Raw genomic sequence first — 72,089 nt, forward strand, 5'->3', positions numbered from 1 at the left:
TTTGCAAAACACTTCAGTAAAGGCTGTTAGAAATATTATTCTCTGTAAAATTTGGGTTAAAATTTTTGCCCAGTGAAATCAATGGCAGCAACCTACTTAAAAAAAGTATGTCTAGGTGTGGGAATGCTTTGAAGTCCCACAGCTAGCAGATAACCACCAGAAGCATTTCAGAAATAGTTTTCTTTAATAAGTATTTATGAATTCAGCCTTTTTTTCCATTTAGAAATATTTCTGTAGCTAGAGTAAAACTGGAACTTTGTAACTTTCCCAGTTTTTCTCAATTTGAAACTGTTTCTGTGATTCCTCAGTGCCAGTGCAGGAAGAAAGTACCAAACTTTAGCATCTATATTTTAGTATCAATGCATTGATAAATTTAGCCTGCTGTGGTAGTACTGGCTGAATATTTGTTTGACCTGATAACCTTCCAGAGCTGCTTTCAACTTCAACTAGGAGGTTTCCAGAGCTGGAGAAACCATTACTCCTTGTAGGAGTTTGATTCATTATCCTCACTGTTAAAAATTAGCACCATTTGTCTGCTTCAAAATTGTTTGCCTTTAAGTTTAGAACTCTTGCCTAGTTCTTACTAACACAAACACAATAGATTCTATATAGTAACAAGAATATTAATTTTCAACGTGTTTGGAAGTGATGGATGCTCTTAAGAATAGAGTCACGCAGAAATGAACAGTTCTTGAGGCAAACTGATGCAGCGGAGTTTTTGCACTCAGCTTCAGTGGGTCCAGGGTTATACTCTTCTGCTCACAGGCATTAGGAGATTAAACCTTTGCTGGATGTTATGATCCCTTCTCTGATAAATATATTGGTCGATCAACTCACTTTTTATGAGTTTGGTCATTTTATATTTTGCCTTGTATAGAATAAAGATTTAAACCCAGGCTCTGGACCTGAAATCTAAACAGAATCAAAGTGACAGAGTCAGGCAGCACCAAGCCTGGGAGTCTGACTTTGGGGAAAAAATATTGAAAGGAAAAAGAGAGACTGGTGACCAAACCCTGAATCCAGCTGTAGGATAAGTGACTAGAAGGCTCAAATGCCTTCTTTTTCTCTTTCTATGGACTTTTTGCCTTCAGCTCTCTTTAAAACAACTTGCATCAACAACTGGGCAATGTTTACTAAGTGAAGCTTTCTCCCAGTTCTTTGATTTCAAAGTTTAAAGCACATAATATTTCTATTCTCCATTCTTAGTGCACTCTTGTGTACACGAACAGCTTTTGCTTTTTTATGTGTGTGTGTGTCTGTATTGACAGGCATTATCTCTTGTGTGTGTGTTTTAGCTGGGAAAACCCAAATGGACAAGTACAGCAAAATCAGAGAAGCAACACTGCTTTTGGAAGAAAGAAATCTTAATTTTGGCCTTGCCACACACATCCAAAGGGATAATTCTAACTCAAGAAATTACACCTGAGGTACTTAGCTAAGGCAGCAACATTTACCCAAGGTCCTGGATGGAATTTGCAGCTTCTGTGGCACAGTGCCCTGTTGGTGGGAGCAGCCCTTGCTGGTGCAAGCAGCAGTCACATGTTTAATTGCATTACAGCTATAGTGATTCTGGGTAACCAAATTTGCTGCTCTATTTCAATATCTCAATTTACCAAATGAGAATATTGACACTTCCATTATAGAAGGAGAATGCAGTTAAAGATTCAAGTGATACAGTGCTCTGAATTTATAAAGTGCCAAACCATGCCAAATATTGTTATTAGCAGAAGCCTGTATTTATAAGATAAAATTTATCTACTGGAAATTACGCATTTTTTATAAGGCCACAGAAAGTCTCCTGTGAAACCATGGATAGTGTTAAAATCCCTCTACTGGGTCAGTATGGATTATTCGCAAAAAGAGAAATTGATATGAGCCATATCATACCTCTATATATCCAGCTATCTGAATGTAATTTTGTGTCTACGATTCCTGTTTTATTTTACTTTTGCCTTTCGGTAAAGATCAGAAGCTCTCACAATTTCTCCTATCAACAGTATTGATGTTATATCTTCTATAGAGTACATGTCAGATTTAAAGAAGTTCCTCTGCGTCCAGACATGATGTCCCTGACTGAACATGCAGGTCACATGCAGGACAGTGAACGGTCCTGAACAGGGGACAGAAGCTGAGTTTTAGCGGAAAGAGTGATGTACCCACAGGACATAGCAGCCAGGGTTAATTATTTTGCCCTGAGCTCCTGGCAACCCAATTTAGCAGGCAACAGGTAGTTCAAAGCCAGCCTAATAGTAATAGAGTAAATATGCCACCCATTACTGATCCTATGTTGAAAAAATATCTCCAGATGTGCTTCATATGTCCTGACATCTTTTGCGCAAAAGTCTACTGACTTGGGCTGTGTGTAAGAAAATACAATTTGTAACATACTCGTATTAAAACAGAAGAAAGTGAACAAACACAATTATGTACACAAATAAGTCTGTTATTGCCTACCTCAAATACCTAATGAAAAGGTGTAGTTTGAAAGTAGCAGCTTTGAAAAGACAGCTGCTCCTGTGCACCTTTAAAGTTATTTAGCTTTTCCTTCGCTGTGTGTTATAATGATTTGCTCTCTTTGAAAAACATGCATCAAGGGAGTCTATTTTCAGTTCTATGATAAGCGGCGTGTGCTTACCCGCAGGAATACGGGCAAATCCTTGTATTGGTGTGGGAGGAGGTTTGCACTCAAAAGACCAGTGAAAATTCTTGGTTTAAAAAATGTTAACACTGCTTCTAACGGCAACAAAAATCAGCTCTTGCTCTTAACTTGGAGCAAGGGAAAAAATACTGAAGGTGAGAAAGACTCAAAGATATTGAATAATTGGTAAAGTCAAATTACATTTTAAATGTATTGGGTCTTCTGCCTATAAATGCAATGGACCGTTTTTTCCTCTCATTTGCATCATTACCATGCCAGCTGAAATAAATGATATTCCCCTTTTTTAGTCCATGACATTGTAGTGATGCCATTTCACACATCTAAGTGGGAGCACATTTTGCTTGAGTAAGCCTATTAAAGAAAATCCTTGTTTTTGTTGTACCAATGTATGCTGAGTGTGACAGCACAGCAGGTGGCTGTATTGAGGTGAACTCTAATTAATTCAAATCAAAAAGTGAGAGAACCAGATAACAGGCTCTACAATTAGCAAATTACATCAAGTGTGTGCAAGTATCTATCAGCAAGTAGCTGCCTGGCCATTGTGTCTTAGTGGTAAATCCAGCCAATTCAAGACCACAGCGAGTGCTTCTCCAAGTCATAAACCAAGGAGAGCTGATTTCCCAATGCTACCACCACCTTCCAGCCGGACCCTTAGAGCCTTTCTGTCACACCGGGGCTAGGTGCCAAGTGGAGCAAAAAACCTGGGCTTTGACCTGGGCTGCTCTGAGTGGTGGTCTGTGGAGTCGTTGTGACCACCTATTTTATTAGGAAATAAAGTAGCGAATAATAATACGAAATAAAATGGGTGGTCTTCTTACCTCCTTGTTATTAGAGTGTCCTGAGCTGTACAATGTATTTATGAATAGTGCAGCCTTACAGCTACTTTTAAAAGCTGTGCTGTGAGTATTTCACTGTGCTTTTCAAAGCAGCTATAAAACATAGGAAGGGCTTAGGGGAAAAAGATTCTGCTCCCACCATAAATCAAAAGTGAGCAGACAAAGGTCAAAATACCAAAAGCCACAAGAACATTAACACTTAGGATATAAAGATTTCCGAAGAAACTAATGCCTGCTCTTTCCTCAGATAAAGCAGACACCTTATCTTTGGGAGTTTACAAAATGGAGCCAAGCTATACAACTAACCACTTAACTAAACCAAGGCCTGGATCTTTTAGCAGTCTGCAGTCATTAAAGCTCTCAGAAAGTCTCCCAGGAGCCAATATGCTTGCTTAAGTATATGCTGTAAAAGGTCCCTGAGATTTACAAGGAACCGCTCCATGCTAAGCTAGGCACCATCTGATAAACAAGCAATTTTAGCTTCAGGCTAAACGATGCTCTTTGAGGCTTTGATTTACAATGCTGCAGATGATATATTTGTAGTTCTAGGATAGGTTCTGCTGTGAACCTGCTGTGATTACTCATCCATGAACTAAGTTAGGGCTCAGATCTTCAACTAGGAGGTCAGACAATTGTGAGCAGAGCAAGAAATGTTTGATAAGGTTTATTTAGATGCTAACCACATTAAAAAAAATGAAATTAAGCAAACGGGTGAACAATTCTTAAGCCTTCTAGGGACCAAGCCTGGTTTTATTTTATTTTTTTCATAGCTTGATCTTACATGTATTTTGAGTGAAAAAGATAGGAATGTAAGTCCCAAATTGACTTTCTGGACTAATTTTACTTTCATTAGACTATCTTTTGAAAAGAGGAATGCACTTAGCTTGACACCTTAAAGTAGAAAATGCTAACATGGATCTTATGAAATTTCTCAATCTTGTTATACTTTCCCCCAACATCTAAAAAATATCTTGGAAAAAAACCCAGCACAGGAGAAATCATAAACTTCAGAAATTTAGATTAAAACCCCAGACAGCCTTAGGGGAAAGCAAGCAAGCAAGCGAGCAGAACTTAGCATCTCACGAACTTGTTGCTTTTAGTTTTTTCACTGATCCAAGACCTATGGGCCCAATCCTGAACACTGCTGAGAACCTCCTGCAAAGTGGCAAGTAGTCTCGAATGCTATTAAAAGCAGGGATTTTTTTGTAGATGTTTCTCTAACTTTGCTGTCAGGAATACATAATTCATGGATTAAAAAAAGGTGTGATTTTAACCTTGCCAAGACAAATATTCGGATACTTTTTTTCCTCCAGAAAACAGCACAGATCAAATGTTGTTAAAAGCAGATTAAACACAAAAGTTTTAGTTCAGGAAAAAGCCCTGCATTAATTTATTGATTTTATATAGGATTTACATGTTTTGAAGTTTTGAAATTGTTTTCTGTAACACTCATTGTTGATCTTGCCTATTTAACAAGTCACTGGAAAAGCCTGGAAAAGGCTTTCTTGTTATCATAAAATAAATAGTCAAATTTTAAATGTGCACCTAGGTTTTTGCTCATTTCTCTAGGTGGTTTTCAAATGTAAAGTTCAGACTTAGGAAAACTGTGAATCGGAAAATTTTCGAAAATGCTTTGGGGATCTTGCCAGCTGTACTGGTGCTTTCCTATTGGGGGGGAAATACATAAAAAGATGTTTTCATTTTTGGCAAATACAGTGCAAGGTGTGCATGTGGCAGTCGAGATACTCAGGTATTATATGTGTTATATTATATGACATCAATTAAATTCAGCTTGTTTAAATATCAGTGAAGGATTATATGCAGTGCCTGGAAATTGTTAAGAATTGCAATTGCAGTCACATTAGCAGCAATAGCTGGAGTTAAGGCTCCAAACTGTGTTATAAAGCACTATCTTTAATCATTTTCTGCAACTCTGTTCAGATTTAAATTTAGAGTACAATGTTTGTGTTGGAATCTCCTTAGTACAGTTAAATCTGGCCAGTGAACTGAAGAACCAATGTGGTTTTGTTGAATGCCAGCTGGTGGGTGCCACCCCTTAGGTAAGAAGGTAATACCTATTCACAATCTAGATACAAGTAATTAAGTCCTGCATTTTCTGCAGATACTGCTTGTGATATAAACCAAATTCTGTCGGGAGCCCAATAATGCAGGTATCTCATGGGAGGATGCTACTTCAAAAAGCTCCCTACTAAAATTTTAACAATTTCAAGAAAATTACTTTTAATTGAAAGAACTCAGATACTGTGCATTGGCCACCTTCCAGAGGGTGCGCTTGTGTCATTCCTAGTGACCTGAATGCGACTTGCAGAATGGCAATGAATGGTCGAGAGAGAGAGAGAGAGAGATGTTAGATATTTAATGTATGTGAAATACAATATCAAGGTTCAATTAGCAATGTAAAAGGACACTTAAAAGGACACAACAAGGAGCTTAACTTTTAAAGTAGTACGTAGCATCACTACTGGTGTTCTTTTGGTTTCAAGGCTTTACATAAAGTTAAATCCAATTTCTTTAATGACAGAAATGCTAGTAGAAAAATAAACAACTTATGAACCACAGCTTTTATTATCATAATTTTTTTATCTGTTCCTTTATATAGAGGGACTCCATGGGAAGAGGTTTTCTAAGAGTACAGTAAATTAGACATGAATTTCTGTGTTAAGAAGGTAAAACCAATAAAGGCTTGCAGATGTGCAGGACAGGTACAAGCAATTTAACAGAGGTGGACGTATGTTTTTTAGCAGCCTTGCTGCTCAGCTGGGATTTTCAGCTGCTTTAAAGCCAGGTGTGTAGTCTCTCAGGTCAGGGGACCAGTGATGCCAGCATGGAGGACTTGAACCAGGCTGATAGCTGGGGTGATTGCAGAAATGGTGAGATGCAGCTATCAGCATCACAGCTATGATCATCCTCTATCTCAGCAGCTAAGTGCAGGTGAGAGCAGGTCTCACAGGTAAAGACCCAAATTATCCTCTGCTGATCCGAGGAGCTCATAATAGCTAGTCGAAGCAGTGAAGAGAGGCAGAAGTCCTCTGCTCCTTGCCTGTTCCTCCTACAATGAACGCACTGCCCTGTGGATGAGTGGGTGTGTGGACAGCAGCTTGGGCTCTGTTGCCTTTTCTTCAGATGCCTGCTCTTGCTGCTGGCTGCATGGACAGGGGACCAGCAGAAATATTTTGCTGCCCCTTTTATTCTGGACCCATTAATGTCTTTATTGCTGCTCCCAGGCTGTGTATATTGTTTTTTCATCACCAGGAGCCTCTCCATCCAGTGTCAGGGTATTGGACTGTCAAACCAAGAGTGTGTGGTTTTCCCCTGCTCCATTTTTGGGGTTTTCTGACCAGTGGAGCTTGGTGTTTGAGATCTTCTGGCCTTGTTTTAGCTATCAAGGTCAGATGAATGTGGAATCTGAATCTTCATGAATATCATTATGCCCCAGAATTTTCCCAAATTCTGCATGCTGGGACCTTTTCAGATCCTTTGCAAGGCTACTCATCTTGAAAAATAAAATAAATTGGTAAATCTCCATTCCAATTGCAGAAGATAGAATCTAGGCAGCTCACAAAAAAGTGAAAATATGCAAAGTAAACAGATTGTTTCTGACAGTAACAACCCTGCGATTGCATAAAGCATCATCAAATTGCAACATGCACATATTAAGCTTTGAGAACAACTGAATTCACAGTGACACATTCTCAGCTCTTGAATTCATTATCACACCTGCTCAGCTTGGAGATTTGCAGTATTGTACCTTGTTCTCAAAGGTGGCCTCCAAAGGAGTGCTATATTATCAAGGTAATCTCATTTGGGTTCAATTTTCTGAATTTCTTTCTGAATTTTTTTCTTTCTGTATGGAGAATTGTAGCAAGGGCAGGGCAAAAGGGTGCCAAATAGAGGTAAATATATGCAAACTCTTCTTTGGGTGCTGCCATCTGGAAAGATGCCTACAGCAGGTCCATAAGTGCTGCTGAAAGGAGACTGGAAAATGGGAACGTGCTGCAGTGCCATCAAATCGTGCTGTAACTCTGGCTGTAGAGAGCCCAGCTGAGCAAGTGCAACATTTCCCTCTGTAATTTAGAACAGTTAGCTTTATTAAATAGAAGTTCCTAGGGAAAAACAAAACGAAACCAAAAAATCTGATTTTTTTGGCAAATAGCAAGAACTAATCACCAGAGAAGAAGCTTTTTAAAACAAAACAGAGAAATTCTGGGCATAGCAGTTGAGCTGCCAGCCCCCTAATAAACACAGTCATCCAAGTACAAAGAAATCCATATTTCATGACAGTGCTACAGTTTTGATCCTGGACTTTTTGCTAGGGATCCTTTAAGTCAACATGTTAATGGATACTCTTACAGGCTATTATTTTTAATAGTCTAATATATTAATGTGCTGTAGAATTTAAAGTACGTTTAATTGCTGTGACTTTTGTAGTTCTACCAGATAGTCTGTTGAAGTACTATCCCACTTATTTTAACAAAACATATATGCACAGACTTACACTTTACACTTGTCAGCAGATGTCATTAATGTGTATATAAATAATTTTATATGGTTGTCTTTTCCAGAAGTAGTTATTGTTGTTATGGTTAGAATGTGAGTTCCCTTGTAATAGTATTTATTTAAGGCCAGAATTAAGGTTATGCTGCAATGCAATATGTTGTTTATAAAGCAGATGTGTATAGAACCAGCACACAATTTACTGTGTATTTATATCAATTTCCTTGATTTTATGTAATTGTTACTTGAAGATGAGACAGCTGACATATTTATGAAAAATACTTGAAGCTGTTAAAGGGTTTTCATTTTTGTTTGTTTTGGTTCACTCTAATGCATTTTTTTACCCATTTCATTTTCTTATTTCTCACATAGGTACTAAAGTACATTTTTCCAATAAGAAAACTATTTCGTTTCATGAAAGGTTCTGTGTCATTATAGTAAACGGCTGCAGCATAGTCAATGCCAAAAATGGCTGGGAACTGACAGACATATATCTGCAGTGCAAGATCTTTCAAGGTCTTGCAGAAGCAGCTGGACAGAGAGGAGTCGCTCAAGCCACCTCTCGGAGGGGGCATTGGAGTGCAGCACTCTCTTGCACTGCAGGAATGTGTGTGAGCAGTGCAGCATCTGAAAGCAGTCATCTTCTGTCGTTAAAACAAACCCCTCCCTGCTGCTTCCACTCTTTCACACACTTATATACATGGGAGGGAGCATACAAATTAAAAACCACAATGAATTAAAAAAAGAAAAATGATATGAAGACTTCTCATCTCTATTGCAGAGAAGAATGTTGCAGTCCTATTGAATTTCACATTTTCAGTGCAACTGTCTTGATCAAAAATGCAGATTAAACCATTATCAGTTTGTGACACTGTTTCATACCTGATTTCTGTTCAAACTGCTAGTCCTGTTTGTTTTTTCTTTCTATAAACAAGGTATCTCCATTTTCAGACATAAAAGGAGAGAAACAATAGAGAGACATACAGAAAATTTTCCTTTAATTCCATGCTATAAGAAAATATGCCTGCCTATATACCAGTCCATGCCAGTTTCAAGATGTAAGTACATTTGGATCATGTTGTTAAGTAGGTCTGTATTTTGTATTTCATAGGGGGAGTAGTACTATGTCAGTCACTTTAGCCAGCTTTTTAACAAGACTGGTCTTTATGCCGTAGGATTGTAGGCAAGGCTAGGAGCGTTATACTACTGCAAGATGTCCGCATGAAACTTCCGCCTGCAGTCAGCTTTAGAGTTAGAAGTGTTCGTCTGCTCCTGTGGTCTTCACTGTAACCAAAGACTCTCAACAGCTCCTGGGAGTAAGATCTTCTTGCGCACAGGTCCTGCCTAGCTGCAGCTCATTATCACACAGTAATGTTGATCACATCTTTTACCCTTAATGATAAGCAAATACAAAGATCCAGACATACACTGCTCTGCTTTGCCACTACTTTTACATTATATATAGGATCATAGAATGGTTTGGGTTGGAAAGGACCTTAAGGTCATCCAGTTCCAACCCCTCTGCCATGGGCAGGAATGCCTCACGTGAGACCATGTCTCCCAAGGCTCTGTCCAACCTGGCCTTGAACACTGATAGGGATGGAGCATATGGAGATATATTTTCATATAAATGTGTAAGAAGGCCATTTGTATACTTACAGGCAAAGGGGGTTTGCATTTATTACAGCATTTCTATTCCTATTAGCATTCAGGAGGTTTTTTTTTAAATTGTATTCACAAGGTCTGTGGTGAACTGTTTTAGTCCTTGATTCAAATGATTATCAGCAATAATTGCGTTTCTAAAGCAGTAATACTTGAGTAAAAAGACTTAGAAAGAATGCAACAATACGGACTATATTTTGGGACTATTTCTTACAGAAATGCTCCTTTAAGCTTTGGGCCAACGCTGATCTCACATTACTGTAAGTATGCTATAGTGTAATAAGATTAAATCTGTGATTTAGCCCCCCTTACCATTCCTTTAGAAACAAACATGCACCTATATACCTTCATGCAAGCTTTGTTATACTAAGCTGCTCGTCTCCACCAAACAGTGGTATGCTAGAACAGAGGGTGGCTGACACAGCTCCTGATGTGCTTGGTACTAACCAAAGCCCCCAGCAGCTTGAGAAAAGCTCCAATGGTCCCAGCTGCAGACAGGGATGCTCAACAACCCTAAGGGGAGGCAGGAGAGCAGCTGGGTGTGTGGCATGGCACTTGGAGCAGGTGCATCACATTACCATCATCACGAGCCATATAATGGCTTCGGAAGGGGCAGGAGGGTTGGTTTCTTTAGGTTTGGTGCTGCTGTGTTGGTGTCCAGGTATTTGTTTATTTAAAGTCTTCTGATCTGATCCTTTGTTCACAGGTTTGTTATGGTGGTGGCCATGAAGGGTTCTTTGCCAATGACTTTCTTTTCGGTTAGTGTGGGGCCTGTTCTTTAATCCCTGTAGGGCTTGAGAGGCTATGTCTTTTCTGGATCTGCTGGAAGAAGAGTGGGAATCTGTGCTTTTTTCCCTCAGGAGATGTTTCACTTGCTTTCTTCTCTTGGGCACCTTGTAGTTGTGACTTTGTAGTGTGGTTTTTAACACCGGTTGGGAAGGTACCAAGTACAGCATTGCTGGCGGATGAGCATACTCCAAATATTCTCTGCCCAGGGAGTAAAAAAGTTGAAGGATACAATGAGTGTTGCTGTATTGCTCTGTGTAACCCTATTGTGACTGCATTACTCTCACTGTAAGGATGAGACCAGCTCTCAAAGAAACTGCTTGTATGCCAAAGAAATTAGGGTAAAATTTAACTGACAAAGCTCAATTAAGAAATCTCAATGCAATGGTGTGAAATAAGACTATAGCTGAGGAAACAAATACAGCTGCTCTAAATGACTAGTTGTGAAATAACTAATAACTAATGTTATTAGTTCTTATGAAAGAAGTCCCACCTGTTTTCTTGCTGCTTTAAGTTCATTGGCTTCTTTAGATCCCATTCTAATTTACCCAAGACTGAAACTCTCCCTTTGTAGCTATGTCTGCGTTGAGTTTTCTGCCACCTCAGTGGCTGCATGCTGATGCAGCTGTACCATACACTGCAGGCAAGGAAAGCTGCAGTTTGTGTTGATGAAGCTCAATGTGGTTTTGAGCAGGAGGTGAAATCTGATGATAGTTGTGGCTGCTTCCTCTGTCTTTGCTTCAAGTTTACACTGAGTTATCTATGTCAATGACTGGATGCCAGCTACTACAATGGAGAGAATTCCTAGAGTATATTAGGTTTAATTCTTGTCTTTGATTTCAAAGAAGGCAGTTCCTTTTAATCGGAGATTGAAAGGCCTCTGTGTCCTTTTTTCCTGCTATTGCATGCTGCTATTACTTTGAATATTTAATTATATATATATTTTTTTAATGTGCAGTAGACAGAGTTATGAAGAAGGGAAATGAGAAGTGCCTCTGTGGGGTGACATAAAACTCATGTCTGGTACCAGGATAAATGAATGTGGTGAGTAACATAGCCTGAATTCTTCTACCTTGTATTTGTTTAGATTTCCTGTAGTAACTCATACAATGATAAGTAAAATGTATCTGCCAGTCATGAATGCACAATTAAAACATATACTGTCTCAAGGAAACTCTTCTGACATTTGTTATTCAGTGACTATAAATGCTGGTTCAGATTCTCTTCAAAAAACAAAAGTGAAGTTAAAACTGTAGTCCTGCAAAGCTGGAAAAGTGGGGCTTTCCTCTTTTTTCCTTTCATAAATGTGATCATAAACCAAGTAAGTACATGGTTGCTCATCTGAAATGAGAACGTATTTAGTACTGCTTTGGAATACCTTTTTTTTTTGTGGGAGAGCACGCAGAGAGGATTTAATTGTTGCTTTTAGAAAACTTAATGTTAGGTTTTTGAAAGGGTTTGACTAACCTGGCAGTACTTGGTTACTTAACAGCAGGAAAGTGCATTGTGGTCTTTGAAAAAGTGACAAAACTACGTGCCTTTTATGACTTTTATTAATAACTAGCTTATATTTATTGTCCAATATGAATTTAGTATAGGATGTCATGTTACTTTAATTCTGGCTCTGCTATGGTTACTGTTTAATTTTCATATATTTGCTCTCCTGAATATTCTTAAGAGGCTTATTATGAAGAAATGGTTTTGACTCTTATACTCTGTATTGGTGAGTGGAGGGAGTGGGAAGAAACAGGATCAGGCCCTCGGTGTGAACCTGAATAATGCACAGATTTTAAACAGAAGGGGTCTCGGTTTACCATCCTTGTGGTCCTTTCCCATTGATTCTACCACTGGCAAAGTCAGGGGAAGTTTTGATATCAGTTGCAAAAACTCAAAATTGATCTGCAAGTCCTCATTTCCAGTAGATTATCTACTACCTTCTGGTGCTTTTATGAGATGTTGCTTGAAGGCCCTTAGATGTTTATGCATGCACAGTTTTTGCATCCAAAGTGTTTTGCTGCCTGAAAGAAAGAGGTAGGGAAGCCATAGAAGAAATTTAGGGAATCACATGCATCTTTCATAAGTCAAGTGGAGGTGTTGAGGGGTAGCTGAGGCTTCGAAGAGAAGGGGCTTGAGCTGGACACCTGGGTCCCTTGAGTATTATAGCTGGATATCAGATTGTACAGTCAGGATGCAACAGAGGTAGCTATGCCCTCAGCTTGGGTCCTGCTGGAAATTGAGAATCAGTCCTGAAACTAATTTTCATGTGATTGATGGTAATGATAGTAATTGCTAATACTGAGCTGAGGTTAATGCTCCCAAACACTTGTGATTTCAAGTGTCTGGGACTGATGCTATCCCCTTGAGGGTATTGATAAAGAAGGGGTTCCTTTCAGTTTCAGGTATGTGATGTGGAACTATATAAATTTAAAGAAGCCAGTAGAGTTTTAGGTTTTGTCAAGTGCTGTATGCTGCAAGGTGTTAGTTTCTACTTTGTAGTTGAACATCAATGAAATATTGACAATGTGTAGTAGAAATTTGTGGTCAGGTTTTAGGTGATGGCTGAAACTTTTTTGTCACAGAGCAGAAGAGTCTTGGAGATTGCACGATTTGGGTAAAGACTTCAACAGAGTTTTCCTTGAGGTGTTGTGTAAAATCATTTTTCAGTTTTAGGTGTGTTTTAAGCAGTCATGCTATGATTCATCATAGCTTAGTGAGTTGTAATATAACATACAATCAGCCATATTCAGATTAATGGCTTGATTAAATTAGGAAAAGTATGTATACACTGAATTTTAAACTGTTTTAAAATAGTAGTGTATAGCAATGAACTAAGCTATTCTCTTGTATTACCTGCCTTATTAGAGTAATAATGTGCGTTATCTTGTTTTGCAATATGGTTACAAACACTTTTTGACATGTAAATTCACTCATATTATGCATGTTCCTACTGACTTTTACGAAAAAGAATTGGTTCATTTGACCGACCTAACTTTTTTTTCTTGTTTTGTTTTCAAGAAAATCAATATAATAAAGTAATTCTTTCCTGCTCTCTTCTTCTTCACTAAGCTCTTTCACAAGCAGTCAGAAAATGTCTTCCCTTCAATTATTTCAGACTTGTTTGCATTAAATCCTTTCAAAGGGGCCCATGTAAATGTGCTTCTTTAATCGGGATGTCTCCCTGTGATATAAGCTAAATAAAATTTTGCATTTAAGGTGAGTAAGAACCAGTTATGGAGAAAATTGTTCAATATATGTTTCATTCTAATTTCTTTTCATTCAAAACCTGCTCCAGCTCCAAAGTAGGATAGGAGTTTGATACAATATGCATAATTCATGTTTTCGGCCTTCTGTCTGCCCTTGTTTTTGTGGAATCCTACATATTTAGATTAAGTAAAATTATTCTTGCCTCCTATGAAAACAGTTTGTTGTCAAGCAATACAGTACAACATATAACATAGACTACTTAGGGCAAAGTGCTATTCTTGGATCTGCCTGACAAATGCTGACTTCAGCATTATTTTAGAGTTCCATACATTTAGGAAGATTACAATAACAACGTTGTGAACAGATTTTCTCTGTAGTAATTAATCTCACTTTTAATAGAGGCTTAGGTGACTTAATATAGCTACTCTAGAAGTTTTGCCAACTAACAGTTTTGATTACAGTTGAATTTAGCTGTTGCTCTCTATTGTTTAAAAATCATCTGCTGGCTCTATGGCTCAGATATCATTTATGCAGCCAAAAGCCATTTTCTGCTGCTGAGCAGGAGCCTTGCTTGTGTTGACACATGTGCTTCATATGGAGGATCAGACTGAGGTTACTGTGCTGTAGTGTGGCTAAAGGAATGAGGCAGTTCCCTAACTCTGACAGCCATTTGGTTGGCCTTAAGGGTCCTTTAACAGGGACCCTTGGGGAGAGTGAGACAACTGGGACTTCTCTTTGCAGAACAAGATGTTTTCTCCCACAAAATATAGAGGTCTCATTTAGGAAGTTCACCTCTGTATCAATCCAGGTAGAGGTCTAATGATGACTTCTTAGAAAGAATGGGATGCTTTGAACCACCTTGACAATGCTTAGCAGTATTTGTGTTGTAATTCAGTCGCAGGAGAAAAAGTACCAGAAATGAGACTGTGCAGTGTATCAGACAGCTTTGATACTCACTGCATGAGCTCTGATACAGAGTCTGTTGCACGTGGTTTAAATCCAGTTCTCTGTTATGTATTTCCATTATTGTAAAATCCTTATAATTGTATTTTTGAGATTTCCCAACAAAGTATGTTTAATCTCAATCCTTCAAGGCTGTAGTTTATACCAACGTGCATCTGAGCTACTGAAATTTGAGCAAGTCAAATAGGATTTACCAAATGAAAAATTGTAAAATTTGGCAAAAAAATTTGAAAAAAGTTTGCTTGTTTTTCATACTTTTTCAGTGATCTGGAGGTGCAGAGAGCAAAACTCTTTACGAGAAATATTGTATCGGATATTGTCCAATTCAGATGTGATCATGTGAGATTCTACTGTACTAAAGAAAAGTAGTTAAATTTGATTGAAAATAAATGTTTACTATTAAAACACTTTATGGCTCTGACATCAAAAGGGTATTATTACTTCAATAATAAAAGATCGTAAAAAGACCAAGGCAAGAAATGGACTCTTGGTTTTGGGAATTTAAATGCTCACCTTCATTTGCAATTCAACTGGTGATAATGTTGTTCAAACTTACCAACAAATCTAGATGTTGAGCTTTTTTTTTTTATATGTTACTATTATAATTTCCATTTTAATCAGGGTTTTGAACTAAACTATTCCAAATTAGTCACAAAGGGAAGTAGTTATTAAATATTAATGAATACCCTTATTTCACTTAACAGTCTTTTCCTGGTGTAATTTTGTGAAATCACAATTAATATACTGAATGCTTTGATTAGTGTAGTTGTCTTTTTCTAATTGGAAAGAACTTTGTGGTGCCCTCAAGCTTGTCCCATTGTAGCTTTGAAATGGCAGAATTGACTAGAGTTCTTATGTAATATTGTCAGTCTGGTATTTAAATATAAAAATAAATCCCTTCCAGTCAAGAAATTATAAATTACTTTATTTCAGTTTTTTTAAGTCTTTTGTGTCTTTCAGGTGCTTTTTGGGTCATTATTATCATCCTTCATAACTATAAAGTTCTGAGTTAGAACAGCCACAACAAAGATAAATTTATCATGAAATATCTCCATACTGAAGCTTTATGTAAAACATTGGACTGCTCGTGCAGCTGAATGTTTGAAGCCCTGTTTTAGAGGGAATAATTCAGATTCTTCCAGTTGTTTACAGTGAAATGGAGAGCTGCTGGCTGCGCTGCCTGGCTGCGCAGACTGCAGTGTGAGCTGAGCTTTAAGGCTGGAAATGAGTTTTTGTGGAGATGCACCTGCAAGGTAATGATAACTTGCCTAAATTAATTCAAATTTCTGCTTGTAGAAAGAAATTTTAAATGGAGGAGAATTCCTGCACTTGCAAATGAAAATAAAACTTTCCTCCCATGCCCAGATACTGTAGCTGCTATGAGTTTCACGTGCTGCAGCCTGGGGCTTGAAAATGGCTCTGGAGAGACTTTCCACTCTTAAATGTGGAATTTCCCTCCATCCCTCTGAAAATACTTACTGAAAGACAGGAATTGGTCCCTGATGGTTAATTCACTGTCAAAGACAATGCAAGCCCATCTTTCCCAAACAGTTGTTATTTACCCATACTATCACTTGGAAAGAATAATACTGTGAATGCCACTTCCCCCAAAGGTCCACTGCTTCAGTATAGATCCAAAGCCTATAAATTTGTTTTAGAAATTCCTATGCATGAACAGTGTTTGGCTTTTGCCTGCAGTTACTTAACTGTCCCAGAAAGTGCAGTAATTGTTTAGCACTGGGACTGTACCTACTGTATTGATGTGTTGTGCTATTTATTTTGATTGCAAGGTCCAAATTCCTTATGTTAGTCTCTGCTATGTAACCCTTCCCAGCTGAGGTCAAGATTGCTGTTCTTTTTCTGCCTTGAACCTATACTTGCCTTTGACCACACTTGACTATCATCTTGCAACTGTCTTACAGTAATAATGACCTCTATGCAGGTCTTTGAGGTGCTGTGCCTAGTGTCTGTGTCTAAGGCTTGGTTCCTGGCTCTTTCACTGCTTCCAGGGGATGGTTTGTGACTGTGGACTTGTCATGGACTCTGAATTCCATGAACTGCATGGTGGGTTTCCCACCTATGTGCCTGATAACTCATGCCCTATTTCCTTGCACTTAGTGTGTTTTCCTAATCAACACTTTTTCTCTCTGTGGTAGAAACCAGAGAGATAGAGAGAAATGTCATATATTAACTTATGCACTTTATACAGATTTCCTAAGAGATACTGCCTTCGTCATGGGTATCTGTAAATACAGCCAGAGTAGGCACAAAATGTGACAGGTGATTAAATCATGGCACGTACACACTGAAAAGCTGCTAATAATTCCAGGCTTTCATCACAGTGTCAATATTAAAATCTAGATTTTTTTTTTACATAAATTTGTGTTTTCAGAAGTATTTTCATGATTATTTCAGTCTTCCACCTCCAGCATTACACATCTAATCAGAAAGCAAAGTAGGCATATGAGGTGAGGTTTAAATAGGGGAAGATACATGTTTGGGTTTGCATGGGAGTGGTTAGAAGCTGGGTAAATGGAGTAAGACTTTGTCAAACAAGATGAATGTATGGGAGAAGCTTGTTCTCTGCAGCAGGAAGAGAACGGGGGAGAGAGCTGGGGCCGTATATATGTGTGCAGGTGTGACTCTGCAATGCAAGTTAACATTTACATTTATGGTTGCCACTACTGTGGAAAATCCTTTTGTTTAATGATCTCAACCTGCACATCTGAATGCCACAGCAATGCAAGAAGAACCATCAACAGTATTCTGATAAAACCAAATACATTTTAATTTAACAAGTAAAAATGCTAGGAGGGTCAATTCCTTGCTCTATAGCAGCTTTAGCTTTTAGTGTGCTGCTTACCAGTGGTGCTGGGGTTTGCCTTTTAGTGGCTGGTAAGTGTCTGATGTGGCAGACTTTAGCGGTTTACCAGACTGTGAAAGAATTGTGTGAATAGCGCTGAGGTGCGTTGTACAAACTCTTGCATGTGAAACAGCTCGTGCAATTTTAAAGCCATTTTGTACTTCATTTGAAAATCCACTTGTAACTTTCATCTCTTGTTTTTGTTGTAACTGTGCCATAAGATACTCTTGTTCATATCCATAGAATTTCCATTTAAACCTATTTTGTAAATGATTGTTAGTTGATAATAGCTCTGTGTTCACTCTGACTTTGGACTTTGCCTCATACTGCTGTTATGTGGCTGTTTTCATTAAAAATTTAGTAGAACCCATTCGTAACATTTGAGAATAACTTTTGCTAGAGATGCTAAGCCTGTTGTGGGCTTCAGTTTTCTCATGACTAGTACTGTTCCTACAGCCGTAGAACTGAGATGAAATGCACAAGTACTTTTTATAAATGTGTCCAAACAGTTTGGTCAGAATTGGGTAGGTGGTTGAAGAAGATTAATGTTGAAACGCTTTCTGAATCTTTTGCAATGTCCTTCATCTTCATTTTCCTTTGTCTTTCTGCTCGTGTAAAGGTTACCTGCAGCCCAGGTAGCCTGCCACTCCTTGCAGTTCTGTCAGGCTCTGCACCTTGGTCTGGTACCTTCTGTCAGTTTCTCCCAGCTTGCAGAACCATGACTTGTCCCCCAGCAAGCTTCGATATCATTACTTTCTGCAATACATTTGTATCTTCTCAGTCTTAAGGCTGTGACTGAAACTGGGTTATGTGTATTGCTGCTTTAATGATTAAAAAGAGCTTCAAATAAATTATGTGAGGCCCATGAAGTGTGTCTGTGAGGCTTACTGGGAATTTTATATGCAGGATGCACAGCATCTACAAGTGATTACTATGAATCAAATACAATTTTAAGTTGGGTTTAAGAATCAGAAATGGGTGTATCTCTTCACTTAAGATCTGAGTATATACCTTTGCCTGGATCTCACTACATTGGCTGCTTATGGAGGTTTTCAAAAGCCTTTTTCCTTGCCTCCCCTGCATATGTTCCTGGGTCACCTCTATCTTTCCATGCCTTTTGTGTGGGACTGTTTTCGTTCTGGTTACCTGCCTTGGACTGTGTGTAAGGCAACAGGAGGACACTCTCAAAGCATGCGTCTTACATTGATGTGGGTTGTCCATCAGAGAGCAGTTTTCCGGGTCACAGTTACAAATTCTTGTACTGGGTTCTCTATGTTCTCATCATGATGTGGGACTAAGGTTGGTGTCATACGCTGGGTGGAGGGAGAAGCATTGCATCCAGCTGCTGGAGTTACCATACATGCAGTAAGCAGAAACCTGGCCACTTCTGAAGTTAGTCTGGCATATAAACTATGCTTGACTGGTGGACTTTGACTCTGTATTGACTTAGTTGTGCAGCTTGCGAGGACTTTTATTTCCCTTCAAGCATTTTATTCTGCACTTCTTGAGTTCAGCAGTGTATCTTTTTACATAGAAATCACTGTTGTAATTTATGACATGCTTGCTGAATTTAGTACTTTGCAAAGGCAATAATCCTAAGTATGAATAAAAATTCAGCACTCCAGGCAGTAATAGAATCAATTCTTATATTCTTAATATACTGTAGCATTCTTAAAAGTTAAAAAAATTTGTTTCTGTTTGCCTCTCTATGGCTTCTGAATGATAGTAGTCTTCAGCTGATTGCGTCTTTGACATCCAAACAACATCCTGTGTTGTACATTCATAATTTAAAATATGAAATGTGTTGCAAAGAAAAGAATGGAAATTGGGTTTGAAGTTAAATATATATACCTCAAGACAAAATTAGCAAGGAATAATGCATACATTCGTAGTCTTTATATTTACTTAGTATATACACAGGGTAGGAATGAATATATTTTATCATGATGTATATGCTCTCATACATAAAGTGGAAACCATAAATATTTTAGTCATTTTGTATGTAGAGTGCCTATTCAAAGTCAGGGGGAATTTTGTATGGAAAGAAGTATTCAATTTAACCTCAAAGACCGAGACCATCTTTGATTTAACTGAAAGTGGTGGAGATGGCCCTTGAAGAATTTGAAGAACAGGTTCCTCCCAGTTATGCCTGTCATGTTTACAGATGTAAAATTCCATCTGTGAAATCTGTATTGCAGGTTTTTGCTGGCTTTGCTGTATTGGCTAGTGGTATGTTTTAAATAAGATTTACACTAAACTTTTGTTGGAAAATTTTGTTTGTGGAATTAAAGGAGTACATACCTTTTTGTTTATCGTCTTGTTTGTAGAACAAGATCTCTTATAAACTGTGTTGTGGAAAAAAAAAGGCACTGTGGAACAATATTACCTCTTGAAAAGCTGGCAGGGTTTTCCAAATACACTGTATTACCCTATATCATGTCCCTTAGATGTAGACCAGGCTTCTGAAAACCATGCCATTCAGTGAAGGTTTACTGGGGTATGAATCCATAACAGCTCAGCTGCTGTACTCTTTGGTGGCAGTTGCATGAGACAAGAAATTGCTGTGCCTTCCTGCTGCTGCCAAGGATGTTCCAGTTCCAATCCTCCTTTCTCACAGCCTTATGCTGGCACATATATTGCTCACAGCAGCTCTAGCACCACTGAGCCACCATGTGAGCCGGTGGGTGCTGAAGCCTGCAGAGGTGGTGGGAGCTTGTGTGGAAGGACCTGGGCAGTTGCAGGATGGGGCTGGGCAGGAGCAGAAGGGAAAAAAACTGTTCCCCTCTGCTTTTTGCACCAAGGAGCTCTCAGTTCTCTCTTGGAGACTACAGGATTGCTGGGTCGTTTGATGGCATCTGAAGAACTAGTTCAAGTATTTACTTCTCCTTTCCTCTTTCCTTCTGCTTCCCACTCCCACTCCTAGGGCTGTAAATTACCTGTTTCTGAAACATGATTAGAAAAACATATCCATGCAAAATTTGATTTTATGCTCTTGGTATCCATTTTTATCTATGAAGTATTACTGTTCAATCCTTCTTGTCTGATCAGTTGTTGTTCTCTATTCCTGCATGTAAATGGTCAAAAGTGACTGTGCTTTAACAGCCCTCTTTCTGTATCTTTTTACTTTCAGTGGTTCAGCTGCAGGTTCTGTTTTGAGATATTTGTGAGCTACAGGAGTGATAAAGAGAGCAAAAATCTATTCTTGGAGATGTGTTTGCTTTTCTTGATCTACCTTGTCTTTTTGCCTATAGTCTTTTGTCTGTAGTTATTAATTATAGTCAGGACAACATTTTCAGTGATTAATTGACTACTGCTTTAAACAATAAGGCTGCTTAATAAGCAAAACACAGCACAAACTTCTATTTTTGTGAGACTCCTGAAGAAAACTCCTGTGCACACTAGCAATTTTGGAGCTATAAAATGAGGGGAACATCTTTTACATCCTGTTTATACTAATAAACCACTGTAAGTTTTGGCACATTTCTTACTTTAACTCTTGATTTAAAACCTAAACTTACTGTCAATTTTTAAACAGAAATGGAAAATAACATTTAAAAGAATTGGAATCTCTAGCGATGGCAGAAGGAGGTCTGAAATACAGCTTTTGGTGATAACTGGCTTCACAAAACCATAGAAAGGAATTATAAAATTCAGATGAAAGGAGGATGTGATCATGCCAATTCCTTTCTTGATTTCATCATGGAACTTGAGTTCAAGCTATTGCATTAATATGCAGTCCTGAGTGTCTGTCTCCAAGTTGCTGTGTCCTCCAGTTGTTTTTTCGATACTGTTGATTTCCACTGCCTGTGTAAGAAATTAGCCATATTCTCCTAATAACTTATAAAAATCTTTGATATCTTGGGTGTCTGCACCATCACGATACTGTCAACATTCTCACAATACTGCAAAGACTTCATTAACACACTCAATGATGGGTAAAACTGTGACCTGTGGATAGTGTTGGCGTAAGCTGGAGCCTGACAAGGTGGACCACGCTCTTATATCAGTGTTTTTGTGCCACAGCTTCCTCCCCTGCCGCCTCCTTTCTCCTTGCATGGTTTCTCCATGTGATGGACCAACAGCTTAAAAGTTTCTTGCTAGCTGGAGACTTCTGCATTGCCAGAGAGATTATGACCTCTCCCACTCTTCCCCAAATTAAGTACCTTAAACAGCTATCATATGTTCATACAGTGTACTTTTCACTGGAGTACTTAATCTTTCATTTTTGATGGTTTGAGTTTTTCACCTCTTTCAGCTCCGTTTATCTGCTTTACCTGCATAAAATATTTCACCATCTTTCTGCTACTTCCATATCTCTTAAATGGGATGCAAATACAATAATATTTCATATGGCATCATAAATATTATATGGCATCATAAATACTTAAAATCAAGTAAAACTATTTCCACCTTACCACCTTCAAATGCTGTAATTCCTTGTGATGACATGGCTTCTGCTAAAGAAGCCTTGATGACTGTTAGCATGTCCCTGCCTCTGTTCTTTGGCCCATCTTGCATCATTGCTGTTCTTCTGGTTTTTTCGAAATGGCACAAGCTAAAAGAGCTAGCAGCCACAGGAATGTACGAGATTTTGTATTGATAGAGATATTTAAAGTGTCTCCAACACAGTTAATAGCAGGTGTTATGCCACTTATTCTGAGATTTGCTTGTAAGACTGTATGTCATCTATAATGGCTCTCTTTATAATATGGAAAAGGAAGGCACTAAGTATCTTGCATATTGGCTGACCTACATCTCTCTCCACTAATGGAGCTGACAGCTTTCTCCCAGGAACGTGACAGGGACATTATTTGTTTTCTCAAGTGCTTCTTGTAGCTTCTCAGGAGCTCATCTTACTGCTGTGCATATACAACACAAAAAGACAGGCTGATTTCATGCTTTAGAATTCTAATTGTAGATTAAACCAATCAGGCTTAATGCACTTTCATGGCCTCTAGCAGAGCAGAGTCTCCCTTGGAATGCCTAGGAGCAAAATACCCACCATAATAAATGCAGATTTTTACTGCTGGCTTGACAGTAACAAGTACTTCCATGGTGCTCTAATCATAACCCAGACAGCTCTGTCAAATACAGCAAGGCAACAAAATCAGAAATGTACTGGATTAAGATTACTGCAGTAGTCAGTTTATTCGAAATTAAGGTTAAAAAAACCCAACCAAAACCCTTCAGTGAGTTTAGTCACCCTTTATTGAACCAACCTAATTCTACTGGTTTACTGGGAAGCTGTGTGAATACAACAGCAAGCATTCACATCCTCTTCCACTGGCAGGAGAAAACTTGTGGAGAATTAAAAGAAGTTTTATCACCAGGCAATAATTCCCCTCCCTGGATTGTCCTTGGCATCCTTTATGTCTGGCTCCTGAGGCTAATCAAGGTGTAGGGAATAACAAAAAGTATTCTTACAGAAGTATCTTTAGCTATCTGTCTGTAAACTTTCAGGTCATCTGTAATACATTGTAGATGACACTGCTTATCAATAAAATTGACTTAAGTATCTTAAATCAAACCCACAATTAGAATAAAATTGGCATTGCTAATATATGTTCGTAATAGGATGGAAATCTCATTTTGTGAAACAATAATGATTTGTACTGTTTACAAATTAAACTTTTAGAGTGTTGTAATTGGCCTACTAATGTACTATTAATGCCTAAAGCAAGCCAAGTTGACCTATTGTTGGGCAATAAAGCTCATGGAAACAAATGGTGACAATAAATCAGAGTTTTGTAAGCTTTTTCTGCTTAAAGCCTGAGGATAGATCCTTAGAAAGGGATCTGAGAGACTATCACTTAAAGTGCTTTGGAGATACGATTTAGAGGAAGAGGGGGAGGGTCTGAGGCCTTTTGCTGAGCACAGAAAAGAGAAGTGACCTGTTTAGAATTTTCTTGAAAATCTGTATATTGCAGAAACTTATGTTTGATGAAAGCAGTATGCCAATTGTAAGCTCCATAAATACTTAAATGTTTTAACCAATGATGTGTAGCGATTACCGCAATTTTGTGGAGGAGGGGCTTTGATGTATTAGATGAATGACCTATCTAATTATAAAAAATATACAGTTAAACCCTTTCTTGTTAGGTGCTCAGCAGAAAATTGCCAAAAGCTCTGACACTTATTGCTACACTCCAAAGTGCCCATGTCTGAAGTCAAAAAGGTCTTCAATGTAAAAGTGTTTGTTGCCCTCAGCAAGGCAATTTGGAAGAGTGTCTTCTGAGGGCTGGGCACTGGCTGCTTGGACAGACCTGGTGAAAGAAAAAGCCATGAACATAGACATGTCTATGCTAGGGGGGAAAAAACATGATAAATGGCAGAGAGGAATAACTTTCTGCATCAAATCCATTATGTCATTTCACTATTTCTAAATGGAATGGGAAAGTGTGCTGTTGTTTTTCTCTTTTGCTGTTTTTCAAAGGAAAAAGAATTTGTGTTCAGCATCTTTGAATAAGCCGGCTGTTACTGAGATCTTCTTCCTTCTGTTACTCCTCTAAATAGAAGCTGTTCTGAAAAGCTTGTTTTCAAAAAATGAGTTACTGGAGCAAAATAGGATCTACTGTTGAGCTTAAAAGTAGAGAAGAATCCTACAGTTGTGGAGCAGATCTGACTACGTTTAAATGTATGAATTCTACAACTTATATCAGTTGGAAGCATTTTGATTTTTCAGGTTCTCTGACAAAAAAAAATCAATCCTTCCTTTTTCAACTGAAGTTATAGTAATCCTTGTAATGTTATCATATTCTTGGTAATAATCTGATGTGAAATAACAAACATCTATGTCTTTCAGACCAATAATTTGAGCATTATATTTATTCCTCCTATAATAATATTTGGGTTTTAATAGTCTTTGAAGTATTTGCAAGTGGCAGTATTCCAATGTAGCATATTTACTTTTCATACTTGCCAAAACAATCGTCAGCCAAAGGAAAAGTCCTCATACAAATAACTTTCATTTTTAAGCTTCTGATATGGCCACAACAACATGAATTACTTCTTGAAAAAGACAAGCGATTCATCTGGTTAGGTGTATTGCTTGCGGACAATACCAAATCTTATATTAAAAATATTAATCCTCCCTTTCAGCTGATTGCTACACAAGAGGAATAAACTTTCACTGCAGCCCCTCAACATCATGAATTTTGTTAATAACTTCTTCCTGCTACATAGGTGCACTTACCTCTACTATAATGACTTTGGTGTCCTATATTCATGCTATACCTTCCAGTGAAGTATGTCAAAAAACCCCTCAACAAACCCTGTAGTGAGTGAATACCAGCTTTTTGGATTTCTGGACCCTGTCATAACTAACCACATGATATGCTCACGTAGTAAAACTCCCCTGGGAGGTGAGTTATGATTTTATTGAAACAAATAGCTTGTCTTTTTGCAATTTAAATTGCTCTCTGAATGCTAATAAATAAATAAATAAATCTTAAAAGTATTTTTGTTAACCCTGGAGATAAACTGTGATGAGAGGAAAATTTTTAAAAATGCTACTAAAGTTGCAAAACATGAAACAGACCTTGTAGAAAAGAAATTCGTAGGAAATATAAAGCTCATTCAGAGGCTGGGAAACACTTGGTGATAGCTGGAAGTCATGAGATGGAGGAAGACAACAGGTTAGTTTGGAACTCCTGAGGGACTCCAGCATGTGCAAATAATATGCAGAGTAAGAAGCCAAATGTCCTGAAAGATGCCTTCAGGGTTTGCTTATGGTTCAGGTGCAATTCTAAATGATACTGTGAAAGCAGTTTCTGCTCCATATTGACAACTTGCTGTATTTCCTATCTGATTCTAACTTTTACAGATGACAGGCTTCTGGCTGATCACCCAGAATTCGTAGTCATGATGCTCTGATGTCAGACGGTTGCATTGGAGTAATAAAATTGTCATAAACCTATATTGGTATAGGAACCCATTAAATAGTATGGGTCTGACTAGGTGTCCATCATATCTGTTAGTGCCTCCAACAGCACTCTTCACCACTACAGTTAGAGCGCTATGAATAAAGCTGTAAGAAGGGATGGATAGAAGACCATTTGTAATTAAGCCTACAAACACAGTTTTGATGGTTTTGGGAATTCTTTGTTATGTTTATGATGCATTCTTTTTAAAGCACTTCTAATGTATGCTCAAATAGAAGAAATCAAGGTTCTCTTCTGCCTTGATCATAAAATCAGAGTAGTTTGTGTTGGAAGTGGTTTGTGTTAGTTCCAACCTACCTGCCATGGGCAGGGACACCAGTTTGCTCAAAGCCTCATCCAACCTGCTCTTGTGACTAGAGCTGGATCTGTGAAAAACAGCAGTGAGACTATTTCATAAGGATTTTAGCTTTAAAATAAAATTCTGTCTCAAAGCCGGAAAACACCAATGCTTTCCACTAGTATATTAAAAGCATCCCAAATCTATAGCCTTGCGGGGTTTCTTTCGTTATTTGTGCCATCTTTGTAGTACTTAGTAATATCCATCAGCCATGAAAAAGCATGCCTTGTGCTCCCCAGCCACCTTTGTTTCTTCTTTGATTTTGAAACTGGGAGAGAAAATTCCTGGATGTTCTCTAAATTGTGACCTTACAGGGTTGGCCTAATCCTGTTTTGAAATAAGGGGTAGGAAGGATATGTGTAGTTAGGGTAGTCAGCTGCACAAAATCAACTCCAACAAAGATAAATCAGAAGGAAATAACTTTCTCATGAACTTGCTGTAGGACTTGCGGAGAATTTGCTGGTGTAACTCTGAGCTAAAATGCTAATACATACAGCATGTATCAGCTTTGAGGCAGATAAATGATGGAAGAAAAGTGATGTGAGTACATGGAACAGGAGCTGACATGTTAATTTCATTATGAGTTTTCTTTCTTTTTTTAAATACTCTCATTAAAGTGCATTGGGGCTCAAAAGTGTGAGATCTGCGCATTCTAAAGTGCATGAAAATTCCACAAAGTAATGACATTTCAAACTTCTTGAAGGAAGAAGGGGCTTGAGAATGGAGGGAGGAGAAAGAGCAATGAGCAGGTTGCAGCTGTTTGAAGTGACAGCTCAGAGGATTTACGAATGTAGCTGCTACAACTACGTTGCTTGAGTCACAATAAAGAGTGATAGAAGTGGAGGTGTTGAGAGACAATGACGAAAGTTGATGGAAGGGTAGCAATGCATTTAAACATACAAAAGATTTGGAAATGGAGGAGTCACAGAAAAAGAAAATCAAAGAAAATAAATGAGAGAAACCCAGAAAATGGATATAACAATGCCCCAAGCCGCTCGGCATGTGTCAGGTGTGTGTTCTAGTAGACAGTATTTACTAAAATATCAGGATTGTTCATGTGGCTTTGTATTGTGAAGAATATTTTTCACTTTCTGTAATGGGGAGCAGCTGTGAATACTTGTACTGGTATGAGGGATTGCTGCCTGTACTTAACTCTAATGAAGCTATTCGTTTCCATATGGAGAAGTAGTATGCACAGACTGGTGAAATTACAGCACCAGGGTGCTTAAGTCTGACCAAGCCCAACAAAAAAGGGGCTTGTGCATGATGCTGGAGAAATATTCTTCTTTATTGTAGTCCCCTTCAGTGGTGGGAGTTACTGTCATCTGTCACAGGCACCACAGTAACTAATTGCAAGAGATTGTGAGTAATAGCAGTGAATGTATTTTAAATAGGTAGCACTAGCAATTCCTGTGCTGGGGGCTATTCACTTCTGAAAGTCTACTGATAGAACAGATAGAGAGAGTCTGCACAGAAAACCTAGAATAAGCTGGAGACACCTCTGGCATCAGTCTCTTGAAGATGTGCTGGACCAAATGGGTTATGGCAAAGGTGCTTGAATGAAGGAAAAGTACGATACAGCCTTTGAAGTAATGTAGTAGAAGTACATGTGTCAGGTATGGTCATATTTAGACATTTCATTAGTCAAACCTGGAAGTTCTCTGAAGTCTTACAATCATCAGCCTGAAAAACAGCAGCTCTGGGGAAGAATATACAAAATCTGTAATTACCTTAAGCTCACCAAAGAGAACTAAACCAAAAAAATCATATAGCTTCTGTGCAACAGTAGCACATGAAATGTGTAGAAAGATGCTGGAGTTTAGATAGCAAACTAAAATGAGGATATTAGTATAGCTGTTCTTCAAAACCTAAGGATTACGGCTGTTACATACGTTCCCTGTGAGATGAAATCAGAATACTACAGTAAAAGGCAGAGGAAGAAAGAATAGTATCTATCATTGGCGAGGCCTTAATTCTGAGCTGAAGAGATCAGTGTTATAGAAGCAATGTGATCAGACGTCTCTAAAATAATTGTGTGCTGGAAAAGGCAGTCTGAAATTCTTGATTTTTTTTTTCTTTATACTTAATTTCTACCAGAATATCCCTTCTTTTTCTCAATTTGACTGAAAATATAAAATTAAGAAACTGAGAAAATGTTGTAGTTAAAATGCAGAACTGTTATTCTGTACTTCCCATCATTCATCTATGGGAATGCAAAGTCAGTAGCTAGCACGTAGTCTGTGTAGTACCTTGAAATTGGGAACTCTTTTAAGCCTTTCTGCAGATCACATCTCTTCAGTTTACTGTTAGCTGCTGTACCTTTTTATTGCCATTATTATCTTTCTCTTTTTATGTATGTACTGTATATTAATATATGTTACAGTGTGGCCTGAAGAAAGCTGACAGAATGAATTCTGCCTTCTGATACACTGCTAATACACAGTTAACAAGAGCTTTAAGTGTTTTGTTTTAAAAGTCATTGCCTTATAAATCAATATGCCACAGATGAAATTTTTAAGAAATCCTGCAGAATTTCATAATAAAAAATACCCTGGCCGGTTCTGGGCTCATCCACTGTGATAAACAGAGGATTCAACAAAAGTATCAATGATAGCCAGATTCAGCATCTTTATCTAGTCTGTTTTCCTGTGTGTCATTGCAGAATTGCTTCCGACAAAGGGAAAAGACTTCCAAGAACGTGTAACTTAGTACTCACTTGGATGTAGGCTGAAGTGTTCAGAGCACAGTTATTACAGCTGCGTGTGTTGCAGCTCTGGGAGAGTGCTTGATAATGCTCCTGTGTTGTGGATGGAACCATTGCTGTGTAGTTAGATTTGGTTGGTGCTGGACATGCAGAGAAGCATTGTGCAGCCTTGAAAGTGTTAATTAGCCTGATAGCCTACATGCAGCAACTGCCTACCTAATACACTCAAACAGTTTAAAGTTTTGACAACATTAATGAAGTAATGAAATACTAAGCTGCCATGTATCTGCAGGACTTGCATGGCAGCTGGGAAAATGCAGTTGGAAATGCTGCTGTATGGAGTGCGGACAAACTGCAAGGAAGAGGTGCCTGTGAGATCTGAGCAAATGCTAATCATTTCTGCAATTATTCACCTTCTGAAATAAATTAACTTTGAATTTTGCCCATGGAAAATGGGAAGCCTTGTTCAGATACAGGCTGTCACTCTGCCCTAGGACAGCACGATTTGTTGCAGAAATGTAAGCATATTTATACTGTCCCTGGCATTTAAATTATTTTGTATTAGTCTGATTAAAATGTTATTATGGCTAGATACACTGTAAAACAGGAAGGCCAAACCCTTTAAATTGATTTTTGCAAGAAAAATGGATAAGCCATTGAATTTTACCAGTTGCTGCGCCCTCTGCTTACTTGCAGCTTTTAATATCTAGAGGCTAAAGCTGGTTTTAAGCTACATTATTTCTACAGAGAAACTACTGTTGCTATTACATGTTTCCATGGGTTTCTCTCTGAAACACTTTCTTACCACTGTTTTGTTTGGAAACTTATTTTCCTAGGTTTGTAACCTCTCTTCAGCCTGCATATTTTCATGTGTTGTAGTTTTTCTTGCCATTCTCCCTCTTTTCACCTTGCTTCTGAAGAGTGTTGCATTCTGCAATTCTCTTGCCGCTCCGCTGAGTGTTTCTGTAGGTGTCTCCTAATCTTTCTTTTGTAGCCCTTTTTCCTTCTGCCTCCCAAGCCCCACACAGTATGTATGCACAGAAGTGCTTCAGGCCACACTTATTTATAAATTTGCCAGAAGCAGGTATTTATGGGTATTCTCTGTTTATTCTTTCATGCAGCTGATGGCTGTTGCTGCTTTGCTTTAGAGCCACAGGAGTGAGTCCTTGAGTGAATAACTACATGTCACCCTGAATAGAACAACCTCATGTACTTCATCTGCAAAAAATTCAGGAAACTGGAAACTGCATAATAGCAACCAGCAGGATAGCTGAGCCAATTCAAGACTTTGGCACCAGAAGGCTTCTGTAGCCATTTTGATGTATCCAAGTCTGTCTCTTCTGTTTCATTCCCAAATGTATTTGCCTCATAAAAAATGCAAAGATAAAACGGCATAAATGTGTATAGAAAATATCACCTAGCAAAGTCAACAGAGGGGAAAAACAGTGTTGAAAAGAGAATTCTACCACAATCAAACAAGACTCTAAAAATAGAAGAGATACAGTAGTAATAGCCCTAGAGTCTGATCATCTGTTTACTACAGAGTCTTTATGGAGCAGTGCTGAGCAGAAGTTCAGGACCTACCCAAGTAGAAAGGAGACAATGTAATTATGTCGTAGCACACTGAGCTGCCCCTCTGTATCTTGGTAAGGGGCATTTCTGATGCTAGTTTTAAGCGTATTTAAAATTGTCCTTCCAAAACTGGAAATGTGAAAGCTCAAACCCAAATAAGCTTAGAAATGAACAGGTCAGAAACAAAAGCCACTTTCTAACACGAGTGGAATCCTTCCTCTGCCACTTCTGCTTCAGTGGAAAGGAGGCTGCTTACACAATGCCTCACAAGAACAGGCAATATCTTCTTGCCTATTCCTGTAATCACCCAGTGTTCATTATATGGTTGTTTTTTTACCATGATCCTGAAGGTAACATAATAAAAAAAGAAAACAGATTTCAGCTAGAGCTTCATGGCAGTAACAGCTTAGAGAGGTAATGGTACAAAGGGCAACATGGGAGTTCTCATGCATGCTCTTGATGTGCATTGGTATTTTCCTTGCCCCTTCAAGTGCTTGGGAAAATGCTACAGGTCTGCAGCATCAGGCTCTACTCTAAATTTCTGATTTGATGTTACCAGGTGGCTCACATAGTGAATTATTTGTGGGGCTTTGTTTTCCTTGTCCACCTGTAACAATTACTACCAAACTTGCCTTTAAATGGGGCTTCACAGATATGACATAGAAGACCAGAGCCAAGGAGAAGAACACTGCCCCCCCCATGCTTCTCTGCCCAGGGCAGCAGAGAGGGTTGGAGGTCCATGGAGTCATAAGTGGGAACAGATACATCTTCTCAGCCTGAGCACAAAACTAATTGATAGAAAAGGAGGGTATTGTTTTGTTAACTCAGCATCTCATCACAGCTGAAGGAGGAGTATGGCTTGGTCAGGATGGCTGCATATGGTGCTGGTAGGGACTAGAGACCTTTCTTCAGCATGAACCATTTAGGCTTTCCCAAGCCGAGAGTCACATTGTCTATCTCTTTCTAGCTTGTTTCTCTACTCCCATAAACTTTGTTTTGTTTAGAGGCAGTGGTTTAGTCTGTCACTTTAAAATAGTGAAAATATTGCTTTTCGAGCCTTACATATTGTGTAATCCAGCTTTACAGTTTATGGCAGCATATAGAAGAAAAAAAAAGTAGCTCTGGTTATGAAAAAATGTAACAAAAATGGTGTTTAATTTATCATAGTGTAACACATTGCTGCAAATTTCATATGGAGGAGTGACGCAAAAAGCAGTGCTTTAGTTGGTAACATGAACCGATTTTTGACCGTCAAGTGGGTTAATGCAAAGGAGAGCTCTTACCTATCTACTCATGGAGAACCTATGTGGGATGATGGCTCATATTGAGCATGGTGTCCTGTGAGGGATGTGGGGAATGTTTTTCAAGTGCCTGGGGCTGTGGGTAGATGAGGATGCGCAGAGCACTTCAATGTCACTGTCATAGAGGTTTTGGGGGAAAGCGTATCTGAAAGACTGTCTAGCAGAGGGGAAAGGATTTGGGGAGACTTTTCCATGAGAAGTGCTGGAGATGTGTGAAGGAAAGGGATTTGGATGCCTTCCAGAGGTGGAAGATGAAGAAATGCAGCAGAAGTCAGTTAAGCCTGCAAGGTTTGGGTCTGAAGAGGCTGTTCTGCCAGAGCGGAGGCCTGAATGATAGCGGAATAGATACTTTGCCAAAAGAGAGGCTTCTGAGCAGAGCTTGGAGGAAAAAAAGCAAATCCAAACTACAATTTAGTTGGTCACCAAAAGTCACAAATTGTTTTTCAGTGACTCCTATGCAAGTAATTTTAGTCTGTTTAATTTCTGAGGAATTTAGGAGACAGCAGGTAAGAACTGCCTTAGTTAAGAGATAAGGAAATGACAACAGTTTCAATGTCTTTTCCTGACTGTGACTATTACTGTTTTAAAAATGCCTGAGACTATTAAAACTTGATCTATTGATTTTACATGATTTTGTGTATTGCAAGCTGCCTTTACAGTATCTGCCATGTAAAAGGTGCAATTGCCATTTGGTATGTATCAAGATGAACTAGTTCTATATGTAGAAATAACTCGCATAGCTGCTGCAGTGTTGAATCTAGACAAATCTATGACACTATCTGCAAATAAGTCCTAAGTGTTTGGGAATACAGAATCTCAAAAGAGAAAGTAAAACTTTCAACATCTTAAACACAGGTTTCAAATACTAAAAGGAAAATAAAGGCAAGCTGCTCCCCCCTCCCTTTTGGGGAAATAAACACTGCCAGGAAAAAAATTGCAAATACATATTTGGCAAAAAATTGTATTTTTTTTTTCCTCCTATGTCTCATGATGAAGTATGAATAATACCAGTACTTACAGCCAAGGCCAGTTCTGCTTTAACATTTTTACTTATTTTTTTACTGTCTGTTCTCTTTAAAAAAAAGTTAAATTATTTCAATATAAAAATACATTGAATTCAAGGGATTCAGCATTTTAAGATTTTGCAAGCTGGATCATAGCCTATGATCTTTTTCTTTAGTTCTAATTTGCAGAGTAACTGTCTCTCTTCCCAGCGAGGATTGAGTGATCCCCTGTGAATGTTCCTTAGCTCTCAGACAGCCCTTGGAGCCTCTGATCCCCTGCTAAGGAGCAGAGGTTCAAAGAGGAAAAACCTGTTTGTATTAAGTACATAACCTTTCTAAGCATAACCATCTAAAAAATTTAAACTGGGCACTTTTATTTAATCACATTGGGATGGGGACCAGAATGATTGAGTCTTCAGTATTACTGTAATATATAATGCTATAGATACCAATGAAATTTAAAAACATCACATTTTTTACATTGGTATATAACTTCTGCAGCTGACTGCGGATTTTTGTGTAATGATTGTGTTGGCTGTTTTCTTAAATTTTCAGAATTGAATAGGGCAAGCCAGAATACCTTTCATTTTCCAAGAAGTCAAGAGTACGGGTGTGTACAAATTAGTGACAACCAGTTCTGGCTTCACGGTTCACAGTTTAATCTGGGTTATGTGTACCCATTAGGTCTGGGAACATTGATTCATGAAATACATTATATCTATTTAAAGGCAGGATTTAAAAATTAACCTGAAATTGGTGCATTCGCTACTAGTGGATGTTATGTTGATCCCTCTTCTAATAGCTCTATCACATATGAAAATATTGCCATTGAGATCTTGCCTGCAAAGGTATTTGCCTGTAATTTTGTTTGCAAAAGGTCAGTCCATATTGAGAACTAGATTTGTAGCTGCTGTGTCATCCTATGGCTAAATCTGAGGGAAGATGCTTTTTTTTCTTCCCTGCTTTCCCCCTCATGTTTCTAACAAGGATAGTTCTTGCTCTCTGGTGCTCTACGCTTTTCACAGCATGCAGCAACTGTGGAATATTTGAGAGCAATATAACATAGAAGGAAAATATTTTTGGTTTGCTGTTGGTTTTAGCTCCTCTCTTATTGATCCTGACTCATCAGGGAGAAGGTACTAATGTGTTGTCAGATAGGCTGGTGGCTGCCTACATCACAGTATGATTTATGATGTCACAATAGACAGCAAGACAAAGGAAAAAACTTCAATTTACTCTTAATTTTCTGTGTCCTGGCTATTATACTTGACTAGCTGTTTTAAGTCATGTCCACTTACATGCACTTATCTTTCTATGGCTGCAACACTGACCATGAAAACCTTGTCTCATGAGACACCAGGATCCAGACTTGGTGGAAACCAGCTTAATTTGTCACAATATTACTGTTACTAGCTGTGTTACTAAATTGAATTGAATTATATACACACTTCCCTAAACTTAACATTTCTCTCTGTTTTTATTAAAAAGAATTAAAACCAGATTTACTTAACCCTTTTTTCTTCTCTTTTTCTTCCAAGACGGTAGGGTAAATAGCTGAATTTCTTCAGGTTTGCGTGTGCTTGCATGAGGTGAGAGCTTATTGCATGAAAGTCAAATCAGAAAGAACAGCTTATTTTTTACTGCTAAAGACTTCAGCTGAGCTTTTCACTTGGCTCTTCCAGCACTGAATTCCATATCTGAAATCTATAAAAATCATCTTTTACACTCCAGAGACTCTTGTTTGACTAACTCTTAAGACCTGAATGAAAGCTAGCTGTTTGAAGACTGGTGTGGTCCTGGAGGGAAAGAGCCAAGACAGACACTGGGATGCAGATCCCTGGTTTTATTGGTGCATCATGCTCAGGTCACACCTATGGCTCTCTAAAAACTGCTGCTCAGCTAAGGAGGATTCAAAGTCTTTGAAAGGAGCAAACATGGTCTTGACACAGTATTTTGGTAGACCTGATAACCCAGAAACAGCCATAGTGCCACGTAGTGATAATGTTGTCTGTGATGACTCAAGCAGGGTGATCTGTGTTACTCCACTGGGTTTTCCTGACAAAAGCCATTTTGGCAGCAGACGCAGGGGTTGGTCCTCAAAGTGAGGCAGAAATGAGACAAGCAGACGTAGTTGGTGATGATATGATGAGGAAGAAAACAATCCTCATAGATAAGCTAAGGAAGTGTGGGCTTGACGATCAAGTAGTGAGGTGGATCGAGAACTGGTTGAAAGGAAGAAGGCAGAGAGTTGTGGTCAATGGCGCAGAATCTAGCTGGAGGTCTGTGACTAGTGGAGTTCCTCAGGGGTCGGTGCTGGGACCGGTGCTGTTTAATATTTTCATCAATGACCTGGATGAGGGAACTGAGTGCACCCTCAGCAAGTTTGCTGATGACACAAAACTGGGAGGAGTGGCTGACACACCAGAGGACTGTGCTGCCATTCAGCGAGACCTGGACAGGCTGGAGAGTTGGGCGGGGAGAAACTTGATGAAATTTAACAAGGGCAAGTGTAGAGTCTTGCATCTGGGGAAGAACAACCCCATGTACCAGTACAGGTTGGGGGGTGACCTGCTGGAAAGTAGCGAAGGGGAAAGGGACCTGGGGGTCCTGGTGGATAGGAGGATGACCATGAGCCAGCAATGTGCTCTTGTGGCCAAGAAGGCAAATGGCATCTTAGGGTGCATTAGAAAGGGAGTGGTTAGTAGGTCAAGAGAGGTTCTCCCCCCCCTCTACTCAGCCTTGGTGAGGCCGCATCTGGAATATTGCGTCCAGTTCTGGGCCCCTCTGTTCAAGAAGGACAGGGAATTGCTTGAAGGAGTCCAGCGCAGAGCCACAAAGATGATTAAGGGAGTAGAACATCTCCCTTATGAGGAGAGGCTGAGGGAGCTGGGTCTCTTTAGCTTGGAGAAGAGGAGACTGAGGGGTGACCTCATCAATGTTTACAAATATGTAAAGGGTAGGTGTCAGGATGATGGAGCTAGGCTTTTTTCAGTGATATCCAGTGATAGGACAAGGGGCAATGGGTGTAAACTGGAGCATAGGAAGTTCCACGTTAACATCAGGAAGAACTTCTTTACTGTAAGAGTGACAGAGCACTGGAACAGGTTGCCCAGGGGGGTTGTGGAGTCTCCTACACTGGAGATATTCAAGGCCCGCCTGGACAAGTTCCTGTGTGATGTACTGTAGGTTACCCTGCTCTTGCAGGGGGGTTGGACTAGATGATCTTTTGAGGTCCCTTCCAACCCTTGGGATTCTGTGATTCTGTGACATTGTGTTTGCTTCTTGCGCTGTTGTTTACACACAAAAATGCCTTAAGAACTTGTAGCTAGGTTGTGAAATGAGTACTGATTTCAGTTTGGTAAGCTGCTGTAGTGTATCTTATAGTTGATTAACTGGAATGTATTTGTCTGTGTGAGGAATTATTTAAGTCTTCTTTTCACTCTGCTACAAAAAGACCAGCTTGTTTCCATTGATGTTAGTGCAGGACTACAGCTCCTTCTCACCGTTTATTTCCTCTTTTCTCTCTCTTAAACTGAAGATGTGTTGGGGATCACTGCTGATATGTGTCCTGGAGCAAAGGCATACAGCTGGTCAGTGAGGGAAAAGAAATATGCACTGGACCCAGCTGCTCCTTGGGTTGATGTATCCGTGTTTCTGTCCTCTAAAAATACTGAAAATGCCTGACTCTAAAAGGGAAAGATGAGGACAGAAAGGCTGTTCTCAGTTCATTCTCCTGCCATGATGCTATTGAGGGGAGAATAAAGAAAAATGGGGGGGGGGGGGGGGAAGAATGAAATAAGATTTCTCTATGTGAATATTATTTCAATATTTAAAATATTAGTATTATACTCATAGCAAACTACTAATCTAGAAGTATGGAAAATTAATTTTATTCTAGGATTTAATATTGAGTTGTGTTAATGCTTAAACAAACATTGCATGCTTAGATAACTTTTTGAAAATATGATTCCATGTTTTAAGATTTAGGTTTGAAATAGCATTCTATCCATAATCCCTGTGTCATTTTTACAATTCAATTATACCAGTACTTACTATTTAAAATGTTTTTATTCCCCTATTTTAATAAGTGAAGAAGGGGGAAAACCCCCCACATACGTGTACTCACAGATCCATCAGTGTATGTCATTGCTTCATGTCTGATGCAAAAAATAAACTCAGAACAACTGTGTTATATATATTCTGGAATAATATTTTTCACTCAAAAAAAGTAAAAATTCATTTCAAAAGGCACTATTTTTGAATGTGCTTTTTCCTTTTAAATTTTCATTTATAGAGCTTTTTCTATGCTTTCAAAATATATCACCCTTCCCTTCTTAATCCAGAAAATTACCCCTTATGTGATTTTGAACAATTTTTGTCCATTGATATTGCTCATATGCATGAAAGAATGGGCTTAGTTATTATCTGTGATTCTGTCTGCCCTTTGAAAAAAGGCCCAAGCAATTACCAGGTCAGTAAGTTCATCTTTCCAGTTGCCTTCAGGTGTTGTAGTTTTAAGTGCTTTTTTGAAGGCAAGAACTGTATTCCCTCACTGCATGAACAGTATCATACTGTGAGATTTACAAGCAAGCAGCTTAATACCTTCCCCAGTATTGTCTTCAAGGTATTTCACTTCCTTTATTTTCTTTCTTTAGTAAATAAGGCTGCAAGTTGCAAATCTGAGTGCTTGAAATTAGGCTTTTAAATCTGTAGTCAGGCTTTTAAATAGCACTGTCCACATTCTCAGAAGTGAAACCAGGTTGATTTTGAAAGCCTACAGAGAGTTTTAGAAGAACAGGTTTTAGCAGCTAGCTTTCGCATTTTTTTAACCTCAATTTTATGGTTTATACTGAGGTACGTTCTGATAATGGGGATGTACATGGTCTGCCTCATACAGCAGCAAACTCTAAACTACTTACAAATAAAGCATTGTACTCATAACACTGTTCTATGACCACTAAGTACAGTTGTCAGATCATAAATTGCCCTTAATTTATCTTAAATCTTAAAGTTATTCATTGCTTGTGTGTCAAAACTGTAAATTGTTCTCTGTGTGTGAAATTATTCTCTTTAAATTAATTCCAACTTCTGAATAATTCAAATATGAAATATAAGTAAAAATAGGTTTTGCCTTGTAAAACTGCTGTTTTATCTTCTCTCCCAAGATCATATTCCTTAGAAAACTGACCAGGTTTTCTGTCTACCTTCCTTCTTCATTGCTTGTGCAGTCCCTAGAGATGCTCAGCAGAAAGCATCTGTGTAGTGCCAGATCCTAACAGCCATGTTAGGGCTCCTGCAGCCACAGTGAAGGGATATGTGTATAGAGGCAGTACAAGGCACTCCAGGTTTAACTTCACCTCTGTAGACAAAAGCTCAAGTTAGGCAACTGTAAGTCTGCTCAAAAATAGCTGGTTTGGAGCAGGTAATTGGAGCCAGCCCTATATATCTACAACCACCCACAATAAGTGGTCCTGTATTGCTTTACCCTGTTAGTGTTCTCTCCAAAGGTAAATATATGGTTTTCTGTGCTGTGGCTTGGCCAAAACAATAAGCTTCCTTCATAAGCAAGCAGAACATTCTTTAAAGGAGTATTTCCAGAATTTGTGGAGAAATCTGTGTAGCCACTGCACTTAGATATAATTGCAAGCAGGTGCCTTTAATAATGGGTGGCTGCTTCATTTAGTCAGGATAAACCTGACTTTGCCATGCCAAAGTGAAATTGGCTTGTTGCACAAGGGAGACTTTTGCCAATCTCTTTTTGCTCCAAAGCCCAAGTCGGAATAGCCCTTAGTGTTTATCTCATATAAATTACCATTGCTGTTATTTTATAGCAAATCAGGATATGTGAGTAAAAGTAATTGAACCTTTGTAGACTGTTTTTTGAGTGAGTCCAGTGTATATTAGAAATATTGAAATAACATCTGGTGTTACTAAGATATTTAATCTTTGTTTAACCTGTTTCTCTTGGTAAGAAGGCTTATGCAACCACTGGCTCTGTGTCCTCCTGTCACTCTTTCAACTAGTGAGAAATGGTGCTGCTCAGACAAATGAATAGCTTCTGTGTCTGATGGGCAGCTTTGGAAGGTTCATTTCTGCTGGTTTTGCAGTGGGTCACTGGGTATAGGAGAAATAAGCCAAACAGCTCTGAACCTGATAAGGCACCGAAGTTGGTTAGAAATAAGTTGGAAATCTGATTAGTTCTACCATTCACTGGACTGCTTGCTGTAGCTTATGAAATGGAAGATTGCAGCAGTCAGGTTACATTCTCACACTCGAACAAAGTTTAAGTTCCAGAGCTGAAAGGGAAACTGGATTTTTCTGCCTCTGTTCATTCCTCTATTAGCTATTTCTGGTTAGCATTGTTCCTGATGTCTCAAAATCAAGCTGCAGGGAGCTAGCTTAGGGAGGTGGGGGTGTAAGAACCCTGCAAATTTAAAAATACTTCATTTTTCTCTTCATTCTTTCCAGATTGATATTTGTGGAAGAAAAAGTATGGAATTCTGTATTTGAAGGGATCAACAAGCCTAAGGAAAGGGGTGATTAAGCTGGCATCTTCTACCTGACATTCCAATAGGTTTTTAACAGTCTCCCTCACCAAAAGCCTTTGAGTAAATTAAGAAGCCTTAGGATAAGGTGGGGGCAGGTTCTTGCACAGTGAGTTAACTGCTCAAAAGGTAGAAGACAAGCAAGGGGTGAGTGCACAGTTACTATAGCAGATGGGGTTTGCTGGTGGTGTCCCATGGTTTCTGCACTGTTTATAAACATGTACATAAATGGGCTTGAAAAGGGGGAGAGCAATGAGGTAGGTGACTAAGTTTGCTGTTGAGACACAATTTTTCAAGGTAGTGAGGATGAAGGCAGACTGTGAAGAATTACACAAGGATCTGAAGAGACTGTGTGACTGGGCAATAAAATAGTAGATGAAATTCAGTGTAGATAAATGTGAAGTGATGCATGTGGGGAAAAACAATCCTAGCTTCACATATAAAATGATTGGCTCTGAGCTGTCGCCACTCAAGAGTGAGACCTTGGGTTGTGATGGATAGTTCCATGAAAGCATCAGCCCATGCTCAACAGCAGGCTAAAAAGCAAATCAAATTTTAGGAATTATGAGGAAAGAACCAGAGAACAAAACAGATAACATCATTATGCTGCCATATAAATCTATAGTTCACCTGTACCTTGGATATTGCATGTAGGTTTGACTCACTCATGTCAATGAGGATGCATTAGGACAGGGAGGATACAGAAGAGGGGAAGGGCTGGCTAGGCTGGGACTCTTGTCTGGGAAAAAGTCAGCTGATGGTGATAACTATAGAGATTGATAGAACTGTATATGGGTGGAGAGGGATGGATGTTTAATTGTCTCTCTCAGAGCCAGAGTTAAGGGCCATTAAAAGAAGCTTATAGAAAAGTGGTTCAGAAGAAGGAGAGGCATCTTTTTCAGAAGTGAATTATGTGCCTTGTCAAAGGTGTGCAAAAGGTATTGGGGAGACTGGGTAAATAGTTGAATGAAATGGATGGTGCAGAAACCACAACAAGCTTGAGAAATCTTTTGAAGAAGTGCTGGAGACTGGGAGAGCTTTGTTAGCAATGCTGAGTATGTTTGTCCTGTACTTACCTGTGTCCACTTTCAGTCTTTGAGACTGATATGAGGATTTTGAGGAGGTCATGATCTGACTACTTGAGCCCTGTCAGAAATCTACGAAGAGTATACATACAGTCAATTCATACATCAGTTGCTAACACTGGGATTTCAATCTCTCCTTCTCTAATACTGAGTGTGAAGATTAATACATAAAAAGGAGTCAAATTTGTAACACAGAAAGCTAATTGTTCCTCCAGTCTTACATATGCTGATCATGTTAATGTCAAAAAATGCTTATAGTGCCAATTCAAATGTGATTGATGCTGGAATCTCTGAGCATATACTAGTAGTATGAAATGTATACCTTGTGAATTTGAGTAGCATTCAAGGACATCAAATTGCCTTTGAAGCTGCATGTAGGTGTTCACAGGTGGGAATCAAAGATTTTGGTTGGAGACTCCTCCGAATGTATAGAGTTATAAAGTTTGTAGGAAAAATAAAATACATCCTCCTCCTTTCTACATGTGAACTTTTTCCTGTGAATATGTGAACAAAGCCAGCTCTCTACACATTTACTGCTTGTGTCACTGCATGTAAACATTCATTTCATCATATAGTTATTCAATTAGAGAAGTATTGCTCAATCAGTTCCAATAAATGAAACATTAAAAATTGTTGCTCAAGTACTCATTTTCTTAGCTGTGACCAAAGCAGCACACTGATTTACTTGAGCAGGGCTACTTAGGACTGAAGAGAAAGCTAATTGTTACGAATAGCATCAATAAAGTTGTGTGATGTGCATAGCAGATATGACAATGCAAATTCTAGGAAGATACAGCAGGAGCAAAGAGAATGTGCACAATAACTAAGTACATAAAGCCTGCGAAACAGTCACTGAGATGAGTAAAGAGTTTTCTTAAGTTCTAATTTTTGGAATATTGTGCATTTCATGTCTTCCGTTCCTTAAATCAGAAAGCTCCTGCTGGATAAAATAAATGCCGAGTTCAGTATTTCTCTTGAGGTGATTGATGTTAAGATTATGAAAGAGAAACCCATGCTGCTAATCTTGGTTGTGGGGAGTGGATGCAAGACATGCATGGAGAGAAGAAATGGCTGAGTTTGGGGCAAAAAATGGTCCAGTTGATTGCTAAAAGCCTTTAAAGCCAGACTGTTAGTTGCTACTGTAGTAGGTCCCATCTGTTCTAACAGAGTAATGACATTTGAAGGAAAACATACCTGACTAAATGTCAGCCAGTGCAGTTGAAGTAGTTTTGAGAACTTCAGCAGATTTAAAAGTCTTGAATCTGACTGATGGAAAGACACTGAAGGGCTTTGGTTTTGCAGCCTCTCTGGGTACCCCTTTCTCCACTTTGCTCTCATGATGAAGAGTTTTTCCACATGTTGAGTTGGAGTTTTGCTTGTTAAAACCTGTGACCATTGCCTGGATTGGTCAGACAGTTGTGTAACAAAGGTGATTACAAGAATGAGCAGACATTCCTATTTGGGATGGTAAACAAGTTTCTCCTATTGCTTTAGTGATGGAAAGACTGAAACCTGCAGTAGAATACCTTGCCTAACTTGCCTTACTGATCCCTTGGAGGTCCTGATCAGCCCTAGATAAAAAAACCCCAATCAGGTCCCCGATTAGCCTAGATAAAAAAACAACCCCACCTTATAAAATGCAGGAGAGTACAGGTGTTTCTTTGTGTGTGAGTAAACTAAGTTTTTCTTCTCTTTTATACGTATTCCTTGATCAACATCCATGTCTCTCTTCAAAGGAAACTGCAAGGTGAGTAACCCAGGAAAGAGTGAAGAGAGAAAAAGTAGAAGTTAGGCATCTTATTTATATATTACGGGGATTTTTTTTCTCTAGCAGAAGGAAATACTGACTACTTATTACTAATTTTTCCCCAAAAAAGATAGAAAAAACAAACACAAACTGCCCTAAGTTTACGTATTGCAGGTGAAAGTAGATGAGGTACTTTCAGCTTGGTGTTCATCATGTTGTGCTTGTGTTATGTTAAGTCTACATTTTGCAGCTGGAAGTATTGTGACCTATTTAAGTACTCTTCTAGAGTATTGGTTTATACATATATTTTAGTAACATCTTGAAATGCATCAAGAATGTGTTTATTTTAAAAATACACTGTTAGTACCATGCAATGTGGCAATGCCAGCTATCGTAGCCAACAGATGACGATTTCTTTTGATAACTGATGAACCTTAGGTCTAGAAAATGCTTCAACATCATTTTCATGTTAGTATGCCTATAACACCCTATTTAAAATGCACTCGTTACAGCAGGCATCCCTGACAGCATATGCATAGCTTCCATCTTTATTTTGATTTCTGCAGCCCTCCAACCCTTAGGCTCTGAGGCCTGAGCTAGCACTTCTGCATGGTTCTGCATTATTTTATATGGATATCCCTGCCTAGTGGTCTTTTTATATATGCTCCTTGAATGTCAGGTTTTTCAGACCCTCAAATGTAAGTTGATCTCTCAAAGGAATTATCACCAAGATAATGAACAATTGTGGGATGCCTTTAATGCTACTGAAGGTAATGAAAATAAATTATCACAAGTTTCCTTTCCTTCCCCCTTTCCGTTAGAAAAAGATGCAGATGTTTATCAAGTCCAGAATTTGGACCAACTTAACTTGAAATAGTGTAGACTTGCTGTCAGACAAGGATTGTCAGCCAAAGACTGAATATCTGTCTGAATAATGGTTTTAGATCAATCAGTAGGTAGTTGTTCCCACTTGATGCTCCCTGACTGACTTTTTGCAGGGCCACAAGACTGTAACCAGCATTAACAGAAAAAGTACTTGATGTACCAATGCTTTCTCAGCAGCCTATGGTGCTACGCTAGGGCTGGTTGGATTTGTGACTTCAGTTGTGTTGTTACTGAAATTAATCCTCTTCAGGTCTCAATTTTCATTCTGAAGTTTGGAAATGTCACATAGCTCTGAATAAAGCCTAAAGAAAGCACAAAGGTAATATTTCCAGTTTTCCCAGGGAAAAAAACGTAAGTTTACCCTGATTCTGCCCTGTGTTATTAGGGTATTTCACTGTTTGACTCATGCAACAGCACTTTAATTTCTCATTTTTTGTTCTACCTGCTCAAAAAGGGTGATATGGATAAGTTCACTCTCTTCACCCCTTGATGAAATATTTCTAAAACTCAGCGGATGTCCTCAGTCAGCCCTTTAATCAGTTAAAACTCTTAAGTATTAAGCTTACACTTATCCTGTTAGAAAGACATTTCCAAATGAAACACAATTTTAGATGCTGCTGTACAGACCCAACATTTTGCTCTGCATGTTTGTTGAGTTGCATCATCTTGTTGTTGGTCATCTAACAGAAGTCACAGTTCAAATTCAAGGTACTCTCAGTTGCTGTGAAAAGTTATGCTTCTTGTGTCCTTTGGATGATTATATTGAGTGGTATATGCTTACTAATAGATGTATAGGGGTTTAGTTGGTCTACTTCTGTGATCACCAAACTCATAATACTTCTAGGAAAGTTAAGAAACAAAAAAATGGTTTCCCAGAGTTATCGTGCATCCCTGTAGGAATAAAATAAAACTTACGGCCTTACCCCACAGTGAATCATAGAATCATAGAATAGTTAGGGTTGTAAAGGACCTTAAGATCATCTAGTTCCAACCCCCCTGCCACAGGCAGGGACACCTCACACTAAACCATCCCACCCAAGGCTTCATCCAACCTGGCCTTGAACACTGCCAGGGATGGAGCACTCACAACCTCCCTGGGCAACCCATTCCAGTGCCTCACTACTCTAACAGGAAAGAATTTCCTCCTTATATCCAATCTAAACTTCCCCTGTTTAAGTTTTAACCCGTTACCCCTTGTCCTGTCACCACAGTCCCTGATGAAGAGTCCTTCCCCAGCATCCCTATAGGCCCCTGTCCTGGGTTGAGCAGCAGCAGTCATTTTTCTCCTTCTTAGGAGCTAGTACAGTGCTGTGTTTTGATCTTTTGGCCTTGGAACAGTGGTGATAACGCCGATGTTTTCAGTTGCTGCTCGAATGTTTGGTCTGGCCAAGGACTTTCTGAGCCTCATGCTCTGCCAGGGAGGAGGGGAGGCTGGGAGGAAGCAGAGACAGGACACCTGACCCAAACTGACCAAAGAGGTATTCCATACCACAGCACGTCATGCCCAGGAGGTAACTGGGAGTGACCCGGAAGGGGTAGAGGGACTGCAGGGTTGGATGAGGTATCGGTCGGTGCTTGGCTGGAGGGAGTGAGTTATTGGTCGGCTGGTGTTGAGGTGTTGTATTCTTTCCTCTTGTTATTTCCTTTAGCACTATTATTATTGGTGGTAGCAGTAGTGATTTGTGTTATACCTTAGTTACTAAACTGTTCTTATCTCAACCTGTGGGAGTTGCATTCTTTTTGATTCTCCTCTCCGTCCCTCCAGAAGCAGGGGGAGGGCAAGAAGGGGGGGAGTGAGTAAAAGAGGTTTGTGGTTGGGTTTAAACCACGACAGCCCCCTTCAGATACTGGAAGGCTGCTATGAGGTCCCCACGAGCCTTCTCTTCTCCAGGCTGAACAGCCCCAACTTCCTCAGCCTGTCTTCATAAGGGAGGTGCTCCAGTCCCCTGATCCTCCTCGTGGCCCTCCTCTGGACTTGTTCCAACAGTTCCGTGTCCTTTTTATGTTGAGGACACCAGAACTGCACACAATACTCCAGGTGAGGTCTCACGAGAGCAGAGTAGAGGGGCAGGATCACCTCCTTCGACTTGCTGGTCACGCTCCTTTTGATGCAGCCCAGGATACGGTTGGCTTTCTGGGCTGCGAGCGCACACTGCTGGCCCATGTTCATTTTCTCATCGACCAGCACCCCAAAGTCCTTCTCTGCAGGGCCTCTTTGAATCTCTTCTTTGCCCAATCTGTAGCTGTGCCTGGGATTGCTCCGATCCAGGTGTAGGACCTTGCACTTGTCATGGTTGAACTTCATAAGGTTGGCATCAGCCCACCTCACAAGCATGTCAAGGTCCCTCTGGATGGCATTCCTTCCCTCCAGTGTATCAACCGAACCACACAGCTTGGTGTCATCGGCAAACTTGCTGAGGGCGCACTCAATCCCACTGTCCATGTCAGCGATGAAGATGATCCATCTGACAGTGGAGTATTAATGCACCACCTTTCCTTCTTGCCTGACTTTTCTCTTCTCCAGTCTCATAAATGCAAAACAAGTAAAGTGAAAAAAAAAATCTTGTATACACAAAATACTTCAGGAACTGGAAGTGGGGCTGGGAGTGCTGTTAGTGGCATAGCTTCAGTAAGTAAAAAGATAACTAGAGAATCCACTGTTTTCTGCCCATAGGAATTAGAAAATACCTTGCTTCTCTCAGTTTAGTTCTGGTTTACTTTCTTCATGCATAGGCTGATGAATAAGGTACCAGAATCTTACTTAGAAAATGGATTCATGAAGCTGCCAATATTTTATGAAATATGAATCCAGATTTTGGTCTGATCTGTCACTTGAGTATTGCAGACTGTTGGTACAGAAGACACCTGAGAACTTACTGATGCTGACCTATTAGGAGATATACTGAGACTCCTGTGTGCATGGAGGGCGCCTCTCTGATTAATAGTCCTGCTGTGAGTGTGACATATCTGTGCTGCTGTGTAACTTTTTCCGGACGCTAGATGCTTATGTTTAATGATATTTGCCACTTCAATAGGAGGAAAAAGATTGAGATGATGTTAAATTGCTTTTCACAGTGTGTGAACTGTAGAAAGGGAAACGAACCATTAATTCTGTGTTTTCGTCTTTTGTAAATGCCTGTGAAGTGAGGGCTCTGGCTTTAACCCATTAGTCTGTGTGTGAGCAGATCTGCTTGACCCAGCTGTGCCCCATCTGGGAAGTGGCTGTCCCTGTTCTGTGCAGGGATAAATCCTGTGTGTACAGCCTCAGGACAGTTCTGGACAGTCACAGCAACTCCTTACATCAGAACAACCTTCCTATAAGTTTAGAAAACCCCCAAAACCTGAGAACCAGACAAAATCAGAACTCAAACTAAGTTGCCAGATTTTAAGGGCTTCTCTTACTCTTCTTCTGAAACGTATTACTATCGTTATTGCTTCTGTAGTCTGAGGCCTCGGAAAAGATGGTTTTAAAATGATACGTTTGAAAAGGAAAAAGGCGCTGTTTTGACATTACTCCGAACAACGTTGTTGCGCTGAAGGACTATGGAGAGTTCAGTGCCTTGACTGCCACCTACTGCTCACTGCTTCTCGCTCCCCAGTCCTGCCGCCGAAGGAGAACGTTTCGGTGAGATTTTAAGGAAAAAAGGACAAACCCTATTTGTACATTTTGGAACTAGGCGGGGGCTACAACGGAGTTTAGAAATATTGAATGTTGCTAGTGGTTTACGACCTGTAAATTTCCAACACAGAGGTGCTGAAGCACTTGAGGGATATGTTTATTATATGGAGTTGGTAAAAAGTTGGGGAAGCTTCATATTCAAATTTCAGAACCTACAAAGGAAAATATTTGGTTTAGAAGGCTCTTGGACTTTAAATGGCAAATACAGGGTTTCATAGTTTATTTATTTATTTTTAGTATCTAGTATTCTTCTAGCAGGGGCTGTCAGTTAACACTCATTTCAGCCAAGCATAAATTCCAGGTTAAGGGGAAAATAGAGAAGCTGTCTACCAAACACCCTTTGTTTTCAGCTTCACAAAAGGCCTGATCCTGCATTACTCACAGCTGCCTTCTCTAGCATTGGCTTTTGTGGGGACCTGTCACTGCTCACTATCAGTCTTGTACACTCTTGAAGTTCTGAGCATCAGACAGCACAGTTCAGACCCTTTTCATGCCAGCATTTCTGGAAAAAAAGCCACATCCAAACAAAGAACCCCCCTGCTCCCCCTAACGGAACCCCCTCAACTTCTTAACAGTTATAAATCTTATATATATATATAAGTATAATCTTAACAGTTATAATCTAAACAGTTATAATCTTAAAAGTTATAATGGCCTTCTACTATTACTTTAGGTACCATCCAGAGCTGTTGCTGTTATTTTGTGCCCTACTGTCTCATGCTGTACTGTAACTATAACAGATACTGCCCCCCAAAATCCCACTGGGAGCATGCATATCACTTGACATAAATGACAAACATGAAGAGCAAACTCTACTGCTATATTGGTATTTACTAATGAGATCGGAACAAGAGGTGAAATAGTCTTCACAAGAAATGTAAATGTGGTCACCATGCAACTGTATATAGAGGACCTTTTTGTGTAATAGTCTTGCTGATAGTAAGCACTGTTTCCTTTGGGGTTTCATTTACAACATCCCTTTTAACACTTCAAGTGCTGGTTCTGGGAGATGTATTTAATTCCTAAGAATGCCTCTTACTCTGTCCAGAAAAATCCCCAGAGCTCAGCCTCCATATTTTTACAGTGCTGGGGAAAGCAAAGGGCTGCAAAGGTACTGCTCACAAAGTACAATTGGAGCCCTATAGGCTGTTTCAGGAGAAAAAGAAAAACCTATTTAATGCTTCCCAATGAATTAACCATTTGGGCCCTATCCATGGAGAGAAACCGGTAGTGTCTTTACAGGGCTAATACCACCCAATTGAGTAATGCAAAAATAATTCCTGTGATTTAGATAGCCAATCAAATTATGCAAATAATGAATAACAATTCTGTGTGGAGTAAGCCACTGAAAGGATCATGGCCAGCAGGTCAAAGGAGGTGATTCTTCCCTTCTACTTCACTCTTGTGAGACCCCACCTGGTGTACTGTGCTCAGCTCTAAGGCCCCCAACATAAGAAGGATGTGAACCTGTTGGAGTGAGTCCAGAGAAGGGCCATGAAGATGATCAGGGGGTTGGAGCACCTCTCCTATGAAGACAGGCTGTGAGAGCTGAGGCTGTTCAGCCTGGAGAGGAGAAGGCTCCAGGCAGAGATTAGAGTGGTTTCCAGAACCTAGAGGGGGCCTACAAGAAACCTGGAGAGGGACTTTTTACAAAGGCATGTAGTGATAGGAAAAGGGGGGAATGGCTTTGAACTGAAAGAGGGTAGATTTAGATATTGGGAAGAAATTCTTCACTGTGAAGCTGGTGAGGCACCGGCCCAGGTTGCCCAGAAAAGCTGTGGCTGCCCTGTTCCTGGCACCGTTCAAGGCCAGGTTGGACATGGCTTTGAGCAACCTGGTCTAGTGGAAGGTGTCCCTGCCCGTGGCAGGGGGGTTAGAACCAGGTTCCTTCAAATCAAAACATTCTATGAAGATCAGCTGCCGTATTAAATTTTAATGACACCTGTGAACCAAAAATATTCTATCCTTCTAGCTGTACTTCTAAGAAAACATTGTGCAACTAAAAGGAAGCTCCACGGCGTACACAATGCCAACATACGATTAACTGGCCAAAGGTATTTTCTAACTTCTGAAATTAAAACATAAGTGAACAATATTCAGGTGATTAAATATGACTGAATAATTTTTGGCAATATTAAGCTGTTGATTGTTTTGCTGTATCCAAAACTGTGCTAGACCCCTCACAGCCCAGATAAATGAAAGCATGCAATGAGCTTGTCACTTAATTTCACATATGACAAAATGAGAAGACAAACCAGTGGGCTTGATGAGCTAAAGGATTAGAGAAGGTTGTATTAATAAGTTCATATGATTATTCAGCAAAGTCAGACCACAGAGTGATTGAACTGCTGGTTTTGGGCACAAATAATTAACAAATAAGCGTTGTGGCCGAGTCTTTCCCAGGGGTATGGTGGAGGAATGGGTTTTAAATGGCATTTTGTGGCCTTCTAAGCCCGTTCAGGAGGACAATGTATGTTTAGATGCAGTATATCTCTGAACGAGAGCTTTATCTTCAGGAAGGCTTGAAGGATTGGGTCCTTTTCCTCTGTGTGAGCCACCATTGCCGAAAAAAGTTATCAGATCGAATTCAGGGCTGGCTGTATTAGCCAGGAGTGAATTACTTCATCCCAAACCAGTGCCAATGAACCCTTTGAATCTAAATTGCCAAGCGGTAGTATAATGGCAAAACTGACACATACTTGATAGCTGTAACCTTATTTACATTGACTCTGACAGAACTCATCACATTATAAAGCAGTATTAATAACATGTTAATTGAACTACTAAATGCCATCAACAATTAGAACTATCAGTTGCTGCTGCATTCCACTAATACAACATTTACAGAAAGCTCAGGAAAGAAATGGTTTTGCTTAAAATATTGGTAAAGAAGCTGAAGGAATAAAATTAAGTTGACCTTTTGATAGATGTCTGTTTATTGATTTAAATTCACCATTTTGTGAACAATGTCGAAGAGGTCTGTTAGAATAGAAGCATGTATAATAACATGAGCTGAACAATTCTTATTTCTTTGTGTGTCATTATAGAGAGATTGAAGCAAGCTTCACCTAAGTGTAGTGATGCAAAAAAAATAATAGTACCCAGTCTGGATGCGAAAAAGCAGGGGAAAACAAGAGCTTCATATTAAAGTGCCTTCTAGGTAGCTGACATGACGCATCTAGTCAGACGTAAATAATGACAGACGGAAACTATCATGAGGTCTGTGAAGCATCAACATGCTGCCATCATTTTCTTTCTAACCTTGCCTTGCTAGCAGCTCTCAGACTTACAGGCTGAGAGATCATTTAAAAAGCAAATCCTAATGATGCTGCCCACTGTAACAACAGCCAGTGAGATTGGCATCAATTTAGCTCAGTTTGGGAACTCAGGCTAGCAGCCATTGCTGGCTCCTGACACCCCAAACGGGCGCGATCCCTCCCTCCCTCCCTGGCTCCCTGCAGCTCCTTCTGCATCTTGCTGAAAATGATCCACCTGTATGGGGAAGGGGGAGAGCAGCCCCTGCTTCTTCACCTGCTTCTCAGCAAATAAGCCCTTCAATTATTTCCTTTATTGGATTTGGTTTATTTTGGTGCAGGATGTCTGGAATATGTTTTTCATTGCATACCTCTTATTTGTGGTAGATATGCATAGGAAAAGAGAAGGAGTCCCTGTAGCTTCAGCTGAGCAGGGCTATGGTTCAGATAAACACATCTGTACATGGCTGCCATAATCACTGTAGAATGGCAGAGCAATTTTGCAGATGCAACTCAGAGGAAAAATAAAACGGGCAAAACAAAACCCTTCACAACAGTTATCTATCTTGTCCAGCTCAGGAGACTCTATTCATAAAGACAACATACAATAAAATGGTTGCACGTTTTATTTAAGCTGGTGACTTCATTGCAAACCACTGGGAAACAAAGCTGATGTGCAATAAAGTAATGGCATTATCACTTTGCAAATCAGCATGTGGCTCTGCTTGGGTGCTAGGAGGGCACGAGGGCTCAAAGACAGACGACAACATGAAAAAACAAGTAGATCAGGCTGCCTGTTTTTGATTGTAAACATGTTTTCGTATACAGCAAAGAATTTCATTCTGTTTGGTAAGCCTGACCTTAAGCTGTATAACTGTATTTCCATTGTTTGTATGTAAATTAAAACATGACAAAAAGAAGTCCTTCCCAGCCCTCCCCATCAGAAGGCTATTTACGCTTCACAGATCTTTCCAGTACTTTAAGCACAACTAAGCAGCTACCTCAGGTAAAGAAGATGCAATTTTTCCAAGGAGGCATTTTAAAAGATTTCCCCCCACACACTTCTGAATGTTCTAAATACTAATGCGGAATTTGTGACTCTCAAAGTAAATAGATGGCACTTAATTATGCTGGTGATGTCAGGTATTGTATAGGTTGATTTCCCAAGGCGTAAGTGAAAAATGTATTATTTGGTCTTAAATTTAGACTTAATAAATAGCTAATTTAGGATCGTGTTCTATATGCAAGGATATAATCACAAGGCATTCATTTTTAAAAGGTTTCATTTATTCTTGTGAGCTTAATTATTGCAAGGAAACTGTGAGCAATTTGTTTTTTTACCAGTGTCTGATTTCTGAGAATGGTTATTAAATATTAAATGGATGCATAATTCAGGCAATTAAGAAAGTAATCACACAAAGTAATGTAATGGAAGTTAATTATTACTGCATAAGCAAATAGTTCATTAATGCTAGTAGTTGCTATGGCTGCATTCTTAATACATGCAGAACTGAAGCATGAATCCTCTGTGTATTCGGAGGTACCAGAAGTATGGTACTGCAGAAAGAGTGCTCCTAATGAAAGGCACAGGCAAATAAGATCATATTGACCCCTGACTTATCTGAATGCTGTAGGATCATCATTACTTAAGAGAGTTTTACCAAAACCATGTCTGTTTCAGATGCTTATAATCTCTTCTGTTTGTAATACAGACCTTGGCTTAAATCAAGGAAGAACTTGGGGAATTCAGCTGGTTTAAAATAAATAAATTGCCAATCCTATTTCCTCTGTTAAAATCCTACCCAATGGTGCTCCTCTTGTTAAAAGGCTATAAAATCATTATATGTAACTTAAAAGGATTGTACAATTTTTCAGTACAAAAGCATAATAGCTGACAACCAACCTTGTTAGATTTTGTTCTTCAATGATGAGAGCAAAATCTGACATTTCTTTGCTAACATTATTTCCCCAAAGCATAGCACTTCATAAAGACTGTTTTAAACCAAGAGTCTGCCAAATGAGGCTATATTCCACCTAGTAGTCTGTGATGCAGTAATATCAACCTTAGCACTATATGGTTCACCTGGGGATGGGAGAATCTGTGACTGAAGGATGAACACTGAAAAACGGTAACAAGGTTCTCATTGCGACCTTGAAAGGTGTGAAGGCAGGGTGGTCTATTCCTTCATTTTGTGGCTGTGGAGATTAACAGAATGTCACTTATCCATTTTAGGCTGTAGTTATCATTTTAAAAGGGGAAGAAAAGAACAAGACAGCAATTACCAGGCTGGACAACCCTTGCAAGTCATAGCATGCCTAATTCTTCTGCTGGTTCTCACTTGCTCCTTGCTCAAAATACAGTCACGCTAGATAAAATGAGGTGGATTTTTGTCATGTAAGCAAAAAGTGGGATTAGATTAGTTGGTATAAATATTGCTCTGAAGTGCTTGGGATGTCTGTAGTCCCAGAGAACCATTTGACAACCGAGGACACTGAGGTTCACAGTTCGTAGTTATTTCATCTCTTAATTTCAGTGCATCTCACAAAAGGACTGTAAAGAAAGGAGGATGTGGGAGCTGGCTGCTGCTAGCTCTGTGCTTACTGAATTTTCTGGAGAAATCTTCAAATCTTTGTGTTCCTGACATATCTAGGACTTGAGCAGGCCAGGGAATCTAATAGGTGAGAAGCATCATGGTGGCAGCTCAGCATCTTATTGTGGTCTTCACAAGGAAGACCAATCAGCTGGAGTACTGAACTGATGAATCTGGAAACAAAACTCTTGTGAACCTCAGTGACTGTCTTGGGAAGAGAAGAGGTTAGACCCGTGGACTGAGGATGTGCTCATACAAGCACAGTGATGCTCCTCAATTTATTTTTAGGACCACTCATTCTACGAAAGTGTTCATTATTTTGAAATATTTAATGCTGTTTCAGAATGAAAACAAACGTCTAAGTATAGGAAATTCCTGTGGGACAGAAATTGTGTTTTTACCAGCTCTAATAACCACCAACACAACAGCATGAGCAGTCAATCAAACAGGAATTGAGCCAGCACAACCCCAGGAAAGTTCCTTTCATCCCTTCTTTATTTGAGAAGCAAACCCTTACTCTTTTTGCAAGCCCTATTAAACATACAGCTTTTGCAGAACGGCTGGGAAGGCATGCGATTCAGCTGCTCGGGGCTGAGTGTGAGGGAACAAGTACCAGACTCTCCTAGGCCCCACAAACAACACCTTGCAAACAGCCATCTGAAGCTTTCCATGTTGAGTGCCTCTCTTGGCAGTGACTGTCACACAGGAGGGTGCTCAGCCCCTTTGGCTCAGGCAGCTGCAGACCTTCTGTGGTGCTTGTCTTCTAACTGGGTCCTCTAAAGCCTATCTTGGTGTCACCCATCCCAATTTTGGAGCCTTTCTGTCATGCTTTTGACAAAATACCTTGTTTAGTGCATAAACTAACCAAGTTTATGGTGCAGCTTTGCACTCAGACTGGTTTCAAGGTGCAGCCCGTGTGTAGAGGGCAATACAAAAATCCAGAGGAAAAAGAGATGGCAAAGGTGACTTCCTGTGGACATCTGACTAAGTTGTCACCCAAAAGGATGCCAAGTTCAATTCAGGCAGTAAAAAGAAGAACTTGAATAATAATTACATTCCTTCAAACTTGCAGCTGATGCAGTATAATTGAATTATATTTCTTGAACAGGATACAACATGGACAGAGATCATAAGGCTATGAAAAAGGCAGTTCCACCTCATGCAGTTCCTTATAGGCGAATGAATATAGGGGGACCTTTGTTATCTTCTAGAAACTGCTTAAGCAGAAATGATCAACCATTGTTGCCCATCATGCTGCCTTTTCTGCTCCTGCTAGGAGGTGAAAGCAAGGAATGAGTGCTTAATGATCAGGGTGATAGTGAGATTGGCCAGGTCTGATATGTCTTGAGTGAATACCTGAAAATCTGTTCCCCAGAAAGCTATAACTGGCACAACCTGGTTTTTTAGAAATGTCCTTTGCAGGTCTGCAGCCAGACCTTGGCTACTGTCTATCCTCAATGCCCTCTGGCAGCAGGAGCTGGGCTGGGCAAAGCAAAGCATGAGCACCCACAGCTCTCTGGTGGGTGTCTGATGGCTAGTTCTGCCTGTTAGTGCTGGGACTGCCTTTGGGTAGTGTGCTGATTTGTCTTTTTGATGGCATTCTTAACCTAGTGAGTACGGTTTTTGGTAACTGCATTTGATAACTGTATTGACAGCAGTTTTAGTTCTCATATGGAGTGCTTATCTGTATTTTTGGCAAATGAATGTATGCTAAGTGCACTTGAAAGTTTTCATTTGAATGAAAACTTGCTTGCTAGATACAGAGGGATATACACAGATCATTCTTAATAATGATTTCTATTTCTTTTTATTTTATTTCAGTGACACTACTAAGAAAGTAAAGATTCTAGAAATAAGCACACAAAAGGCAAAGCTGTGCTTAAAATCATGATCATTTGAAATGGAAGAACTCAATATGCCTTTAAAATAATTAGTTCTGCATACAAAGCTATATATTTTGCATACAAAAATAGTAACCATCTTCATGCTATTCTGTCAGTATACTGTGTTTGTTTAACATGGCAAAAATAACCCTGTAGGCTCATCTACCCGAGTTCATAATTCCACCTCTCTCGTTGGGGATATGTTCTAGTAAAATACTGGCAATGACCAAGTATTTTTCTTTAACTATAGAAATTTAAATAAAAATAATAAATAAAGTTTGAAATTGTATCTGTCTCACAACCTTGCCTATAACTTTATCTGTCCTAAATGAATGGCTAAAATGAAGCATGACAAATCTAAACACTTTGGCAGTTGTCTACTGCGTGAACAAGGTTGACTTCTTACCTTTACAGAAAATGAATGTTTCTTATTTTGCCTCCAGCCATGGCTTTAAGTGGCAAGAAAGACTTAGACTCTTACTGCATGTGGGAGGCAGAATCTTCAGGAAATGGTTTAGGCATTGTTTTCTTAACTAGCTCTAACAAGTTACATTGGGGTGGCTTATTTTGAGTGATTCCTTCTTATTTCCCCAATAGTTCTGTTGATTTAACTCAATATAGTCATGCAACAAACATTTCAATAACCAGGTCAACATGCAGTATTCATAAATTCTTGCAGAGCTGCTCTACATACATCAGGCAGTATAGCAAAGGTTGAATACCACAGTCTTATCCTATTTTTCATTTTCGTTAAACATATGCACATTGTTTTTCAAATGTACCACACCGTTATTCAGAAATTCTGGGAGGCTGTCATGAAATACAACAAAAAGCGTACATATAATTGTATGGGTTCTAACAGAGATAATAAGGAGGAAAAGCTGAAGTTTAAAGTACTTATTCAAGCTTTGGTTCAGGAAAATGATTTCCTTTTCTCTTTGGTCTTTGGCACACAAGCACTGAAATAACAAATATCCAGTTGTAGGCTGTCTGTGGAAGCATGGTGATGCTTTCTGCTATTGGCTGTTACAGTGTCTGTTCATATTACATTTATTCTTACATTGATAGGTATTCAGAATATCTAAAGAGCCACCAGCAAAGTCTTAACAGTGAATGTAATGAACTTCAAATGGGTCTGGGATGAATAGTTTGCTCAAAGGTTAAAAAAAGTATGTACTTGTGATGGTTCAGAATAATTTGCTTATTCTGTATGGAGGTTTTGGGTTTTAAATTAGAGAAATTCTTCATCAAAGTATAACTTCATGCTCCTTCAGTGTTTTTCTTAACTGTCTTGTTGTTTTGTTTCATGGGATGTAATGACTGTCAGAAACCATTTTTGTTTGCTGTTCTCAGTTTCTTCCTCTCGAGTTTTGCTTAAACATCTTAAACATCAGTCACCTCTCTCCCTTCTTGTATGTGTTGTTCCTGCTCCCTTGGTACAAAGAACTGTCCTACTCTTGAGAAAACATGAAGGCATCCTGGGAGGAGTTGGGCCTTGGTCAGGGAGCACTCAAGCTGATCTTATGGCATGTGGTTTACGCAGGTCCTGGTCACTAGTCAACTCCCAGTTTACCCTGTCACAGCCAGAGGCCCATCATCCATGTACAGGGACTAGCTTCTGTGAAGCTGCTGTCAGAGGACACCATGTAAGAGGAAGAGAGAGGTGGTACTGCGTAGCGGAGGTCTGGGAGAGGAAGAGGAGAGGGTGGCTGAGCATCATCCCACACCAGACCTGCCGCAGACAAGGCAAGCTCTGCTCCTCCTTCACACCCACCACTGCTCTTGCTGTTGCCAGCTGCTATTGCACCACAACCTTCCGCTTGAACCAGCTGCTGCAGGAGCCTGAACACCACATAGCATCACTGACGGCATGGATTATCTCTGCCTTAATGTGATATTTCATCTAGTTAATGGAATTACAATTGGGAGTTTGACGGAACAGAAGAACGAAAAGGTACGAACGTACAGACAGAAGGTGAAACAAAGAAAACTGCCAAAGATGTGAAGTTGAATGCAAATAGGGCACTTGTATGTTGCTGGTGGGGCTGTAGTGGTGCGTTTGCATTTGTATAGTGGGAAGAAATTAATGGCTATAGAAATTTGGATGCAGTTAATCTCACATTTGAATTAGCTTTATAAGCATTACTTTAAGCTCATACTTCAAAATTGGTTAATGGGATGATAAAAGTAGGTCTATGCTGGATAATTATCATCTCTCTTCTTAGTGTATCTATTCCAAATACAACCTGAAATGCCTTGATAGTATCCTGTGGATAGATAAAGAATGATCAAAATAATTCAGATGAAATTTTTATCTTTATTGCCTTCTACCAAAATTGTGCTTTGTGCTGTATAACGCATACAGAAAGTGCAGGCTGCTCCAACATGGCAAAGCTTAGTCTGAAAAACAGAAATGGAGAAGATAGGATACCAGTGGAAAACTAGAAGATGGCCTATCTATTTATTTATTTTATTTTTTCTAGTAGTAATTTTGCATTCCCAGTTTTTCCCATGAGAGACTCACAACAGGAATCAAACATTTTGCAATGCCTTGGGAACTGCTGTTCTTCTCAGAGACTTGGCGCCTTATGGGACCAGATATCTGCAAAGTTGCCTTGATCTGTGATACTCAGCAGCAACAGTTAATTTCAGGTGGAGAGACAAAAAGATGATGCTGACCTTCAGAAGAGAAAAGCTCCAACTTGCAGTTGCCTGACTGCACACCATTTCAGAGATGGGATTTTGTCATTTTGTCACGAGACTTGGCAGAGTATGATTCACTTTGAATTTGTGTATACCCAAGTTGATTCCTAAATGGTAACTTAGAGCTTTGTGCCAAGGGAATACTCTGTTATGGTAGTTCAGTGTCATGAGAGTACATAATGCTTAAGCACAGCTTGCCTGGACTAATCCTAGTGATGGAATATCTTGAAAATCACTTCAGGACTTCTACTTGCATATGTAAGTCAGTTAACAGTTCTTGGAGTTCAAGAGGTGGTTTATCTGTTGTGTAGATAGCACTGTAACTTTCCATAGAAGCTGTTTGCTAGATCAGGAACTCCTTAGTGATCTTGTTGATAGATCATCTTGATCTTTGTCTCTGAACTGAGATGCTGATGAGTTGCCAAGTTCTAGTTGAAGATGTCCCTGCTCATCACAGAGGGGCTGGACTAGATGATATTTAAAGGTCCCTTCTAACCCAAACTCCTCGCTGATTCTATGAGTTGCAAAATGTTCCCAGGGAAATTCTCAGGAGTATGAGATCTGTACACACTGACTCCTTCCCTTTGTCTCAATAAAAATATAAAAGCTATTTCAAGGCATCTAATGGTACTAAAATAAATTAAAACAGTACAGGATTTTTTTCCACCCTGCAACTCCAACCCTCCTTTCTGCAATCACTTCCTTTCCCAGAGCAGTTCAGCTTTATAGCTATTGCACCTAGCAGCCATGAAATTACTCTAGGATTATTCTGTACAAAGGAAAAATGTAGGTGAGCATTAATGTTTTTATAAATATAAATAAGTAGTTATAAACCCAAGTTATTTGTCATTCCTTCTAGATGGAAAAACAAAGCTGACTTCTAGATTTTTAAGTCGGAGACTAAATATTTGGCAAGTGCTTTAAAAAAGCCTTTTACACAAACTTGGAAAAACCCCATTTTTTTTGATGTGGAGACAGGAATTCTTCATTTGCTACAATGTCATCACTCTGGCTAAGTTTTAAGGCTGCTAAAATGCATCAAGATCATACACTATCAGTTAAGATGACCTCTAAAATTTGGATAAGCTTTGGTGAAGTGTTAAATATTTGTGCTTTACCCTTCCTAACTGTTTTTTATCCTGCATATCAGAGTATATCTTTCAGCCACTCTTATTAGTATGCTATATAGCACCATGCACTTTGTTGGTACTTGCCTGTTATAACACATGGATAATAAAAATATATTTGTAGTTTTTATTTAGAAGTTCTGTTTACAGTTTATGTATTACCTGTAATTAACTTGGTATAACTGCAACTCGTACAATATCGTGGATTATTTCCTTCCCCAGTGTAATACAATAGAACTTTATCACTTGAGTTAGGAAGGCAAATTAAGGGGAGACAGGAGTGCTTTGGTTTTCACTATGCATCTTTAAAGCCATAGTGGAGCAAGTGATCCTGGGCTGCATCAAAAGGAGTGTGACCAGCAGGTCGAAGGAAGTGATCCTGCCCCTCTACTCTGCTCTTGTGAGACCTCACTTGGAGTATTGTGTGCAGTTCTGGTGTCCTCAACATAAAAAGGACATGGAACTGCTGGAACAAGTCCAGAGGAGGGCCACGAGGAGGATCAGGGGACTGGAGCACCTCCCGTATGAAGACAGGCTGAGGAAGTTGGGGCTGTTCAGCCTGGAGAAGAGAAGGCTGCGTGGGGACCTCATAGCAGCCTTCCAGCATCTGAAGGGGGCCTATAGGGATGCTGGGGAGGGACTCTTCGCCAGGGACTGTGGTGACAGGACAAGGGGTAATGGGTTAAAACTTAAACAGGGGAAGTTTAGATTGGATATAAGGAAGAAGTCCTTTACTATAAGGGTGATGAGGCACTGGAATGGGTTGCCCAAGGAAGTTGTGAATGCTCCATCCCTGGCAGTGTTCAAAGGCAGGTTGGACAGAGCCTTGGGTGGGATGGTTTAGTGTGAGGTGTCCCTGCCCATGGTAGGGGGGTTGGAACTAGATAATCTTAAGGTCCTTTCCAACCCTAACTATTCTATGATCCTATGTTTTTGAGTAATTATTAAGATAGACTTACAAATGGGATATGTTCATCCCTGATTAATAATGTTAAAATATTGAGCTGATAAGGTCATCCAGGTATCATGTGCTGTTATTTCTCTAGTCAAAGGAGAAACAGTAAAGTTATTGAGCAAAAAAACCCTTGGCATCAAATTGAAAATATTCTGATTTTTTCAACTAATTAACATTTCTGTTTCAAGGAATCAAACTTGCATATACCAGAGCTAAATTTTCTTCTGGCTTCAGCTGGTTGAAATTGGGCTATAAATGAAATAATTCACTTGGTATACCAATATGGGCATTCTAGTTTACTTAAAATATGATGTGACAATGACTGATATACAGAGCTGTGGTTATTTAATGTATTTGTGTCCAGCCCCAGGCTTTCAAAAATGCTGTTACGTTCTCCTTGAAAGAGTATCCTGCCTGACTTCTAATTGTTGTTTGTATTTCAGCAGTTTTACTGAACAGAGGAAAAGAGCAAAAGGATGTTTTTCCTGTGTAGGCAGCAAGTCTCAAGCAGGACATGCAGAATTTCTTTAGTCTTCCAACATTTTTAGAAAGCACAGTCTCTAAAATATTCAGGAGTGAATGAATCCCCTGATTGCCCCTAACGATATTTTGTAGATAAAGATAGGGAGCAAAGTACAGCTAAAACCATGGAGGAAGTGGCAGAAAAGCAAGGCTTAAAAATATCTTGAAATGAGCTGGCAGAAGATCTTGGATAAATCTTGCCGATGAGAAACACAGATGTCAGTTGAGTCTGAACAGCTAATAACAGTGAGAGGAGGAAATTAAGTGCAAGATTGAGAGCAGTGATGGATCAAAATTGTCTATGGAGCAATGAACAAGCAAAGGTGTAGTCCCTGCAATGTGCTATGTGCCAGGAGAGATGTTACCTTTCAGCAGTACTGTGTGATCTCTTTTAAATGGGTGTGAAGGGTGGAATTTGAATTTTTGCCTCAAAAGCTTATCCAGGTCTTGGCTGAAATGCCGGTCAGGTCCTTGCCCATCTTGACCCTCACTCTGAGCTCAAAGAGAGCAAGGGAAGACGATTCTCATTGACTTCAGAGCACCTAAAGGCAGATGTGCTGCAGGGTGCTTGGTAAGAAGCAGGTACCATTGTTATGGTCTTTCCTACAGCCAGCTCCAATACGCAAATTAATGTGAAAACTCCATCACCAGTGTGAAATTAGTTGTACATTGCCATTGCTACTTAGGGATAATTACCAATGGCTACAAAGACAGTAAGTGTGAAAGTCTCTGCAGATGCTGTCTGGGGCTTTCCTAGGCAGGAGAGAGAGGTTGGCGCCATTTTTATAGTTATGCCTGTTAAGATTTAATAGATGGAAAGTTTCATTAGTGAACTGTGTTGCAATTAACTTGAAGGAGGTTCCAGCCTACTGTATGCAGTCCTTCCTCAGAGAAAGTTGTTTACATTTCCTTTTGGTAATAATTTATTGGCTTTTCAGCATTTGAATGTTAATGAATAACAAGGGCCACGGTTTAACAAAAAACCCTACCAACAAAACATAACATGATTTTCTCATTACTTTAACAAAGGACTGGGTTGGCTGTGTAACTTTTTATCCTCCAGTGAGCACACCAGTCGCTGAAAGTCTAGACTGAGTTGATCCAAGGGCAAAGGATACCACAAAAATGCAAATTTAAGGGAATAGTTTTCTCCTCAGTAACATCTGTAATAAGGATTAATGGGGTGGTGTCTTGGTCTTTCTTTGTCTTTTTGCCACTCCACCCTGAGGCCAGATCCTGCATGCTTCACACAATACTTTCATTGCAAAATAGATTAGAATTTAGGCCATCTTGGTTTTGTGGATGACCTGACATGAGAGAAGAGGCACACAATTCCTACTAACTTTAGAGCTGCTGCAGACTGATTTTAGTGCATTTACTGGGAAATTGCCCTGTGCTACTTCTTTTGAAAGAGGAATATGTGGTTGCATGAAGCTGATTGATGTTCATAGTAACTGAAGATCATGTTCCTTAACCTTCTGGGTCTTCTTGAAAACAGCTTTATCAAAGCAAACAGCAGTTGAGACCAGACCTGCTGAGCCCACCTCCTGCTGGCTCCTAGCCCTGCTGCAGCAGACAGCTCTTGCTGCCCTCATGAGCCATAGTGTTAGTGAGATGTCTATAGGATGCCTTTCCACTTTCAGACATTTCCAGCATACTTTTGCTGACGCTCATAACCATGAAGTAACAGCAAGCTGCTCTGAAAAATTGTTCTCCTTGATTCAGAAACAGCTTCCTCAGAATTCTGTCAAAAACTGTGGCAAAAAAGAAAAAACCCATGGTAGATCCATTTGAGCATCCTTAGAAATCAGGTTTGTGCTGGCACTGGTGAAGATGACTTCTGTGCAATGTGAATACTCATGTAATGCCAGCAAAATAAAGAAATGAGATCATGCCCTTGACCATGAGGTTGTGGTGACCCATATGAATTCCAGGTGATGGTAGTCCAGAGCACCATAGCTGGTGGTGGCTCTTGTGGTTTTCCCTACACAGGCATTTCTTCTTCGAGTGAAATGGTGCAGAGCTGACAAACTGATGTTAACAGGAGCTGGAAGGGTTTTGCATTTCTCAGTTAATCGGGAAATCTGTGCATAATGACCAGTATGTGATGTATGACTTGTTCTTGGCCTAGCATCATAATTTCAAAATGCATGAACAGAAATAAGGAAGACATTACACTATTTTATGCTAAGTTCATAGAATCATAGAACAGTTAGGGTTGGAAAGGACCTTAAGATCATCCAGTTCCAACCCTTCTGCTATAGACAGGGACACCTCACACTAAGCCATGCCATCCAAGGCTCTGTCTAACCTGGCCTTGAACACCACCAGGGATGGAGCATTCACAACTTCCCTGGGCAACCCATTCCAGTGCCTCACCACCCTAACAGGAAAGAATTTCTTCCTTATATCTAGTCTAAAGTTTTCCTGTTTTAAGTTTTAACCCATTACCCCTTGTACTATCACCGCAATCCCTACTGAATAGTCCCTCCCCAGTGTCCTTGTAGGCCCCCTTCAGATACTGGAAGGCTGCTATGAGGTCTCCACGCAGCCTTCTCTTCTCCAGGCTGAACAGCCCCAACTTCCTCAGCCCGGCCTCATATAGGAAGTAAGGTTAACCTATCTGCAGAGTACTAAATATCTACCTTGGAGAGGCATCATAAAACCTAAGTATTTTCACTGCAACAGTGGTATTTTAAGTGTTTCATGTTTTGTTATTAGGATGTCAAATTACTAATCAAGATTTTAAAAAATCTAGAAGAAAATAGGAAGATGGGAGCCATTCAAACAAATTTCATTGTTATTTAACTGAAATTTCAATTATTTCTGCATTTGACACTGTTCAAAGATCTTTCCTTTTTTTTTTTTTTTTTTTTTTTTAATTTCTTCTTTTAACATATCTTGTGAGGGGGCAAAAGCAGATTCATCACAGCTTAAATACTTTGTAAGAGCACAGTAGCCAGTCTGAACTCTCCTGTGGGCAAGGTTTGCAGGGCTGAGGTTAGAAAGCAGAGTCTGAATGGACACAGACAGACTTGCCAAATGCTGCATGTGTGCTTAGGTCAGAGATGTAATGTCAGAATTGCTGCTTCTGCTGTTACAATTCCAGCCGAATGCCTTTTTCTGAATGAGCACCTCTGCCTGTGACGCTACAGACCATCTACTTTGTATCAAATATTTGGGAGACCAGAGGATGGAGGGGTATAAGTACTTTCTGGTCCTCCTCCAGTGAGAAGTGGAACAAGACAGTTATGTGAGGGATACTAGCATCCATCCCTAACAGCTTATTGCCCTGTGAGATGAACCAGTCTAGTGGGAGATCCCTTCTCTTCTCTTTTCCTTCTCTCATGGTGCTGTAAGTACTCTGGAAGGTCTTTTTTTCTGGGGGGAAAAGAACAGGAGAAAAATCTGAAAGCTCAAAAAAACCCCCAGCTTCCTGCTCTGCTCTGTAGGTGATTGCAACTGCGAAGGCTAGAGGGGAAGCTAATGTCCAGATAATCCTTCTTATTTTGATGGATTTAGAATGGAAAATAAAAGATGAAATATGACACAAAGGAAGTGGATGTATATGTGAGAGACAGGGCATGGTGTACCCTTTCAGAAAAGCAAGGTGTGTTGGCTGCCACTATGCTAAAAACAGGACATCTGCAAATGTGCGTGCTTGCTCAGACATGCTCTAGCTTAACAGTGAGGAAGATGTAATCTCTTTATTAATTTTGGATTTTCCTACCTCATTTAATAAATGTGATATTATTAGTTTATGTTTAAAAAATTTAGAGTCAGAATAAGTTAAAATCTAGTGTGAGGAAAGCAGCAGACTTGATATAATTAAGATGAAGAAGCCTTCTCAAACACAGTGATGGATGTGGAGCAACCCTGAGGCAAGAGATAATTTGGTGCTCTTGTTGTTCTAGGTTTTGTCGTCAAATGTGTTTGTGTCTGAGTCAGTTTGGTTAAGGCTGCAGTGCTGTTGTGGCTGTGGTTCAGTGGGATAGCAGTGCATTAACCCACAGCATAAGATAGCCTTCCATGTCTCCCACTTCCCCACAAAATTATATGTTGTATTTGAGTACAGTAATCTTAGAAATAATACTCCAAACAGCTTAAAAGGAATGTCATGCAACCATCATTGGTTTGTCACTACAGCAGAGATGCCTCCAACTTGTTTTGATTTAGTGTCATAACTTGTAGTTAAAAGCTTTAGGCAAGGCCACACACATGCAAACAGCGATTGGTGATTTAGATAATTAGTAGGAATGGCAGAGCGGTGTCTCTTTACAAGAAAGGTAGCAATGATATGCAATTAAAACTGAGCTGTAAAAGGTAAAATCATGTAGTTATGTAGAATGTAATAGGCCAGGTTAAATAAAGCAACATAGCATCTACCAAAGGAGAGTAGAATGAAAGGAGAACGCCCTATTTTTAGTGTTTTCAGTGAAGTAATTTCTAAATGTTGGATGGAGAGAACCTTTGGCTTCTCTGAAAACAGGGGAGCTCCACTGCAACAAGTGTCCTGACTGTAGATGCTCTTTTCTTAGGATATTTATAAGATGTTACAGGTGTCTGAATGGAGCACCTTGATAATATGAAAAAAAACCCCAAAATACCAGAATTAACAAAAAAAGCGTGAGATGCAATTAATGTTTTACAACTTTTTTTCCCTGCCTCTTAGTTCTTGCTGACTTCTGAAGTGCTTGACCCTGCCACCTGTTTTATTTGCATTGGGGATGGTTTTGGAATGCCCCAATGTTACTTGTCTTGATAAATTTGGGCTATACTTCCCTTTCTGTGTATCTATTCCTCCTTGTATGCCTTCTGGAACTGAAGTTCTGACACTGTACCACTGCCTTGACACTGATCTACCAGTTATATTTAGTGTCAGAGAAAACATTGAGGATAGTTACCAAGTATTTCTAATAAATCAGAATGTCTTCACAGTATATTGAGTACTTCATATTTATAGTACTGCTTCACATTTGTAAATCTGGAATGAGATAGGATATGATAATTGCTGGCACCATCTGTATCTCTATCAGGTGATATAATACAGAGTTCTTGACCACTGAGCTCATTAAAGTTCCCCAAACATGACTCCCACAAGAATTTTTAATCTAACTGTTCCAGAAAAAGAAGTTTTAGATATTTCTCTGAAATAATTCTATTTTGCTGAAGTTCTTGCTTCATATTTGGTTTTATGGAGTGTTATATTCCATTTCCATCAATAGGTGTGCATTATTGACTGTATAGTATCAAATGCATATGCTTTAAAAGTAGCTTGATTTCAATAGGTGGTAAATGATTTAAAAATTAATATTTAGGTCCTGTATTTCAAAATATAAAAGGTAATTATTAACAAATACAGACTAGCCCTTATCTTTTTGGTATATAAATCATGCTTCTGACCATTTTTAATATACGGAATTAGCATTATGCAATAGATCTGTGTTTCATGTCACTTTAAGCACTAATTAGTAAAATACCATTATATAGCTAGAATTTCTGTCCCTTTTTTAAAATACTGAGTAGCCAGCAAATGTTAATGTGACATCTTCCTTTACAGATGTGGTGAGGTGTTGCCCTCTCTTTCAGAGGGTTTTTTGTGTGATCGTCTTTGTATCTTGAGGCCTCTAGTAGAAACACATACATCATAGGAGTGGCATCACTCAGCTAGGTGTGAAGGAAGCCTTTTACTTCTAGGCAGTGATGTGTAGCTTTTGAAAGCTCTTATTTATCTGAGTGGTTGCTCTCTAAGCAGTAATAAGCAGTTTGTATGGCTCAGAACTGAAGATGAAAGAACCTTGAACAATGTTAAGATGAAATCTCTGTGGTAACTCTGAGGTAATACTTCCCTAATGGCCATGCATTTGTTAAACTATAATAGTCCCCAAAACAATAAAAACACTCCCCACCCCCAACACAACTCTGGGATGAATCTGCAGATAAGCAAAATGTGCAGCTATGCCAAGCCCAGGTTGGACAGGGCTTTGATCAGCCTGGTCTAGTGGAAGGTGTCCTTGTCTATGAGAGAGGGGTTGGAACCAGATGATCTTCAAGGACCCTTCCAACCCAAACCATTCTGCGATTCTGTGCACTGAGAAATTTTTTCTCCCCCCCCCCCCCCCCAGCTGATCAGGGTTAAGGTCAGCACGTATTTACATAAACTTGATGGTCATGTTGTGTAAATGAGTTTAAGGAGCTTAGACAGTGTTAAGACAAGCTTACAAAGAGAGGAGTAACAAGGTATCAAACAAAACGATCTATTTTGCTTCCCATAATCTAGAAAATCTTAAAAGATATCTGATGAGGGAACACTCTTGAGTGATGTCTTAGTTCCTAATATGGGCATAAAAATGGTAATTATTTTTGAAACCTTGAGGGCTACTATCCCCTCCTAAATCAACCTCCCACAATTTATTATGTATTGTGTAATTTTACAATATACAACAAAGCTGTGGCTAAAAATGTTGAAACTACAGACTGGCGTACAACTGTGCTGGAATAAATGTTTAGCTCTGTCATAGTACAGACATTTTGATCAAGAGAAAGAATGAGAATAGATTATGGATACGTTTGAGGGAAAGGTTTCCATGGAAGTGAGGGTTGATGTGTGCCTACGATTTTTATGTACTCTTATTTGAAAAAGAAGAGATTCTGATTAACTGTGTACTCAGAAACAAGGAACCCGAATGGTTGAGGAACTTTAGAAAGATTTGGCTCAGGGTTGGGCAGAAATTGTGATTTCAAGTTTTGTCCTTCTCAGCTCTCTGGAACATTGATTGAGTCTTTCAGGGCAGAATGAAATTGCAGACTGCAGCAAGTCTGTTAAATAGCATAGTTAGAATCACAGAATCATAGAATAGTTAGAAAAAAATCAAAACATGCTCACACATCTAAAACCTTTTATTTTGAGTTAAAAACTTGCCCAACAGTTTACATCTTGTGCAAGCTCTAAGGAAATATTGCAACTGTTAGACTGTAATACTGCTCATAAAACAGTATTGTTCAGTGCTACGATAAGGTTGTACTTTCAGGGATCGTTTCCTCATTTTCAAGATGGCTGTTGAGGTCAGTGGCACAGCATGATGAAAGCTCTCTCTATAGGACTTCCCCTGTTTGACACAAAGTGTATTGGAGTATTTGTATTTGCGAGCATTGCATAGTCGTTAGGATAAACAGATCCTGTTCAGTGACTCAAACACTTGGGCACCACTGCTATGAAACACAGGTAACTAGAATGAGTCTTATAAGCCTGGAATAATTTGCTGAATTGGCAGTTTGTTTGTTTTCTTCCCTGTTTAAGAAATTAATCCCTTAAAACCGAGAACCTCCTTTTGTTTTAGATTATTTCTGTTTATTATTTTTAATGAATGGGCAAATAACATTTTAGGTGAGAGCTGTAATGAGAGGGAATCTAAACGTGCAGCCAGAAAGCCTTGTGGTTTTCCGTATCTCTGTGGGTGCCTCTAGCCACTTTTCTCTCAGAAAGAGCACAGCTGTGATCTTTGTCAAGGAATAAGTGATGCTCTGAGATTGCAGTGATTAGTTAATTTGCATCTTCAGTTGAAAGGACATTCTAGGTAATCAATGGACTCAACTACACTTGTTTCAATTTAAATAAGTAAGTCTAAAAGCCTTCTCTGCACCTCTGTTTGTTTAAGTTAGCTTTGTCTCTTTGATCTCATGTTAACATACCTTAATGACAGGTAATGATTGATAATGGTGTATTGTAAAGTTCAGGTAATAAATAGTGTTTTACTTATAATAATGCTGAATAATGTACTTTTTATGACCCAGTTTGATGTAAAATTTCCTTGTCAACTCTGCCTAATTGTCCAAACAAAACCACCCATTAGTTAAAGAAATACATGTCTGAACTGGACACATTAATTAGGGTCGTGACTGAGCTACACAAAGGAATATAGTCACACTTCTGTTATCTTTAACTACGATCTTTGGACAGCACAGTCCTAATGTTGAACTGAAGTTTAATGGGAACATATTGTTTACACTATTCTTTTATAGCTCACATACATATGTTAGAATCCATCCATAGTGGTTGGGTGATGAGAAAAGTGACATTTCCCTGGAGGTCTTTAAAGGTCATAAGCAATATTAGTTTGAACACCAGAAATCACGAGAAAGGAGGAAAAGAGTTTTCTGTGTTTTTATCCAGTCAGAAACTGAAGGCAGTAAATATCATATTCCATCAACTTGAGGGTTAAAAAGGGGCTTAGCTGTCAACATCCTGGACTACAGTACATCTGAGTGCTATGTCAAGCCCTCCATGAGCCCTGGCACCCTCTCGGTGTCTCATCTGCACAACATTTCAGGGATTTTTACTGTTAATGTGGTGAGGCTCCAGAAGTACCAGTGTAGACTTAAAAATAGAAGTCCAAACTTTTGAGTGAATCACTCAAAATTATAAAGGGACAGTAAAAATCAAATTCTATGAAAACACGAACTTCCTCCAGTAGAGTGTCCTCTAGGACCAGGTAGTTTTCTAGTGAAAGGCTCCTTTGATGCTTAGTTAAGGTCTCTTTTAACAACGCTCACTTTTCTAAGTATCACACAAGTAAGCATGAGATACTGCTGATGTAAGAGAATATGTATTCTCTTCCACTGCCCCCATGCAGCAGAACATTCTTTGGGTCTTGGAAACAGCAGCTTCGGTGCAAGACTGAGTGTGTCAGCTTGCTTGGAATGAAATGAAAAAGCACCTACCTGTCCCTTTCCTACCTCTGTTGTTTTCATTCAGTATCAAAAGTGTATAAGATGTTATGCCAAAAGGGATTTGTCCTTTTTATCTAGGAAGAGGAATGCTTTTGCTATTTGCATTTCTGAATTGCTTAGCTGCCCAAGCATGCTTTATGTGTGCTGCTTGAAATGTGTCATTGGATCACGTGGCCACTGTTCTCTGGCTGATGTTGGACTTTCTCCAACAAATATGGATTATGTTAAAGTAGGTTCTGAATTGACGAGGATATGTTAATAACTCCCAGATGGGCATCTTTGTGCAGGGAAATACAAGCAGTCTATGGCAGGAGCTAGTGTTTGGCAGGTCCATCATTCCGTCATTAAAGGCCACATTATTACTTACAACTCTGCTTGCATGACAATTGCTTGCATAAACACTGTCTCCCAATAACAAACACACACAATTTGTTTTTAGATGCATTTTCCTCCTGCAAGATTTTTTTTTTTTAAATGTTAACCAGTGTTTCCTCCAGTTTAAAATATGGATTTTTATAGTTAAATAATACGATGAAATAAAAACTTGAGTTCCACAAATGCATACCTAAGGTCACTTTTTCAAATACATGATACAAATACAAGTACAGAATACACCTTTGCAATGTAGTGTATAGTATTCAGTGTTGTGTTTATAGTTACAATATATAATATAATATATAATAACCCCCGCTTTGTTTCATGCTCTGAAGGGGTTTGTAGTCTTCCTGTGAGCTGTCAAAAATAATGTTGCTTTCTACGTACTTGTGTAAATGAAGTTATCACTAAATAAACAGGTACATAATCAGCACGTTCAAGCATGGATTATGTGACGAAAGTAGTTGTTATACATCTTGACCACCATACTTGTCTTTCATCTATTAATACATTTCACCAAAACATTCTAAAGTTCTGTCCATCCAGCAGACATTTACAAAATGTGACTGGCTGGAAAATGTGGTCCTTCCTTCTCCATCAAACTTTTCCCAGTATTAACCCTCCTAAGTATCCAGTCATAAACTTGAAAAAATATGCAGAAGTCGTGGCAGGGTTTTGGGGGTATTTAGGAAACCAAATATTATTTTCCTAACAGATGACATCTTTCACTGCTAGCTGAAAGTGGAGCAAAGACTGGATTCCAGTAATGGGCAACTGAGATTCACAGTTCATGCTCCTATCTTTAGTCGCAGAGCCATGCTTCCAGGAGTCGAATCCTGCAAAGCATGACCTCTAGTAACAATCCGGGGAGTAGTTACTAGGTAAGATAATATAAATAAGACAAGGACTTAGTGGGTAAATAGTAAGTATTTTTATCAGTTGTCTAGATTATTCCACCCCAAGGTCAATGATCTTTATATACCCTATTTTAACGGGTTCTCACAAACACATATCTGTATTTTCTCATGCACCTATACTTAAATCTGGATTTTGACTGATGTATCAATGATAATAATTACTTTATTGTTATCAACAATAAAAAGGGTCAACTATACATTTTGAAATAGCATCACTGAGGTAGCTGATGAGAATTTACATTTTGCAGCATGTTCTGAGGAATACTGCTGTGTTGGGGCAGTATTTTCTGGTGATAACCCAAAATGTCAATGCCATCAAATGTTTGGATCTGACCCAAACAACAAAGATATCATGAGAGCTCCGCATATTTTTGTACTTCTTCAGTCTCTTTCTGCATGTTATGATATTATTACTCTCAAACTGGCACTTAATTTTCTTAGCTCTTAAAATGAGTGTTGTAAGAGTAGTTGAATGTAATATGTGGTATTTTAATATTGTGACTCTTAATGCTACATAAAACCTTTGTTTCCTACAGGTTTATTGAGCTGGTGTATTAGATTTCCTGCTGCATGAGCAAGAAGATTATGGTGGCTTACGTCTAAGTATACTTTTGGGAGGCATTTTGTATTTTCTCTATAAATAGTCTTTCTAAAACACAATTGTGAAACTATTAATGTTTATATCACATTATACATCTCTCTAAGTTTACTGTGCTGAGTATACAGTGTGGTAGCAAGAGGAAATCTTTTTGTCCAAGAAACGTGTTCAGAATTGTTATCGTTAAAAGGCTACTAAAAGGCAAATTTTTTAATATTTGTCGTCTTTAGGGTATTTTTGGCTTATCACACCGAGTCATCTCTGTTTTCAGCAATAGTACAATTACATCTTGTGGAATTAAGCATTTCAATAGAGCTTGCAAATATGAAGCTTTTGGGGAAAAAATGGGTATTTTGGCTACTCCTTTGTGTTGGAAAAATGTGACTAAGTCAATTGCAATTGCAAGTTCTTCACAGATAAAGTTCAGACTTGAGGATGAGAGCATGTACACACCAAAACTTGTATTTTGCTTTAAGCAAAAGAACGCATTTACTATGGAGTTTAAAGATACAAACCCTTAGAAGGAAGGAAAGACCTTCTTCCTAAGATAAAAGGAAAATGTAGGTGGGGGAAGGGATGTTGAGTAGCTGATACTTGTATTACATTACTGACTTGTGTTCTGTTTTGAGGATAATTTAACGAGCAATTTTTTTCACGATTTATAAGAAAATGCCACATGCCTAACTCCGCGAGGTCCCCTGGAGCCATTTATTCATCTGTGTGTGAATAGCCGGTTTCATTATTTTTGAAAATGTAACATGAGTGAAACAAATGGTTAGTGTCACCACATCCAGCGGAATGAAAGATCATCTTCTCCAAGCAGCGACCATTAGGTGGACTGGCTCCAGCTCTGAAGTCCTCTTTGGGTTCAGTTGTAACATGAGGTATGAGTAATCTGCAATTTGCTGGGGGCATCGTTAGCTCGCTCTGCCTGCGGGGCAGGATTGTAGCCAGGCTGGGAGCAGCTGCCTGCAGGGCTGCCAGGGCACACAGGAATCCCCAGAGCTGCTGCCATCGCCCACCTCAGGCTGGTGCTGAAGCCCCCTGTGTCATGGTGGAGGTATTAGGTCAGATGAGTTACATTAAGTGGCAAGTGATAAATTCAAGATGACAATTCAAAACAGCAGTGTTTCTTCTGGTAATTAATTCCAGTGGTGCCTGAGGCAGTGCTTAGCTGCTACAACCAGTGTGGCCAATGCTGAGCAGCTAATGAGAAAACATTACAGCAAGGATTAGGGGCTGGCACATTCTGGCAGGATGAGGTCACTGTGATTAGAAAATATTAATGCATGCTTAATGTGATAAACTGACTATGACAAAGAAACTTTATTTTATCCACGAGTGGTTAAAATGCAGAAATCCTTTTTACTTATTCATTATTTTATTCCCCTCAAACAGCTTTTACACTCTGCCTATAATCCAGAGGCACCGAGTATTGCTTCGGTGCTGTCATATTCAGATCACGTCAAAGCTAGTTAACTGTTGCAGACGGATACAAATTCTTTCTTCTTTCATTTGTTTTAATTACTTTTGTTGGGTAACAATGAATGCTCAGTTTAGAAGAGCTTGACAGTTGTTACTGTAAGCAGAGAGAATAACGAGAAAGTAACACTTCTGCACCCCAGCATCCCTACTGACTTTGGTCAGCAGCAGCGATGGGATTGCATTGTATTGTCTAGGAAAAGGCAAGCACATCCTAGACTTTGACTGTCTCAGGTATGGAGAAATGTGATGCAAGAACAGTTTTATAGTCACAGCCCTGCCCTGCTGCTGCAGCAGGGGTTTGAGGGTTAGTTGTGAGGAAAAATATGTACCCAATGGCACTTAATGAAATGCTTCTGTGAGCTTTTCTCAGGCTGTTATGTTATTCCTCATAGCTGCAGACTTCGTGTTATTTGTGAACTGCTGTGTACTACCCCAGCGTAAACCTGTGGGTTATAATGTGTTTACTAAGCACTTCTACAATAGAGTTGAAACAGTGTTGTACTAATTGTGGTGTGAGACCTATTTCCTAACTGTTTCCTATTAATTGCAAGGATATGGATAAGGTGGACTGCCTATTATGGCACTTTTTTGTTGTTGTCTAAAGCCTAGCAGTTATTTTAATGTTTTTACTTTTTTTCTTGTTACCACATTTATATAACACT

General features: G+C 39.3%; 1 long non-coding RNA gene across 1 annotated transcript; it reads left to right on the forward strand.

Annotated features, from left to right (window-relative positions):
* The first annotated feature begins 10,284 nt into the window (after nt 1–10,284).
* On the forward strand, nt 10,285–57,936 carry LOC136011103 (uncharacterized). Its single transcript, XR_010611205.1, has 3 exons — nt 10,285–10,333; nt 11,417–11,502; nt 55,559–57,936. It is a non-coding gene; the product is annotated as an uncharacterized LOC136011103 (long non-coding RNA).
* Nucleotides 57,937–72,089: the final 14,153 nt, after the last annotated feature.

The sequence above is a fragment of the Lathamus discolor genome, chromosome 3 (assembly GCF_037157495.1).
Source record: "Lathamus discolor isolate bLatDis1 chromosome 3, bLatDis1.hap1, whole genome shotgun sequence".
Classification (NCBI taxonomy): domain Eukaryota; kingdom Metazoa; phylum Chordata; class Aves; order Psittaciformes; family Psittacidae; genus Lathamus; species Lathamus discolor.